At 43.6% G+C, this 72,089-nt stretch overlaps 1 protein-coding gene and 1 pseudogene across 2 annotated transcripts; one reads left to right on the forward strand and one right to left on the reverse strand.

Moving 5' to 3' along the window:
- The first annotated feature begins 17,645 nt into the window (after positions 1-17,645).
- LOC147465867 (uncharacterized) lies at positions 17,646-50,955 on the forward strand. 2 transcript variants are annotated; one of them, XM_086522511.1, is made up of 8 exons: positions 17,646-18,428; positions 18,515-18,697; positions 42,945-43,093; positions 44,338-44,589; positions 44,729-44,890; positions 44,970-45,034; positions 50,195-50,283; positions 50,474-50,955. In XM_086522511.1, exons 1-8 carry the CDS (start codon positions 18,110-18,112, stop codon positions 50,536-50,538), a joined length of 1,284 nt encoding a protein of 427 aa, XP_086378637.1. In that variant the 5' UTR covers positions 17,646-18,109; the 3' UTR covers positions 50,539-50,955. The 2 variants fall into 2 exon arrangements, with proteins under 2 accessions (XP_086378637.1, XP_086378642.1); XM_086522516.1 differs by lacking the exon at positions 44,970-45,034.
- A 10,915-nt stretch (positions 50,956-61,870) lies between these two features.
- On the reverse strand, positions 61,871-63,759 carry LOC147465868 (3-ketoacyl-CoA synthase 5 pseudogene; annotated as a pseudogene).
- Positions 63,760-72,089: the final 8,330 nt, after the last annotated feature.

Here is a 72,089-nt window from a genome sequence, read left to right on the forward strand (position 1 = left end):
AAGGAAAATCACTCGCCGGAAACCAAAATTTTCACGGGCAAAAATCAGGGCCAACTTTTTTTCCCTTGCCGGAATATTATGGCCGAACGGCGGTCGAAAAGTGGTCGGAAAACAATCGGTTGGTTGGCCGGTGGCCGGTAGTCAATGGCCGGTGGCTGGTGGTCGGTGGCCGAATTCAAAAGCGGACTTGTCTTCTCAAGGGCGGCCACACATGGGCGGATTGGAGGGTCCGATTTGGACTTATCTACACAAGGGTGGCTACACATGGCTCCCTTTCATGAGAGGGGGCATCCCTTTTGGCCCATAAAAGGAGGCCATTTCTACACACATTTCATATAGTGTGAAGTTGATGCAACAAGGTGAGTGTGAGGTGGTGAGAGTGAAGCAAGGCGGGAGCTCCATTAAGGGTATAATCCCTTTGTAAACTACTTCTTGTTTTGAAGTACTAAAGCCATTGAGTGGCTACTTTCTCGTGGACGTAGCCCACATTGGGTGAACCACGTATATCGCGTGTACTCTCTCTCTCTCTCTCTCTACTCTATAATTTCGTGTATGTAAATTTGTCTCTCTCCATTAAGTAATCTACTCAATTATCTATTTAGCTACGTCTCATTTCCTAACATGAGTCCTATTGGATAGGTTTTAAAGGGGTCCAATCAGAATTTAGATGCATAAAAATAAATAATTAAGTTCTTTCTCTCAAAGAGGAAAAAGAGGACACGTGTCCAAATGAAATAATTAAATAATACGAGAGAGAGAGACAGAGAGAGAGAGAGAGAGAGAGGTGGACGAAGCATGACAGGGGGTTATACTCTCCCACACATACACACATATTCTCTCATTGTGTGGAGTGCAAAGTGCAAGAGCTCCATCTCCTTCTCCAAACTTGTTGAGAAGTGGAGAGCATACACCAACACCCTTGGCTATGGAATAATGCAAATCCAACCAAGAGCCATGCTTCAATGCTTAAGCTTGACATCTTCTTCATCTTCATTACTATGCTATTATGTTATGCTAGGCAAGAAGAGTGATGATAAATGAGGAGCTATTTCTTTCTCCTATGGATGATTCTTCTTCCTCTTACCTACCCTCATTCCCCACTAGCTCTCTCCACCTTCGAAGGTGTTTTAAGGCCTTGGGACTGAAGATTGGGATAGTTAATGCTTTTTGCAAAGTTTATATTATGCTTGTGATGCATGAAGCTTTCCATCTTCATTGCGTCACCTAGGTCACAAGGAACACAAAGATTGTATTGTATAAAGTCTCTCTTGATGGGAGAATTTATGATACAAATGCCTTTTGGAGGGGGGATCGGCTCCAAGTAAATCCGGTCCTCAACTATTGTCATGTTCTCTAATACTCTTTCTCTTGCAAAAGTATTGTTCATGCCAAGTTAATTAAGTACTATGTTTATGTTGCTACCATCAATTAAGTCCACCCTCTATGTTCTCAAAGTAATCTCACAAAAATTCTCACTCGAATTCTCTTAATTTCACTAATCTCAAGTTCATAGGCCATTTTCATTACATGTACTATGAATGGGAATTATACCATCTTTTCATTAACATAGTTTCTAGTGTCTTTTGTAATTCGAAAGGATTCTTCGGTGTGTATGTTATATTGTTATTGGAACACACACACACACACACACACACACACACACACAATAGACTTGACAATGAAAGCATGTACAAAAAATAGATGTAGACATAATTTTACACACACATCTTAGCATAAGAGTTGAGAGAGGAGAATCTTGCACAAGAATGACCTAAAATTGTAGCCCTCAAACTTCATAGCACCTCTTGTGGAGTTGAGTATTTAATCTTATTATGGAACCTATTTTAGGTGCCAAGTATTTGAGGCTCCTCTTTACACTTTAGTCCTTGAGTGGTGGCTATCACTTTTTGCATGTCCCTTTATAGGATGAGTATAAGACCTAGGGTAACTGAACATAGGATCCTCCTCCCTACCACCCCTTATATAGGCCTAGCTCCTAGATCTTGCCCTAAGCGCGATCCCCAGTCCGCACTGGTCCAGTCAAGGCCCTTGGCCTAGGTCCCTGACCCCCTAGGTTGGGCCTTGCCCCATAGGACCCTTGTCCTGACATTACTCCCCCCTTAGGGAAGAGTTTTCGTCCTCGAAAACACAAGTAGTAATATCTTCTTAAGAATACTGATGTTTTCTTTATTGACGTCCCATACGTGAGCCAGTTGTCTGTATGACCGATAAGTGGTGCAATGAGGAGGTTCAATGAAACCAAGAGCAACATCTTGATTTTCAACATTGTTGTCCTTTTACATCCACTTGGGTCTAAATGGTAACTCCATTTATAACTCACTTGAGTACTGTAAAGGAGTAACCACAACTAAGAGTCGCTTGGGTTTAAATGGTAACTCCATTTATAACTCACTTGAGTACTGTAAAGGAGTAACCACAACTAAGAGTTGTCCAAAGGCATAACTAGTTTTCAGATCTTCTGAAGGTACTGGAATAATGCAAGGAAACCTTGGCGTAACTTTCCATGCAGTTGTGAGCCATATTTCCTACTCGCATGAGTATCTTGAAAAGTTCATAGATAGGGAGTGTCCTCTTGTTAGAATTCTGAATAGTTTGGAACACAAAGAACTACATGTTCATCCCTAATGAAGGTTACTTGCCAACATACTTTGTCAGCACACCTGGTAAGTCCTTGACGTATGAAACTATTGAAACAATCTCCAACCCCACCACAGCAGGTGTTCAAAGTCGAAAACCGTACTTAAGCAAATTCTAGAATAGGGAGAAAACCATCTATTCAAAAATGCGTTGTGCTAACGTATGCTCTGAGCATATCCTTTAGCAGAAGAAATATTTGTAAGTTGCCCATCCAACACGAGATGAATAGCAGCAGTAAGAGTGAGGTGTTGTTCCCCAACCACTTATAGACAATCTTCCCTGAGTGTCGATAAACTAGGACTCAACCATTGAGTATCCAGCCATATATTTTATATGGAGTGAAGACAAACAACTAGGTTGAAAGCGGGTGGACTGGAGTAAGGTCCTATAGATTAGACCATCCAACCATAGACACCCATCCTGAGCCAGTGCCTTGTATGGCAGGGTGTACACTCATAATAAATCTGCAGGAGAGTGCACATGCAGTGCAAAAAGGTGCAGAGAGAGTCAAAGTCCATGAATTGGCATGCCACTCCAAATAAATCAGTGTTAAACACTAGGGCCCATAACACCTAGTGTGCATGCATTTAACACAAATTTATCCAAACCGCAATTCCATGACGAGACTTTCCACGGTACGTAAGTGAAAGCCTTTCAACAAGAGTTGGACCATAACATAATGTGAAAGATCAGTCACACCTAGGTACCAACCATGAGACATTCTTAGTAACTTAGCATACTTGGCTATATGTAGAAACAACCCTCCGTTAAGGTGGTTTCACAGCACTTGTCATCGCAACAAATCTGTATTGAGTACCTGACAACTTCTGGCCACTGAAATTGTTCCTGATACGGTGTGCTCCAAATGGTCTAATAAACGGATGCGACCAGCACGTAGGGACTTCGTCGCGACACATCATTAAGGATTAGGCACCGTGTCACTCCCAGAGACTCATATTCACTACATGTGGAATATATCTCAAATAAAGATGGCCGAAAAAGCGACATCCATTAAGTACAAGATGTACTTGTGTGTGGAGGAACTGCAAAACACTCTGCGACAAGAGTGAGAGGGACCCTCATTATCTTGCTCCACACTGGCTAAACCGAACTCCTTGAGTTCCTAGACCATGTTGTATCCCATGTGACAACATGTGCCAAATTGAACCCTACAAGTAGGTTCGTAACAACATAAGACAGAAAGATAGATTGGACACTGGGCCCAAAATACTTTGTGCCGAGATGCCCTTGGCATGGTTTTGTAACACTCAAGCGTACTTAGACGTCTTGAAAAACCAAGCAAAGCATACTAAAAATGGAATAACACCAAATCAATAGATGCGTACCTGGAGATTTGAACGTAATGTTCACTTACCCATATTTAAATGGAGAGGAGCACGTCCCCTACCTGAAAAAACAAACACCAGTGCATTGGGAACCCTGGGTGTTGCCTTTGCAATCCAAGCCCTTGGATTAGAATCTAAGTAGTCAAACGCCTTGGTAAGACCCGTTGTAGAACTGCACAACTAGCAGGTAACAGTAACCAACCGTGTACAGAATGATGAGAATCAACTTAAAAAGTTGAATTTGTCTGCTACCCCATGGTAGAGTACTGAATTCTTTCCTTGAAAGTATAACTGGGAGAGATCAATTGTGATCCTCAATGCAGATCAAACTGTGATCCTTAATGCCTATGGGGTGATGTAGCAATCACCCGCCAGGTCTTACCCCAAAACAGTATGTCCATAGATACTCCGTAGTGCTATAGAGAGAGCAGGAGACCCACACAAGTGAACTGCCAAGCTCTTATGGACAGCCATGCTGTCTCAACGGATTACTGCATTGATAGTTCCTTGTAGAGATCAGCTACTGTGAGTTGAAGATTATCAAAAACTCAACTTGAGTGTCACACTGAAAACATGTAGTGCAAGAAGGACACCCTAGACATCCGTAATGACAAGACTCTTGCTTGTCCAGTAACGTCGATGTGTACTTCCCGGGCTAGATCTGTTCGATCTTGAAAACAATCACCCAAGGAATGACAACATTTGGGTCTTACCCAAGCTCTGAAAATGGCTTCTTAGTCAGCTTGTGTGTGGCTCATAGCCCTTGTGGCAATTAGTGTTCAATCGATGAACCGATGAAGACTAATGTGAATGGCATCTTGGCCAAGTTCTAGTTGAGAGTTAGAGCATTGTGGCTCATGCGGATTCCCAAACAAAACATGTATGAAAAGATTCTTAGAAAGTTTTCATTATTCTTGAGAGGAATAAGAAAAAGAGAGAGAAGAAGAGCATGCTGGGATGATGAACTTTCCTTAAATTTGTAGAGTGTGTGCCCAGAATGTGTGCTCTTAGACATCTTATGCGCGAATTGTAGCTTATCCTATAAGCATTCCACAATCTGTCTGTATGATGCTCTCATCGAGAAAGGCAATAGAAAACAAAAGTTAAATCTTGACCATCTACCATGTAGGGTCGTGACTGTATGAGGATGACTTGAAAGGGGCACCTTGCCGGTGAATCTAGTCGAAATTTTAGGTTCTTTTTAGTATTGTTGAGTGTTGATAGCAACCAACAATCCATCTGTACTCTGTCCTTGACAGAGTTGCGAGTGTGTCAGCGGAAGCATAATCTCTGAAGCGGTGGAATTCATGCCACCTGGTTAGTATGCCTTGCATACCGTTTTTTAAGCCGTTGGCGAGAGTGATAACCTCAAACATGAGAGCCAAAACCGTAAGTGCCGTGCAAAGTTTAAACTGGGAGAGATTAGGTGAGCTGTGATTCCCTATTTTGCTAGTTCCCTGAATCCTTGTTTCATATAAAATTGCCAGAGCACTTTGCGTTGCACAACGACAGTATTTGCCAAGTAAAGTGTAAACAGGAAAAAACTTAAATTTGTCTAACCTGGTCGTTGTTGTAACTAGTTGTCATTAAATGTGAAAGGAAAAACTCGTTCCAAAACGGCTTATAGCCATATCTGCACAGACGCCATCGTATATCGTAGACACCTGTCTGGTACATAATGAAATAACCTGTAATATGAATTAACCTGCAAACACATTGCCTATTTCTTCGCAATTTTGTATGATCAAACCATATGCCAAACGTGCGAAGTCTCAATACGAAATTGAGCAATTATAAAAGCCGTGCTTCACATAAATACTTCTATGCTCATAGCGTAAAGATATGCCTGCCAATTTACAGAGCAAAAGGAAGTCGACGTTGTTGAGAATTTACTGATAATCGACCTTGTTGAATTGGCTCCATGTATTGACAAGCAGAAAAACTCGCAAAATATGTAATGTGTACCTGCTTGGCTTGATTACGTTGTCTTTGGGATATACGTAAATATGGCCTGTGACATACATGTAGATATGGAGCCCTCCTTCCGGAATCCTTGCTTCCCCCAAGTCAGCGACCATGCCCGGTCTTGCCCTTACTCGCTAGGTAACTTGGCCTTGGTGGAGCCTTGTTTGTTGTGAAAACATGATGGAAGTACCATCGTGCAGCTTATGATGGTGGTATATCGAAAGTAATTTCCACCGCTCTTTGGCTTTGTCGAGCAAAATGCCGTACCCAAGGCATATAAATATTTACCTTAAGGGCACAAAGAAAGCGTAAACGAAGAAAATAAAAATAAAAAGAATTAGTCGTCCATGCCAACATCTGTACCATACCCATTGCAGGCATCGTGTGTACTTTCCTGAATGCAATTGAATAACAGTACTAATTGGTAGCAACCTGCGGTGCATCATCATTCACGGCTACCTTGATTGGACAAGAATAATTCTTGAAGCAAGAATTAACTTGTGCAAATATCTGGAATATCCCCTGCAATTGACATCATACATAAAACGAGAAAACCTTAAAAACATGAAACCTCAAACATGTGGATTAGTCTGAATCCTTGTGCTCTTGTTGAACCTTGGTCCAGTCAAACCATTAGCACATCCCGTGGAGCATCGTTAGAACATGCTATTGGTCGAGTTTTTTTTTTAATTTGAAAATTGGCTAACACTTTGTGTTGAAGCTAATATGGCTTGCAATGTGAAGGTCGTTCCATGATGCCGTGTACAGCTTTATGACACCGTGCAGAGCTTGGTCATACCACAAATTTCTAAGCTTTTGTCTGTGTACGGCTTGCATGATCCATGCATGCGACCACGACCATCGGCTGCGGACGTGGTGGCTGAGTCTGTGGGAGCGACCCCCATGTTGGGGTATAAAGCCCAATGTGGTCGCCCAGGTAAGTGGGCGGGCCGCCAGGTATGTACACATATTCTTTTGTTAAAACCTAATAAGAACTCACTATGCTCTACACATTACAGTAGAGCGAGTTCACCATATCGTCGTGCTCTTCTTCTTGCACTCTCTCTCGCGTTGCACTTTCGCTCGTACTCCTTCAACTGGTATCAGAGCTCAGATCGAGGCTCGGGGCAGCATTGCAGGAAGCCAGAGTCACCTGCTCAGATTGGACTGAGATTCGACAGGCGAAGACACGTCCCCAAATCTTGTGGGATAGCCCGTAGGGATTGGTGTTCTCAGATTTTCATTCTGAGGTCATCTCAGCCACCGTTCGGCTTCGACAAAGTTCTGCGCAGGCCATTTTTGACTACGTGCTCTCGGCGGGTGCAGATCCGACTCTGCAAATTTGGGGTTTCGGCCTACGACTGCAAGTGCTGAGGATATCTACACTTCCAGAGTGTTGATTTGTGGTTGTCTACACAACGAAGGACGGCTCATAGTTCTTGGAGGCGTGTCACATACGACACGGGCGCACCTACACACAGACTGTAGGCGACATCCACTAGTTTATCAGGTAGCTTGTGTTTGCTGCTTGATATTCCAGATTTCATCCTGACATTGCAGGTACTTCCACATGGGATGTATTGTCAGAGATGATGTATGTCTGTTGAGGGTTTGTTGGCTATGAGTCACGCAGCAAACAATTGCCGCAGCGGTTACAGCATACAGTGGGAAATTTGTGGATGTATGACTTTGTGGGAAGTCTATGTACTGTCAGATTTACTACAGCCTTTGTTGAGGGTCGAGTGAGGTTTTATTGAGCTGGGGGATTCTCGAATGTTGAGATCCTTTCTGTGATACAGGTCTTGGAGCGATCCCTCGAGCACCCTTAGATAGGCAGCTAGGATGTATTGACTGTAAGTTAGACAATTGGGATTGCATCTTTGCTTTACTCCCGTTGAGGCATTGTCGCAGTCTATGCTTACAGGACAGTGAGAGACAGTACAGGTGCAGGACAGGTTTACCCACAACTTACAATGTTAGAGAGACAGTGGTTTTTTGAATTATTTTTTTGTCTGTTTTTGAGTACACCAGAGCCATTTTACAAAGGAGACTCAGCCAAAATTTTTGCAGATTCTGAAGCTTTCTTGGTTCATTTGACAGGTTGATATTGGTTCAGAGGTCAGTTTACAAGGGAAACTCTGCCGAATTTTTCCCAGGAAAGTAAACTACTGTGAAGCGTAGCTATGGCTGGATCACAAGACACTGCTCTTTACAATATCAAAAAGCTGGATGGAACCAATTTCCCATTGTGGAAGAAGCAGATTTGGCACGTGTTGGTACAAAAGAAGCAGATAAAACCTATAAAGCTCAAGGGGATAAAACCAGAAGATATGGACGAAGATGAATGGAGCGAAATGGATGAATTGGCACTTTCTACCATTATGTTGACTTTGGCAGAAAGCATTTACTTCAATGTAGCAGACGAGATGTCGACTTATGAAGCATGGACAAAGCTGAGTGATCTTTATGAGAAGCAGAGTGCAGCTTCACAGGTATACTGGCTTAAGAAGCTTGTTGAATTGAAGATGAAAGAAGGGACCCCTATGTGCAATCATCTGAATAAATTCAACACCATCTACAGTCAGTTGTCAGCTCAAGGTGTCAAGTTTGATGAACCTGTTAGAGCTATGTTCCTGTTGATCACATTACCGGAAAGTTGGGACACTTTTCGCACAGCTTTGAGTAATTCTGCACCTCCAGATGGTTTGACCATAGCAGGTGTAGAAGGCAGTCTGCTTACTGAAGAAACCAATAGAAAGACAATGGACAAAGGCAAAGGAATAGCCTTAGTTGTCAAGGGAAGGACCAAAGAAAAGGACAAAGGTGGAAAGAGGAATCAGTCTCGTAGCAAGTCCAACAGTGCTAAAGGCAAGAGTGACATAGAATGCTACCATTGTGGCAAGAAGGGTCACATGAAAAGAGACTGCAGAGAATGGAAAGCAGAAAAAGGCAAAGAGAAAGCTGAAGACCATGGTGAGAAGAACAAGTCCTCAGTGAAGATTCAAGAAATAAATGTGACAAACACTGTTGCAGAGGATGACAGTCTAGTGTCAGGAGACATCTACTTCTTGAAGAATACAATGGACTCAGCTCTTCTTACAGCATATGATGGAAATGCACTGAGTGACTGGATTATAGACTCAGGGGCATCACTTCATGTGTCTGCAAACAAGGAGTGGTTTACCTCTTATGTGACCACTAAAGATCATGTTCGGCTAGGCAATGGGCAGACATGTGAGATGTTAGGTGTTGGAGATGTTCAATTGAAGTTTCAGAATGGCTCTTCTTTCATGCTGAAGAATGTGAGATATGTTCCCGCGATTACAAAGAGCTTGATCAGCACAGGTTTACTTGATGATGCTGGCTACGTCACCACTTTTGGACAGAGCATGTGGAAGATATCCAGCCGGTTAGGACATATGTCCAAGAAGGGAATGGAAATCTTGTCTTGTTCTGGTTATTTGCCTGGCTTGTCATTTAATGATTTTGAATTATGTGAACATTGTCTGTATGGTAAGCAAACACAGCAGCCACATAAGCATAGAAGCAGTAGAAGAGATACACAGTTGGCACTTGTTCATAGTGATTTGTGTGGACCTATGCCTAACCTATCTCTAGGGGGAGCTTCTTACTTTATGACATTTATAGATGATTACTCGAGGAAAGTATGGGTTTACTTTCTCAAGCACAAGGATGAAGCGTTTAGTGTTTTCAAAACGTTTGTGACACTTGTGGAGAATCAGAGTGGCAAGAAGCTTAAATGCTTACGCACTGACAATGGTGGAGAGTATGTTTCAAAGGCCTTTTAGGACTTTTGTGAGTCAAAAGGTATAAAACGTGAACGTACTGCTCCTTACAATCCTCCTCAAAATGGTGTTGCTGAGAGGATGAATAGGACCATACAAGAGAAGGTCAGAAGTATGTTGTCTAATGCACAACTGCCAAATGGGTTTTGGGCTGAAGCTGTATCAACAGTTGTTCATCTTATAAATAGATCTCTTAGCAAGGTTTTGCAGAAGGATTCAGTGGCAGAGATGGTATGGTCAGGCAAAATGCCCTCATACAAGCATCTCAGAGTCTTTGGCTGTGAGGCATATACTCATGTTCCAAAGGAATTTAGGAACAAACTTGAGCCAAAGAGTAGAAAGTGCATCTTTCTAGGCTATGGTAATTCTGGTTAGATGGGGTACAGACTTTGGGATCCCGAATCGAGAAAGGTTATCCGCAGCAATGATGTTCACTTTAATGAAGCCAAATATCATTCTAAACCAGAGAGGGTTGAGGAGATTAGAAGAGTTGTCTTCCAAGAAGATGGACCTGCACGTGCAAGACAAAATGTCAGGGCTCAAGAGGAGCAAGGACAGGATAGAGTGGAACCACAGGTTGTGGCTGAGCCTCAGCCACCTATTTTGTGTAAATCGGGACGGATCTCACGACCTCTTGATCTGTTTGTTCCATCTATGAACTATGTCATGTTGACTGATTGCAATGAGCCTTCATGTTACAAGGAAGCAGTGCAAATGAAGGACTCCGAGAATTGGCAATTGGCCATGCAGTCAGAGATGACAGCTCTGCATAAAAGCCAGACATGGAAGCTAGTTAAATTACCACAGGGCAAAAAGGCTCTACCTTGTAAATGGGTTTACAGGTATAAGATCACCGCTCATGATAGTCAGCCAAAGTACAAAGCAAGGCTTGTTGCTAAGGGCTTTAAGCAAGAACAAGGCATTGACTTTGATGAAGTCTTCTCTCCGGTGGTCAAGATGACTACATTGAGATGCTTTCTTGCATTGGTTGCCATATTAGATTTGGTGTTGCACCAAATGGATGTCAAGACAACGTTCTTGCATGGTGATTTAGATGTGGAAATTTACATGCAGCAGCCAGAAGGGTTTGTTGAGAAAGGCAAGGAAGATTTGGTATGCCAGTTGTTAAAGAGTCTTTATGGCTTAAAACAATCACCGAGGGCATGGTACCATAAGTTCCACAAGTTTATGCTTTCTCAAAGCTACAAACGTGGTGAGTTCGATCACTGTCTATATACAAAGAAGGCTAAGGATGGCAGTTGGCTGATCCTTATTTTGTATGTGCATGACATGTTGATTGCTGGCAAGCACTTGGAAGAAATTTCATCTTTGAAGTCAAAGATGGCAAAATCGTTTGACATGAAAGAGATGGGTGAGGCAAGTCATATACTTGGTATGCGCATTGAGAGAGACAGATCAAAGAAGTTGATTTGGTTATCTCAAACAGAGTATATTGACAAGGTTTTGCAGCGTTTCAATACGGAGAAGGGAAAGGCATTGAGTGTTCCATTGCCACCATATGTGAAACTTAGCAAACAAGATTGTCCTGTGTCTGAGGAAGAACGGGCTGAAATGGATAAGATTTCATATGCGTCTGCAGTGGGTAGTTTGATGTATGCAATGATTGCTACTCGCCCAGACATTGCATTTGCAGTGGGAGTAGTAAGTCGATACATGTCAAACCAAGGCAAGAAACATTGGGAGGCAGTGAAAGGAATATTGAGATACCTGAAAGCTACAAAGAGTATGCGTATATGCTATGGGAGTCAGGAGCTAAGTGTAAAGGGTTTTACAGACTCAGATTATGCAGGTGACTTAGACAACCGAAGTTCTACGTCAGGGTATGTCTTTACATTGGCTGGTGGAGCAGTATCATGGCGTTCTAGATTACAAGATTGTGTTACTCAGTATACTACAGAGGCTGAATATGTTGCAGCATCAGAGACATGCAAAGAATCAATTTGGCTTAATCGACTAGTAACAGATTTGGGAATCAAAGAAGAGATGCCTGTGTTATATTGTGATAGTCAAAGTGCTATACAATTGGCTCGCAATCCAGTTTATCACTCAAAGACAAAGCATGTGGATGTGAAGTATCATTTCATCAGGGAAATGCTCGAGGATAAGCAACTTCAGCTTGTCAAAGTTCACACCACAGAAAATCCTGCTGATCTACTTACAAAAGGACTTCCCTCGAAGAGCTTTGCGCATTTTCGCAAGCAGTTAGGTGTACGGTAGTACATCACTTCTCTACATCTCTTGTATATTAGCTTGTATAGTAGCTTCTCTCACACTTAAAGTACCACATTGGACTTTAAGTGGGAGGTTGTTGGGGTATAAAGCTCAATGTGGTTGCCCAGGTAAGTGGGCGGGCCGCCATGTATGTACACATATTCTTTTGTTAAAACCTAATAAGAACTCACTATGCTCTACACATTACAGTAGAGCGAGTTCACCATATCGTCGTGCTCTTCTTCTCGCACTCTCTCTCGCGTCGCACTTCCGCTCGTACTCCTTCACCCCAAGGGTGGCCTTAGGGAACCTTTTGGGCGCTCAATGTGAAAAAAAAAATATGAAAAAAAAAAAAGCCCACTAGCGATGGCGGCCGCCTGTAGCAGGTGCGCCGAGGAAGAAGGCGACCTAGCCGTCGCTACAAGCCCAGCCAGGGCGACCTCTTGTGTCGAAAAACGATTATCTCCCCAGGGCGCAGCCATTGAGCCCCTCAGCTCGCCGAATTAAGCAGGTAAAAAATCATGGGTTTGTGTGTGTAAGACCCCCTTCCCGCGAGCTTCCATGTCGACCTTGCTCGATTCTGCAGGGACCGTTTCCTGCGACCGGGAGAGACAAAGAGACAGAGAGAGGAAGAGACCTTTCCATGCATGGCCATGCAACCACGACCCTACCTTTCCCCTCCATAGCTCGCTCTCTCCTGAGCTCTAATACCAATATAAGACCTAGGGTAACTGAACATAGGATCCTCCTCCCTACCGCCCCTTATATAGGCCTAGCTCCTAGCTCTTGCTCTAAGCGGATCCCCCGTCCGCACTGGTCCAGTCCAGGCCCTTGGCCTAGGTCCCTGACCCCCTAGGTTGGGCCTTGCCCCGTAGGACCCTTGTCCTGACAATGAGTTCTCACTAGATATATACAATGAAACCATATTGTCTTATTAACGAAATATCTACAACACTATAAAAATATAAATGGTAGAGGGATATTATTTGACACCTTCTCCTTAGTTCCCAGAGTTTCAATTTACATAGCATCAATCTCACTATTAATAAAAATAAAAAGACAACATCATAATTAACCATTACATGCCAGCTATCCCGATTGTAATGCTAAGCAAAGACAATAGGGGGGTGCCAAATCTCGTAATAGGTCCCTCATATTTTTTGAGTCTGTTTAAGATTTGACATCTGCTCGAGTTTTGGTAGGGACATGGTTAAATGGATGGCCGGATCATTAAACTTAATCTCTTGTAGGAAATGTGACATGGGATAGCAATGTTGGTTTGTCTTGCCTTGGGTTGGCTAAGAACTCTTGGAATTTGCCCTTGCTCTTTGGATATTGTGATGATGACTAATTTAGCTTGACTAGTTTGTAGAAATTAGAAAATATTAAATATTATTCATAGTAAATTGTTGCATATAAGAAGCCAAACACCTATTTTAACGTTTTAGCATGGCACAATTTACATTCTCTAATTGCTTTTTTTTGCTCCTTATATGGCCGAGTTGCTACTTTTTTATCTCAAGATGATCTTAAAAATCACTTCATGTACTTTTGCCTGAAATACTTCTATACATATAGCACAATAGCTAGTCTTAAGTAAGACATGGATAACAATTGAGTGGTTCTTTGGCACATGTTACATGTAGCCAACGCTAACAAAATCTGTTGTCTTGTCTATATGGATACATGTGAGAATTCTATCTTTGCTAAAAAAGGTTCAACTTTACTATTGTCCGGCATCAAATGATGGCTTATTTCATCTAAAGATTGGTTTCTTGTTTTGATCATTGGAATGATTCCTCATTCGACAATATTGTAAAAAATGTTTTCAAGGCAAATTTTTTTTGTACAAATCATCTTTGTAATGTTTAAAGCCAATCATCTTGTGAACAAAGTGCTCTTTTGTGTGTAAGTATCATCTTTTGAACAACACACACACACACACACACACCTAGGAGGGAAGATGGCACCCCGGAAAGCTATGGCATCTATTAATTTTACCAAATGCCTTGCATGCTAAGCCAAAATCTTTGCTTTTGCTCCTTTTCCTCACTTTATGGGTCGACCCCCTTTTAAGAGTTGTATGTGAGTGATATACTGATTATAGGCCGTCTATACACTTATCACAAGGCCCCATTCACATCTTGGCTTTCTTGTGCAGTTCTAGTACTACTCGCAGAACATTGAAATCGAGGTGAGGAGGTCATTTTGAACACATTTTGATCCAGAAAATTATGTCAAGCTCCTTAAAAAAATAAATCCACATCATAATGGATACTGTTTGAGCTTTTGATATCTTTATGCCCATTCCCCTATTTAACAAGGGCTTGTCGGACAATAAAATAACCATATTAGAGTCATTTTTAGGTTATTTTGTTCTCAAATTTTTTTATAGAACCTTTTAATCAAATCTAAGCGGCTTGTAAATGCTCTAAGGCTCCTTTGATACTTCAGCCTTAGACTTACCATTCTCGCTTTCTCTCTAGCTCATTTTAGGTCAAATATAAACATTTTCTCTCTTTAGACTTAGAGATAGAAATTATTCGTTTAACATTAGATTTTCATTTTGATCCCTCTAAAATATTTTTAAAGTGGTGAAAATGACATCTTCTTAATTTTTGAGTAGTTTAGACTGATCGCAAAAGTTAAATTTGGCGATAGCCCTACACTTGCAACTTTGCCAAGGTTGCTAGAGTTGCATTTCCCATTCTCTACCCTTGCCTTATAAAGAGCTTGCAAGAATGAGACTCCCACATGTCTAACAATGCTATCCTTACAATGCGCAAAACAACTATCATACGATCCACACAAAATGAGTGCACATGTGGTTCACATTGAGTTCAAAATCCAACAGATGGGGGAGATCATACCCTGCTTGGGGGGACCATTGAGGCCATTGGTCCTCCATGGCATTATTAGTATTGGAGAGGATCAAGGACTAAAAGCACGGTGTTGTTCTATGCACTTTATAAAATTGGAATAGTGTATAAACTCATGCCAAAAAGTAAATTTAGCTTAGCCGATACATTTGGGCCCACCTCGATCACCAAGAGCCCTAAACCTACAACCTCAATCTTCCATATGTCCCACATCCCTTAAGCACCACACCTATATGCACTTCTTGATGCGTATAGATCTTGTAAATGTATTGTTGTAAATTCTTTTTAAATTTGGTATAATTTCAAAATTTTGTTAAAGTCTATGCATCTCTGGTGAATGCTCAATGCTCCTAGTTATTTATCTATCTTTTAGGTTTTTAATATACTTATTTGACATGATTATGGGTAGGTCAATTTATGTTGGGTAGTAAATAAGCACACTTAAGCCCCCATTGTAAGTCATCAATTCATTGTCGTGGCTGGTTGGCTCAACAACTCCCTCTCTTTCTTTCTCTCGTGCACTCTCCCTAGCTCCGCACTTTCGCATTGTTGACTTTGACAAATTTTGCCCAAAAGATCAATAGCCTTTGGATCTTTCCTACGGCCCCAAAGTCACACCCCTCCTTGATTTCCTCCCAACATTGGTATTATTAGCATCTCTCATTGGGAGAGTTTCTATGGTCCTAGATCATCAATGATTGTGAGCCGTTTGATTCTTTGGTGGGAAAATTATGGGTGAGGGAGGGCGGCCACATTCCAAGCCAAATGCCTTAATGATACACTACCCAAATGCGAGTGGAATTGTACTACCTTGGGCATTGTAATGCATAATTTCGGCGCCATGGTGAGCCGAGTTTTCACACCAAGTCCACTTTGCATTCATGCACGATTTACATCACCAAGGATGTAGTGCATCACATGTCAAGTTCACATTGGCTCATGAATAGTTCACAAATGCTAAGTCCACATCTTGTTCACACCAAGTTTACATTTTGATATGCGGTTGAGATTTGTGTCGACGCTTAACACCATTATCTATAGATACCCTCCAAATGAGAGATGTCATTTAGGTGAAAGCAGTGCTCAAAAAAACCTTTTTCCAAAAACTTGGCAAACGTGCACACGAGAAAGTTTAGAGGTGAATTGACTAAATTTAAAGATTTTTACATTAAATTTCACTAAATTTCGGAGGTTTCCTCACATCTATATCTATATACTTTATTAAAAAGACAGGGGTGGGGTTTACACGTGGCTGCAAATGCATGTGCCTGCAATTTTGAGGCCTTCGACCTTCTCTTGCAATCGCTCACTCCCTTGGAATATTTCAGTTGACGCTCCACTTGACAGGCGGGCAAGTGCGGGCTTCTCTCTCTCTCTCTCTCTCTGTGCCGTGGTGCTCCAGCCCCTCCCAGAAGGGATTCAGGCATAAATTATCCACAAGGGCAGCTGCAGAGTCGGGAGCAGTAATATGGGGAGTGCTTGCCCATATTGAGGAGCAGTGACATGGCGAGTGCTGCCTGGGGAGTGCTTGCCCGCAATAGAGAGAGAGAGAGAGAGAGAGAGAGAGAGAGAGAGAGAGAGAGAGAGAGAGAGAGAGAGAGAGAGAGAGAGAGAGAGAGAGAGAGAGAGGTTGCTGTCCTTGAAGTGAGTGATGGGGGCCTTGAAGTGAGGAAGTCGAGCACTATGTCGAGCGGCCTGGCCACTTGCATGAGTTGCAGTGCATGCTCCCTCTGCCTATTACTACCCTTTTCCCTTTGCTTCATGTAGCTGGCAAGGGCCTCTCCACTGCATCCGACTAGCTGCAACTCCCACACTTGGGCTGCACCACTTGTGCCCTCAAAAGACCTGCCCTCCTGCTCTTGCGCTCACAGCAATGCCTCCCTTTCTTGCAAGTTCTGCCACCATTACCGTTTCTGGCATTGCTTGCTCTTCGCACAACCATACTCTCAAGTTTCGAGTCTTGCCTTGCAGTTGCCACCCCCACAACCTTGCTGATATGTAGGAAATTTTCTTCAACAAAAAACTCCAACCGGCAGTCCCAAGCCTCACAACTAAAGAGTTTGATGGTGAAGTGCCCTTCAAATCATTCTCTATTTGTCCATGGTCTCTCTTTTCAAGCCGAGAGCAGCAGGCCCTAGCAGTACGTCTTCGACAAAAAGGACAACTCTTCTATGATTATGTTGTGAACCACATGCGGAGGCTTCTCACAAGTTTTATGAAAGAGCTTTTAAGGGATGCTTTCATTTAAGAAGGGTAAGTGCGATGGGCGGGCAATGGTAGATTTGGTAAGTTTGGCAAAGGCGAATCATGATTGGCCATTGGGAAATGTACAACTACTCTTAGAGTTGCTGAGAGACGTTCCCAAAAAGGAGGTAGAAGCAACTGAGAAGAAAAAGCATCCCACCGAAGAGCAGCTTCTGAGTGCACCTACCATTGTGTATGGGTTCTCCTTCAGCCTCAAGAAATGGGACTGCTTTGAGGTTGGGGGTCTCGGGGAGAGTTGGTCATGAAGAGCATCCGCAAGAGAGAGAGAGAGAGGAGATAAGCGGCCGAAGGCCGCCGGCCACACTAGTTCGTAATTAAATTTAGAGGTAAATCTCAAAATTTGTAGGTAGGACTACACTGAACCTGGCCTCCAAGGTCTTGTAAAAGTGCAGGAACGACGCCTATATGTACAAGTGGCGGCGGAGGCGAAAGGTTATGAATCGTGAAGACTTTAAAGCGGGAGCAGGTGCCCGGGTGCCCCTGCTTGCCGTAATTCTGTTGGCTACCGAGATTTCCATGTCACGCAAAAACCGGGTCATCTCGTCAGCGTCATGTGGGTTTATCTGCTGCGGACCCAATCCCCTTATCGCCCACCATTAACTGTTCTCTCAACAGCTCTCGAGAGTCGAGACTGGTCGAGATTCTAAGCTATTCCATGTTTTTCCCACCGACCAATTCCCACTTCAAGTAAAAATACTTCTTGAACCATGTAGCGCATTTGGAGCCTGCTGCTTCATGACCCTTCGCTGCATGCAGGCTCTATTGATCGCCTACTCACCTTCAGCTCACTCTACTTCTTGCATTTCAGTCCCGTTATTCCTTTCTTAAAGTCGCATCAGTCCGCAATCAGGCAATCGCATGTCTTGATAACGGCGAGGATGTTAGCTTCCCTGTTGCTTCCCCGTTGCTGAAGAAACAAGAAGCTTTTCTTCTTTCGTTAGAGGGTCGCAGAGGGGGCATGGGGCTGCCAAGGCCTCTTGGCCCTTATGCAGTCGGCTTTGCTGATTTTGAGCTGCGAAGGACTGAAGGTGTCCATGGGGGGATTGCCACAGCTACCCTGCTACAGCACAACAGTCCTGACTTTGTGATGCTTGCTGATGCCCAAGGTGCTCCTCTCATTCGCATCTTCTACCCAACGTCGCGTGCCAATCGCGGCTCTACACCTCTTAGTAGTGCCTCCAGATGGATGCCCAGCATAATGTACACATGGGGTTACATATCCAAGCTCATTCGCCCCTCTTCCTCCATGCACCGGCTTGCTATTTGGATTTTGACAGGTTTGTTAAGTAATTGCAAAAGCTGTTCCGATTGTCTGTTGAAGGCGATCATCAGTGGATGATGCTGGCATTTGTGGGTTTTCCAGGAATAGTTCATTCTTGCATGTGGCCTGGAGTGTTGATACAGGCAGCTGTAGCAACCCCAATTCTGACATCGGGTGACAGTGGCGATGAGGGGAGATTGCCTGTGGTTATCTTCTCACATGGCCTATGGGCATGCAGAACGACTTACAGTGCACTTTGTTGTGACCTTGCTTCACATGGATACAGTGAGTCGCTTTTTTCTAGTTAATAGCTACAGATATGTATAACAAAATCTGTGCGAACAGTCAGCTGATATGCTTTGTAAGAACAATGAACATTCTGTCAAGCTTGGAATGAGGTTTCTGCAAGCAGCTTGGTTCGTGCTGGTTGGGGGGGGGGGGGGGGGGGGGGGGGGGGGGGGGGGGGTAGTACGAGGAACCATATGCCAATTCACCTGCACTCTACTCACATTATTCGGCATCACCAATTCACACTTGACTCACCTGTTAAAATTTGGAAAGATCTACCCTTTTACCTTTTAGTGATGTTGTAGGTTCTTCAGAGTGTATCACCACTAAGTATCCCATAAATATTATCCCCCGACTACAATGCTAAAGTTGATCCATATTTCTTGGTAAACCTGTGTTTCGATCTACCAAATGTAAACTTGCACATGACCCTTAAGTGTGCAACACAACACCTCAATTGGATCCTCAACAAAACTAGGATCTCAGGACAAGGTCTCACCCTGACCAGGAGAATTTGTCTAAGAATTTACTGCTCTAAAAGTATCTTTGGCCCTCAATGTCAGAGAAGTAGACTTGATTACCACTATGGCCCTCAAGTCGCAACAACTACTCAAATTGTCGCAAGGTATTTGGTCTTGCACTAGATTGCTTACTGTGGACATTCAGAAAAGGAACCATGCGAAATGCAGTCTCAAGTGTTGAACTGGTCAGCCCATTTAGAAGGCATACCAGCTGGTCTATGCTCATTTGTTGATGACAAGGGCTATAAATGTTTAAACTCTTGTTATGGCCATTGTGTGTGATAGCTAGAGGCACCCAACTGGAGGTTTTTGGGCCCTGTCTGGAACCTGCATTTGACAGGGGCCTTAATGTTCAATGAAAGGTCTTTTCCTTTATCCCTTCAACCATGGATTTTGGCTTTTTTTCCCTTTTGCCTCCGTAGCTTTAAAGGTCTTTGGTTTATAGTCAGAAGTTTTAGTAAGGCAATCAACAGACTTATGCTCCAGTTCTCTGCACGTGAAGCATTTGCCTTCACTCCATTCTTTCTTCAGTAGTTTCAGGTCCTTTACTGAATATCCTTTTCTGGAACTTCTTCTTGTTGTCTTGCTATTGAGACTGATTCTTGTTCTGGGATTGATCTTGGGACTTCCATCTTTTTGCGGAAAGTCAACTTCCCCACAAGGAGATTGTACCTGTTGTGTCCTGTGCACGGGTCATCATCTGTTGAATGTTTGTGGCTTTTTTAGATATGTTTGAGCTCTTGTGGAAGCCTGCAACAATACTTCTCTTGTTGCTCTTCCAAGGTAGCTACTTGAGAAGCTACAGGAGGATTGTAATGGGAGGGCACCACATGCCAACTGAAGAGAGCAGACTGGAACAGACTTTTAAGTTTTAACATTTCAAAACAACGAGAGAGAGAGAGAGAGAGAGAGAGAGAGAGAGAGAGAGAGAGAGAGAGAGAGAGAGAGAGAGATTTGGGAAAGGCTCTCCATGCTGATAACAATCTGCTCATACAAGTGACCAAGGGTGGTCCGGCATAGAACTGACATGCCCAATGGATGGACCCGAGGTGCTCATAAGTACGACTACTACTGACATTGCCAACTGGTCCTGCACATGAGATCATTGACATGATGACAACATGGGCGACAACTGGGAAGCCATCGAGCAACCATGACGAAAGCAAAGTGTAGATCTCCTCCTAGCTGAAGTAGGAATGCCATGAGGATCACTGGGTCTAGCACTGCCGCTCCGAGTGCATGAGAGAAGGACTGCAACAGATGTGGAAGGGCAATTGAGTGCCTGGCTGGCTGCCCCTCCTGCTGCACACCTCTCCTCCTACTGTTCACGGTGGACTGCCCAAAAATGCTGGACTGAGGAGCAGCCCAAAAACGCTAGGCTGCTCCCTCTCCTGCCCAATGGCTGCCGGCCACGCATGGCTGCCCACTGGGGCACCCAAGGGAGGGCACCCCCCCTGTTGGGGATACTCTGCATGCACTCGAGGTGACCCCCCCCTGCTCCTCATATAGGCCAGAGAGCTGGCTGCCCAACACAGCCTCAAGACTCCACGACCTTGGTAAATGGGGAAAAATATGCACTGGATGCACAGGAGGTCCAAGGGGAAAATGTACCAAGGCTAGGGAATAATATTCCCAGCCTGCAGGACCATAAAGGACCATGGAACCAAGCCAAAACTCAAGGTTAAACATGGCTAGACACAACCTGATATGAGAGACCTACCTCACATTGGCCGGGCATAGCACCTATCCCTGGGAGAACTTGGGACCGACTGGACGAATCCGGAGAGATGCCTAAACTCTAACACCCAAACCCTAGGAGAAGAAGTAGCAGAAGAAGCAAAAAAAGTTTTACGAACTTACAAATCTTGCCATGTGGCCTAATTCCGAAACAGCCCTCACTCCCTAGCACCTGTCCTTGGGCGAACCTGGGACCGACTGGACAAATCTGGAGAGATGCCTAAACTCTAACACCTAAACCCTAAGAGAAGAAGTAGCAAAAGAAGTCAAAAAAAAGTTTTACGAATTTTCAAATCTTTCCGTGTAGCCTAATTTTAAAAGAAGTTTCCATCAGCTTATGGGACCCTATCTGATGGGGGCCCAAGGGCCTAGGGCCATAAATAAAGCAAGACCAACACACTGACAAATTCTCTGGCGTAAGAACTGATGATGTGGAAGCCGTACGGTGCCCCATGTTTTGCATTGACTGCCACGTGGCATTGTATGGATTTTCGCGAATTGTGTTGACTGTTGATGATGTGGCAGATTGTGTGAACATTCCCTTTGCGCATGCTTGTAGAGACCAGATGCTTTTAAACTTGATGCTTTTCATGTATTGCTTTTGGATAGGCCCAGGGCCTTTAAATATGTGCCATGGGCTTATTGTGTGGCACGTTTCCGCGTGGAAGTGCAGAGATCGGAGTACCGGCGTCGTAGTAAGTTCAAGCAATATAAAGAAGTACCGAAAGGGGCGCCAAGGTTTAGGGCCGGTGCTTTTTTGGGACGGAATTCCGCCACTCCCGTCTCGTGTGTTGTGCATCTCTTTAAGTTCTGTTGTTTAAAGTGCTTTGAAGTCTGTTAGTCTGTTCTTTTTTCGTTGGCACGCGGTGCCCTCTCGTTACAATGTCCCTTTCGATATTTCTTTATATTGCTTCAACAAGGTACATGTTCGGAGGCAACTTCTCTACTTCCTGCAATTGGGAATGCAAAAAGGGGACCCTCTTGCACATGCTTAAAGACCCCGGGCCTCTAAAAGCAATCACATGAAGAGCTCTTATCTCCAAAAGCATCCTATCCCAACATCTAGCGTCCGAAGGGTTGGCCCGTAAAACGTGGGTGTTCATATAGAGCCACAACAACACTTTCACAAAACATGCTCTACCGTACAGTGCTGCCATGTCATCTTTATAGAAATATTGAGTTGAGTCTTCTATAGGGTTTAGGGCTTAGGCTCCTCGGCCATGTTCTATAAGTTGGTCAAGGTCTTTGGTTCTTTTGTATTTAGGTCTCTCGATCGAGTGTTACAAGTTGATCAAGTTGATCAAAGGCAACTTCTCTACTTCCTACAAAGGGGACCCTCTTGCACATGCTTAAAAACCCCGGGCCTCTAAAAACAATTACATCTCCAAAAGCATCCTATCCCAACATCTAGCATCCAGAGGGCTGGCCCGTAAAACGTGGGTGTTCGTATAGAGCCACATCAACACTTTCACAAAACATGCTCTACCGTACAGTCATGCCATGTCATCTTTATGGAAATATTGAGTTGAGTCTTCTATAGGGTTTAGGGCTTAGGCTCCTCGGCCAGGTTCTATAAGTTGGTCAAGGTATTTGGTTCTTTTTATTTAGGTCTCTGGGTCGAGTTCTACAAGTTGATCAAAGGTTAGGGTTACAAACCCTAACCAATCTGGTATCTCTGTAGCCGCGTTAACATGTGACATACCGTGTAATAGACTTGGACATTCAAAGTCGAGAATCTAATGCAACACACTTGAGAGAAACTGAAATATCTGGACAAACTGAGCGAGACGACACAGCATGGCGGAGTTCTGCGCCCGGAGAGAGAGACTGGCACCAAAGACTGACACCCCTTTCGATATTTCTTTATTATTGTGCTTCACAAAGTACAATGTCTGAGGATCCTCTTCTCAGCAGTGCTGCCAAGCTAATCTGCCTGAGAGTGAGGCCCTGGCAATGATTCTCATCTCTGAACTTTTAAAAATAGGCCACTTGGAAAGACTTGAAAGTTGATAGAACTTCTTTTGCATCTTTCCCTAGGGATGTGTCCCCTCTGTCACAAAGTGATGACGTGGCTGCCCGAAACCCTAATTTTGCTAAAACACTAACCCTAAAATCAAAAACCCTAATTTTGTTGAAACCCTAACTTTAAAACTAGAAACCCTAATTCTGCTGAAACCCTAGCCCTAAATCAAAAACCCTAATTTTGTTGAAACCCTAACCCTAGAACCAAAAACCCTAATTTTGTTGAAACCCTAACCTTAACCCTAACCCTAACCCTGATTTGTTGACGTGGCGGGCTGATACGTGGCCTGCTCTACGGACACCAGTGTGATTTACGGAAAGCATAGAAGAATGAGAGAGAAAAAGCTTCTGCTTTATTTTAAACTCTTTTGATTGGACAGCTTTTTGGAACTTGCTTTATTTTATAAGCAAGAGAGAGAAAGAGCCTTTGCTTTATTTATGGGCTTTTGATTTCAGCTTTTGGGGCTTTGCTTTTGGCATCCCTTGTAACTTTAAATATGTGAGCAGGTCTCTCACAACTTAGAGCATCTGGACGCAGAGTACGAGTGTGAGCGCTTGCCCGCACTCTTGTACTTTGAACTCAGATTAATACAAAAAGAAATACCAAAAGGGGTGCCAATCTTTGGGGCCAATATCTCTAGGCACGGAACTCTGCCGAGCCAGTGTCGAATAAATTGTGAACTGTGAATTGTTTTGAAGTGGTTATTTGGTGCTGTCGCGGTAGATTCTTGACTTGGAGTGTCCAAGTCTGTTAACAGTGGTATCAGAGCACGGCCGATTTCTCTTCTACGGGAAATCCGATCCCATTTTTTTTTTCCGCGGCACCTATGGCTTCAGGCAAAGATCAGCCGACTCCCTTTGCATCCGGAGATGCGGGAAGGGATCACAACGAAGAATCCGGCAAGGAGTATGGCCTGCCTCGGCCTACTCAGGCGGAGCGTTGAGAGATGGAGCATCGTCAATTGATCGGCGATGCAACAAAGATGATGCTCAATTTTGCCAAGGACCCGAAAATGGCAAAATATATGAGCAAGACCTCTTTGAAGGAAGTGCACGCGTAGTGTGTGGCTGATGCACGAATTGCTCAGCTTTTTGACGCGCAAAACAAAGCTAAAAAGCAGGGCAAAAAGCAGAAGAAAGGAACTGACTTCCCGGGCTATTTGGGTCGTCAATCGACATTTGAAAAGGCAAAGAAACAGAATAAGCGAGTTCAATTTGAAGAAGTACCCAGTTCTTCTTCTTCTTCTTCTTCTTCTGATAGTTCTTCTAGCTCATTTGACTCGAGTGAAAAAGACCGAAAAGGCAAAAAAAAAAGCGAAGCAAAAAGCAATGCTTTGGAAAGGGCAAGAAAAAGGCAAAGAAGTCTAAATCTCGCCCCGTGAGTGACAGTTCTACAGAGGACTCGTCTACAGACAGTTTAGACTCTGACGACAACAACTTTTATGCAAAGAAGAATTTTTACAAAGCCAACCAGTATGACTTTCTGGAAGACGAAAGCAAGAAAGTCCGAGAGTTTAAGAAGGTGGACAGTCAATTAAATTTGATACATTTTCTTGATATAGAGATGCTTCGAAGGCTTTGTCTTTTGTACAGCAGTTTGACATCGCTTTCGTGGGAGGACGTTACTCAGAGCACTCTAAGATTCGGAGAGCTGCCTCTTACTTTAAGGGGAATGCTCGAACTTGGTGGTCCACGCTTCTATTAAGCAAGACTGCGCCAATTAAATGGCTGAAATTCAAGAGGCTTTTTATTTCTTCTTGGTTGACTCGAGAGTATGAACGTGATATACGAACTGCTTGGAACCATCTTCGGATGACCAAGAAAGATACAATGGACGCTTATTGCGAGAGATTTTGGAGCTCTTTTCTACCCGCCTCTTCATTTAAGAAGATCTCGTTAAGGAACAGATTGAGCGGTATACCTTGGGTCTACCTACAAAGATCCGAGATCACTGCTTTGAACAGAAGTCAACTTCTATTTAGGAGTTGATGAATCATGCGAAACGGGGTTTTGCCATCCACTTTGGCAGTCTGACTTACCCCACCGATGAGATCATGACATAAAGAGCTGAACAGACTTTGACAAATGAAAGTAGAAAGAGAAAGAGCAATCCAGAAAAGAAGGATGCACGACCCAAGCTTACTCCTCAGGAGCGGGCTCGCTACATAAAGGAGGGGAACTGCTTTGAATCCGGGGAAAATGGGCATCTCTGTGCGAAATGCCCTAGCAAGGCACCGAATGGACAGGATGAAGAAAGGCCAGAAAGTTCTAAAGCAGCTGAGAGACGTGGAAGAAAAGGCAGATAAAAAGCAGAATTGGTACCACATCGCGTGGAGCCTGAACCGAATCAAATGAATGAAAGTACAAACTTTGCTGCTTCTGAGGCAAAGTGAAAGATCCTGAAGCTCTTTTGTAGGAGCTAAGGCCAACTTCTTGAATTGGCGGCTCGATTTGGAATTACGCCCGATAGGCTTAGGCCATAGGCGGATGTAGTTCGAGTGGTACCCGGGCGGGATGTTGCCATTACACTGAGCTTTGGCAAACTTCGTTTGCAATGACAGGGGTGTTTAGGGCACGAGGAGTTTTACGTACTTGCCTTTGGAGGTTGTGACGTTCTACCCGAAATCCCTTGGTACCACAACAACAACGCCATGGGTGACTACCGGGGCGAGAAAGCGACTTTGACAAATGAAGAGCTTAGAGATTGTACTTGATGAACTTCAGTTTTTTTACTCATTTTTTTTTAAAATTTTGGGAGAGAACTGAACGATGGATAAAGGTCGAATATGTTTTGGACCTGAACAAAAGAACGCCAAGATTTTCTCCACAATCATGCCGATTGCTTTTCAGTGGGCCTGTTAGGCGTGTTACCACCCGCTCGTCCTGTGGATTATACTGATGCCAGGAAGCACACCACCGAACCGGTCACCTTACCATGTGAGCCGAGCCCAGAATGAAGAGATTATGAACCAAGTGAAAGACCTCTTGGAAAAGGGTCTTGTCCAGTCTAGTACTTCACCGTTTTGCTCTCTAGTGTTGTTGGTTTTGAAGAATGACGGATCTCGGAGAATGTGCATCGATTACAGAGCTCTCAACAAAATCACCATCAAGAACAGATTTTCGATTTCTAGGATCGATGATATACTCGACAGAGTATAGGGATCCTCGTGTTTTAGCAGGATTGATTTGAAGAGTGGATATTATCAGATCCGAATCGCGCCGGAAGACGCCTACAAGACAGCCTTTCGGATGACTTTTGGGTTATTTGAGTTTTTGGTGATGCCTTTTGGCTTAACCAATGCTCCTGTGACATTTAACCAGATGATGGACATGATTTTTCGAGAGTACAGGCTATTTGTTGGCACTTTCTTTGATGATATCATTGTTTTTTCCAGGAATGAGGAAGAACATAGAGATCATCTGCTTCAGGTCTTTCAGGCATTACGAGATCACAAGTTAGTGATTAATGGAAAAGTGAATTTTTCCTACCAGTGATACACTTTTTGGGACACATTGTCTCAGCAGCAGGAGTGCAAATGGATCCGGCCAATATAGAGACTATCCGTGATTGGCCTGATTTGAAGAATGTTCATGAAGTTAGAAGCTTCTGGGGAGTGTGTTCGTACTACAGGTGGTTCATTCGAAAGTTTGCTGAGGTTGCTTCCCCTTTCCATATCTTGACACAGAAAGGAGTCCCTTTCTCATGGGGACCCACAGAGGTGACTGCCTTTCAGACTTTGGAAGAGAAATTGACTACGGGACTAGTTTTGACTTTGCCGGACTTGCAAAAGTCATTTAAAGTATATTGTGATGCTTGTGGTCGTAGTGGGTGCGGTCCTAATGCAAGAAGGCAATGTCATTGCTTATGGAGCCGATTGTTCTCAAGGCCGGAAATGACAACACAGATTGGTGAGAAAGAGCTTTTGGCGGCTATCCATGCTCTTATTCAGTGGCGACATTACCTACTCGGAGCCCATTTTACGCTTTTCACAGATGATGGGAGTTTACACTACTTGTCACGGAAGCAGCTATCGGAAAAAGCAGATGCGGTGGGCAAAACTTCTTGCCACGGTTTACTTTCGGATTGTCCATGTGCAGGGACAGAAGAAATTGGTGGCAAATACTTTGTTCAGCAAGCCGTTGGTTCTGGCTATTTCCGCGATACATCATAGGAACTTCGAGGATATGGTCGGTCAGTACGCCAAAGAACAGATTTTGCAGATGTATTCATTTGAATACAGAAAGGGGAGATAGCGGCGGACTATTCCATTGGGAATGGCTACTTGATGAAGAAAACCATGTTGTGCGTTACACAGTCTTTGAGGGAAAAGGTTCTAACCGAATGCCACTGTCCGCCTTATACGGGTCACCGCGGCATTGCTACCTCCTTGAAAGGGGTAGAGAAATACTTCTTTTGGCCGAGACTCTAGAAGGATGTGGACGAGTTTGTGCGCAGTTGCTTGGTATGCTAGAAGGTCAAGTTTGACAGGCATAAAGAACAGGGATTGTTACAGCCTTTACCCATACCTACCCACCCCTGGGAAAATATTGCAATGGATTTCATCTCTCGAGAACATAGCTTGGGCACGATTGTTAATTGCCCAGGTCTTCAGATTACATGGCATGCTTGAGACGATTGTCTTCGACAGGACCCTAGGTTCACGAGTTTGTTTTGGATGGCTATATGGGAGAACATAGGCACGTGGTTGCAGTTCTCGTTCCACTGGTAGACTGACGGGCAATCAGAGATTGCTAATTGAGTGGTACTAGATTTGTTGAAGTCTTCTTTGTTGGATCAAAAGACTACTTGGGAAAGGTTTTTACCTTTGGTGGAATATGCATACAGAAACACGATTAACTCTTTGATGGGGAAGGTGCCACTTGAGATTTTTGAATTTGCTACGAAGATTCTACCCTTAGCGCAAAAGATGAGACTTTTCTTTGAAGCCGACCAGTTCACGATGGACTTGGTCCGGAAGGCTTTACAAAAATTTCAGGAAAGATAGAAAAAGGCAGTAGATCACCATTTTCGCGATTTGAAATTGAAGGAGAAGAATTGGGTGCTCTTACATTATGGGAAGGCACGACCGAAAAAAAAAACAAAAGGGAAAGGAGCGGCTTCTTTGTAAGCTTAGCATGACATAGTGTGGACCTTTCTAGGTTAGATAAATGATATCTCCTTTGGACTGAAGCTGCCAGAATACTTGGAGGATTCACAATGTTTTTTAATGTGAGTCTCTTAAAGCCTTTTGAAGGCGATGTGCCCGATGATGGGAAGCCAGAGGTGCGACCCGAATTGGACGAAAACGAGCAGATACTCGTTCCAGAACAGAAATTGGCACAGAAAGAAAGAAAGAAGGTAAAGCGAATTGACAGTTCTTGGTTAAATTCAAGACCTACTTCGCATTGGATGCGAAATGAATGGAGGAGGAAGACCTAGCAGATATTCCTCAGAATGTGAATCTTTACCTTGAAGCTTTTGGTTTAGCATAGTCTATTCCAAATGGAACCCAGAATTTAGCTTGGCACGAGATCTGGTGCAGTGGGTTTGCACAAGAGGGGAGTTACTCCGCTCCTTTGTCAACAGATGCTTCGATTTTTGAATACTAGAGTCACTAATGTCTCTTTGAGCTTCAGGGATACTGAGAGCTGATCGTATTTCGTTGGATGACTTTATGAAATGGAATTCCGGAATATGAAACTGATTTGTTCTTGACTTGTTTTTAAGGGCAAGAACTGATAGACGAAATGATTGTGGCATTTTGGTCTAATTGATCTCGAATAGACATGGTTGCAATAGGCATCGATGAGGTCCCGACTGGAGTTAGATGCGATTGCTAGCTACATTGCCGATAAATCACGGTCTAAGATCCGAATGAATGTTGAATGTCATGTGACGTGACTCTCGATTGGTACATGTGCTAGATGTGTGTTCCTAATACGTAGGTACTAACAGTTAGTGTCTGCTAATACGGTTTATGGCCTCTGTCTGTTTTGCAGGCGTAATCAAGGGCGATTACAATGCTTTCAAGAGGGGGGTATGTCACAAAGTGATGATGTGGCTGCCCGAAACCCTAACCCTAAAATCAAAAACCATAATTCTGTTGAAACCTAACCCTAAAACCAAAAACCCTAATTCTGTTGAAACCCTAACCCTAAAATCAAAAACCCTAATTTTGTTAAAACTCTAACCCTAAAACCAAAAACCCTAATTTTGTTGAAACCCTAACCCTAACCCTAACCCTAATCCTAACCCTGATTTGTTGACGTGGCGGGCTGACACGTGGCCTGCTGTACAGACACCAGCGTGATTTACGGAAAGCTGGGCAGATTTTGGCTTTTGCTTTAACTCAAAGCAAGAGATGAGAGAGAGAGAGAAGCTTTTGCTTTTATTTTATAAAAGCATAGAAGAATGAGGCTTCTACTTTGTTTTAACAGCTTTTGATTGGACAACTTTTTGGAACTTGCTTTATTTTATAAGCAAGAGAGAAAGAGCCTTTGCTTTATTTATGGGCTTTTGATTTTCAGATTTTGGGGCTTTGCTTTTGGCATCCCTTGTAACTTTAAATATGTGAGCAGGCCGCAGAGTCTGAGTGTGAGCGCCTATCTGCACTCTTGTACTTTGAACTCAGATTAATACAAAAAGAAATACCGAAAGGGGCGCTTGTCTTTGGGGCCAATATCTCTAGGCACGGAACTCCACCGGGCCAGTGTCGAATAAATTGTGAACTGTGAACTGCTTTGAAGTGGTTATTTGGTGCTGTCGCGGTAGATTCTTGACTTGCAGTATCCAAGTCTGTTACACCCTCCCTATCCGGAGTCCATCCTTTAGGTCATGCCACGTCATCAATTTGGGACATACCACCCTCTTGAAAGAATTGTAATCGTAATCGCTCTCGATTACGCTTGTAGAAACAGACATTGGAGAAAAACTAGTTCAATAGACATTGACTCTAAGTACCCATGCATTAAACGATACATCCAATGCTTGCGCGAAGACGACAGTCATTGAGCATTCACATCACATTGACATCACAAAGACGACAGTCATTGAGCATTCACATCACATTGACATCACTATCCCCGTTGAGATCTTAGATGAGAATCATGCTCACTGTAACGTATTTAGGAGTCACATCTAGACCGCACCGATCTCTAGCTGATGTCTTGATTAACCAACTCTTGTTACTATGATATCCACATCACCCCTCAGGTGAACAAGACCTAAATGCTGCAGTCGTTTTGTCTTTGAAACATGTAGTCAAGCACTACACACATGAGAGAGCACATATAACAAATTCATATTAGGAATTTCCATTTCAAAGTACTTCTTTTCATAAAGTCATACAACAGAATACTGTCAGCCTGTCAGTATCCCTGAAATCACAAAAGAAATCAGTAACTTTATTCCATCTGGGTAATCTGTGACAAAGGAACACCCTCCCTAAGATCGTTCTACTACCTCCGGTAAGTGGTGGTTGGCTCCGCGAGGATGTGGAGTACTTGGGCCTCCCAAACCAGTGCTTTATTTGTCGATATATGGGCCATCTAGCAAAGGCCTGTCCACGGAGGAGGCCTAGACCTTCGGCACAGACCCAGACCCAGCCTCCTAAGGCTGGCCAGACACAACAGACAGAGACACAGGGAGGTAGGCAGGTTCCTCCTCTGAGCTTGGTGCCCAGGCAGAGAAGGGATGACAGCAGGGCCGTGGTCACCGCCGCGAGGGACCAGCACGCTAGTTCGCCCCCCCTTGATGGTTGTCCTACACCAGGGCAGCAGAGCAGTCGTGTCACGTGCACATCTAACCCTATGTGTACGTGGACAAGCTACTTCATGACATCGGTTTGGTTCAGTTCAGTCAGCCGAGATTAGGAAGTGTTATGGCAGTTTTGTGAGTCTGTTCGCAGACCGTGCATGTCTAGGCACTTAGAATAGATGCATATCCTCTGGTTGCACACATCATGACCATCAGATTTCAATCAGATTCCATCAAGAGCATTTTTACAATGCATAGACCTATTTTTCGTATTTTTGACATTTTTCGCTTATTATTTTTAAGTGACTTTTGTTGGGAATTGGGTAGGGCAATTTAGAACCTCAAGAATATAAGAAACCCTAGCGCTAGCATTTCTGGCAGAAGAGGCAGCAGGAACCGCATGTTCAACAGACACCGTCTCAGCAGGTACCCCAGAGGACACCTAGCGTTTTTGGAGCAGATGACCCCTACAGCTAGCTTTTTCAGCAGAACAAGCCCAGTGTTTTGCATTGCAGCAGCCTGGCGACAAAAACCACAGATCAGCCCTAGCATTAGTAGGTTTGCATCAACAAGACGGAATTCAGCCAAGCGTTTTTGGACCAGCAAAGCAACTCAGTGTTTTGCAAATTCATTGCGACAGAACCTCAGTTAGCACCAGCGTTTTCAGTTTTCAGCATCAAGACTCCGTAGTAGAAGCCCCGAACCTCGCAGATCTCACCTTCCAGTAGGAGATCCTCGCCGCACGGTCAGATCCAGCGTAGTTTGCAGATTCAGCCCAGAAAACGCAAATTTCAGCATCTGCGTTTTCAGCACGTCGTCGTCGTCGCATCGTCGCCATCAACATCGTCACCGACATAGAGTCGGAATTCAGCAGATAAGATTTGCAGATTTCAGCCATTAGCATGTTCAGATTTCAGCCCGTCTCGTCGTGGTCCTCATCGTCGTCGACATCGTCGGCCAGTCCAAAGCACTGTAGAGATTTGTGCAATCAATAGTAGACCGCTCTCGCCATAGAGAGTGGGGCCTTCAGAGGAGGGTTTGACAACATTCTGGTGTCGTATTCTTCTCTTTCTATCTCTCAGTCTCATGTACCTTCCTTCATTCACAGTGTTCATCACTTTGTTTGTGTCCATTGCACTCTCTCACTAAAGGCACGGAAGGCTCTCCCTTCCGTAAGTAAAAGGAACCCTTGAGCACAGTGCGGAGCACTCATCTTGAGCAAAGTTCAACATTCACTTCCGCTGCACTTTACAAGTCGGTTCTCACAGGGAACCGTTTTGAACCTTTACAATAGAACAAGGTCACAGTTCCACTCTCCACCTCAACTTCACCACTGACAGCCCCTCCCCCCCCCCCCCCCGTGCCACCTACTGCCCCCCCCTCCGCCTCCATCTCTTCCACCTCCCCTCCCATTCCCCCCGTTGCTGTCGCCTCCCCTCTCATTCCACCCACTAGCCCCCTTGCTACCTCATTCCCTCTTGCTCTTGCCCCACGGCCCGCTCAGGGGCAGGATCTTCATCGTCTGCTAGGAGGTCTCTCGGCACCGCTTTTGCCACGAGTCGCCTGTCGTGAGAGGAGCAGACTTTCTTGCAGACCCCCCTTCTGGTGCAGACGTCACCGTTTCCTGTAGTCCCTCGAGGATTGACGAGTTTCGACATCTGTCGCCGATGGGACTTCTTCGCTTACAACTTCACACGCTTCCTTGGAGACTCTTCATCAAACTTTGAGACGGCTTGCTTCAGACTCCGCGTACTATTTCTTGCAGCTAGAGGGATAGAGGCCATGGACATAGTGGTTGGTTTCTCTTTTTCTCTGTGTGGCAAGGACCAGTCTGAGTGGACTTTGGACTCTGTGACGGATCGGCTTTTGGCTCAGGCTCTTGAGTTCTCTCATCATACAGGAGACTTAGGGGTTACGGATTTGGTATTGACTCTATTGCCGTTAGTCAAGTTCTCGGTGACGGCTCTTGACACAAAAGGATATAGACACATTGTGGTACACTTTTTTGCTGACACGCAGAGCCCACCATGTTATATGCATATATACATGAGGACTCTTGGACAGAGGAGTCAGCCCGACAGACGACACATCTCTCTTGGTCCTGGGCTGGACAATATTTACAGTCACGCCTATCTCGGGGTTGCTCGGATGCGGATTACTTCCCATCCATCGAAGATAGGGAGGTTTGGCTGTTGTCGCAGCATCGGTCTTCTCTCACCGACTCCATGAGGATTGTCTCATGGAATGTGCAGGGATTAGGAGGGCCCCCATTTTGAGGGCCATCGTGGTCGGTTGCGTTAGGAGCTTCAACTATGCCTTGTGGGTGGTGAGATTGATATTCTTATGCTTTAGGAGCATCATCTTTGTGAGAGCTGCATTAGATGATGTGGTCAGATTTTGTGTGGTTGTTATGAGACATTTTGGTCAGCTGCATTTAGATCTGATGGTATCTAGGGAGGGTATGTATGACTATTACGGACTCATGGCACGAAGCCATTGTGGACAGAGGTATTATTGTGTCGGGCAGGGCTCAGTGGATTACTATGCAGGTTCAGGGTTGCCTCATGGGCATCTTGAACATATATGCACCCGATGTGGCAAGTGCACGGGTAGAGTTTTGGTCTCATATTGTAGAGTCTCTGCCGCATGCAGAGCAGTGGTGTGTTGGGGGAGACTTCAACATGTTGAAGGACCGCTCTGACAAGATTGGAGGTAGCCATGCTACTGTGCACAGGGCTGAGTTGGCAGCTTGGGAGCGTTTATGTATGCCCTTGAGGGTTTCTGATGTTTTGGTAGCTTTCAGACACAATGCTACTATTTAACGAGCCTTGAAAAGTAAGCGAAGGATTTAAAGCAAGTGAGCCTCCCAATTAGGTCTCCCCAATCTCAGAAAAATAAAAAGCCTTTCAAAACATCTTAAGTGTGTAATTGAAGGGTGAGTTTAGGAGACAGCTTGTCTTTCTCTCGCTCTGACTGCAGAGTAGGAGTGACTCTATCTTGGATAGATGGCTTCTACGCCAGTGACCGCATCTGTGACTTGTGGATCTATTTGCATTGTGACAGGGACTACTTTTTTCGGACCTTGCACCAGTGATTCTCACTATGACAGACAGATATAGGAGGGGGAGTACAATGTTGCGCATCCCTGAGAGGATCTTGTTGGATCCAGAGCTTAGAGAGCGAGTGGTGGTACTTTGGACAGAGAGCTTGGACATGTAGGACACCCTTGCTGGTAGAGTGGCCTCTGGACTTGATGAGCTTAGTCGCTTCTTCCTCCAGGAATCTGCAACTCCCTTGGTTGCGGCCAGGGAGGAGGAGAAGCATCTTCTTCTCCCACGGGGCATTGTTTCCTTGCAGAGGATGCAGGAGCATCACCCAAAGAGTCTTTGGTTGGAGGAGCAGATGCAACAGGCTTGACAGCAGCTGGCTAGCATTGAGCAGTTGCGTCATGAGTTTGCCTTCCATTGGTAGGCATCTCAGTGGACCTAGGTGGGTGATAGAGTTACTGGGGAGTTCTTTAAGACAGTGGGGCCCTGCCATGCGCACACCAGTGTCAGCCAGTTGAGGAGATCCGACGTTCCTCTTCGAGATCAGCCATGCACCTTCACAAACGCACGCCCGAGGCGCTCTTTGTTCGCAATCGACGACTGTCAGCAGGTTTTGCGCTCAAGGCCTGAATAGCCTCATTCGCTCAACAGATCCTTAATGACGCTTCCGCACTTAACTTTCCAGTGCGCGGTGCCATGAAGGCTTCCGTGCGCATTAAGCTTAAAGTGACAAGGGCCGTTTTCTGGACAGACCCTCCATAAGCCGCACCAAAGGAGACTCAAGTCAGCTAGATGCTAGCCCCCAGCTTGCGTGCTCAAAGCTGCGGGGACTTGGCCTCTCGGTGAAGGCTCCACCTTGAGTGTCTCGGGCACACCGTCAGTTGCTTCGGAGCCTGAGGATATGCGTGCAATTGCTACTAACTTTTACGATGATTTGCTGTCAGTTGAGCCTCAATCAGAGTGTCAAGATGCATGCAGAGAGTAGATACCTTGCCTTGCTACTGAGGAGATGCGTCAGAGACGAGAGCTTTTCCTCCAGCTAGAAGAGCTCTATGAGGCCCTCAGAGCACTCCCCCGCAATAACTGTCCAGGGGAGGACGGTTTGACTCCCAGCTTCTTCTTGGAGTATTGGGACTCGCTTGGTTCAGATCTTTGCAGCACATTTCAGTATATCTTGCACATTGGAGAGATGCATGACAGCATGAGTGAGGGCTTGATTTACCTTATTCCCAAGGAGGGAGGCTCCTTGGATGAGATTCGGTAGTGGCGACCCATCACCATCCTCAACTCAGCCTTCAAAATTCTATCAAAGGCTCTGCGCTTGAGGATTCAAGCCACTTCTAGAGTGCTTTATACATGGGACTCAAATAAGTTTTGTCAAGGAGCGTAGTATCCTTGACAATATCTTCACTTTTTGGGAGGCGTCTGCCCTCGCGTGTCTCCGAGGGGAGGATCTGGTGATACTTCTTCTCGATTTTGAGAAGGCTTACGACAGAGTTGACTGGGATTTCTTGGAGGGCACTCTATGCAGGATGGGTTTCTTAAATGCTTGGATCAGAGGTGTGTGAGCTCTCTACAGGTGTGCGCACAGTCAGGTGCTCTTGGCAGGGGGAGGAGGGGAACGCTTCATGCTCACACGTTCGGTCAGATAGGGTTGCCCTCTAGCCCCCTTCCTCTTTCTGTTCTATGTTAAGGCGATGAGCAGATTTTTGACTTCACAGCAAGTTGGCTTGCGTGGTTTAGAGCTCCCTGTTAGGGGAGACGAGTTACTTGACGCTAAGTTTGCCGATGATTCAGCCTTGTACTTGGATGGTCAGGATGCCAATCTGCACAAGTGAGCAAGCTCTTGAGGTGTTTTGTTGTGCATTAGGAGCATTGATCAACTGGAGGAAGATAGTAGCTTTCGGGGTTGGCAACTTGGCAGTGCTCCTACGCCTAATTGGTCACGTGGTGAGGGTTTCAGGTAGATTCCCCTAGGGACTCTTGTTTGTTATCTGGGTTGTCAGGCTGGCATGGACTTGTCCCCTAACTCCGACTGATCAGAAGACTGCTCCCCTCCTCCTGTCTAGTAAGAGGAAGTTGTTGCATTCGAGTTCGGCACGGCTCTCTTTGACAGGCAGAGTTGTAGTGGCCAACCAGGTGCTATTGGCTCCTATGTGGTACATAACGTCTTGCTGGATCTTCTCGAGCTCCTGTATCAACCGTCTAGAGAGGTTGATCGGGAATTTTCTTTGGTCAGGGCGCGACACCTGTATCAACCGTCTAGAGAGGTTGATCGGGAATTTTCTTTGGTCAGGGCGCGACACCCTGCTAGCCCGGGCCAAAGTACCCCGGCAGGTCATCGCCTTATAGAGCAGAGCCCTTATTGGGAAGTTTATGGTCAGAGGATTGCTTCCAGGGGAGGAGCCATGGAAGGAGTTGTTGCTTCACCGGCTTCGACCTGGAGTCCCTCATGCAGGAGGCCCTTGGAGCCCCTCCATCAGGTATAGAGATCCCGTCACAAGACGGGGACCACGCGCCAATAGAAAAGAACATAGTGAAATAGACTTTTAGCACTTTAATAACAATTGAAACTGAAAGAGAGAGAGAGAGAGCACAGGCGACAGGGAGTGGCGGAATTCCACCCCAGAGAGTATTTGCCCCAAACCTTGGTGCCCCTTTCGGTATTTCTTTATATTGCATCAACACAGTACAAGCCGGTACTCCACGCTCTGCACCTTCTCTCAGAATAGTGCCAGAGAATGAGCCCTAGCCTCATATTCAAAGGCCCTTGGCCATTAAAAGCAGTTTACATAAAAAGCTTGAAACTCCAAAGCAACTGGTCCAAAAAGCTACTAAAATTGCCAGCGTGATTTACGAAAATCTGTACAACTGCCACGTCAATAGTCATCACAAAAAGAGAAAATCCGTACAGCTTTGCTACGCTAGTAGGCCATCGTAAAATCCGGAGTTTCGAACAGGATGCCACGTCATCAATCAGAGTAAAATCCGGAATTCCGCACAACACGTGCCACGTCATTAGTTTTCCACTTCTTCTGCTTCTACTGCTTCTGCTTCTTAGGGTTTAGGCCCCTCGGCCGAGATCTGAAGGTTGGATCCATTCTTTAGTGACTTGACACGTCTGCAGTTTGTGACATCCCTCCTTCTTGAAAGAAAGTAATCATCCCCGATTAGAGCATACAGACTGGATTTCATTAATTTGGAAATGGTTGAAGCCAATACAAGTGGGATGGACTTGCCTTTCACTTTTACATCAAGAATTATATCTCTCCCCTTCTCATTCTTCAAAGTTGCTTTCCTTGCCCTGTAGTCGACCACCACATTGTTCTTATAGAACCAGGGGATTCCCAAAAGGACGTCACACCCTTCCAAAGGTAGTCCTCGTGCCCTAGATACCCCTGACAATGCAACCAAAGTTTGCCTATGATAGGTGTAATAGCAACATCTTGCCCTGGTGCTGCCAGAACTTTTTCAACCAGTGGTTCCATATCCTCTGGCGTTATTCCAAGTCAAGACGCCAATTTATATAAATTTTACACACGCTGAATTTTACTGCAAAAACCCTAATTTGTTGTTGAAACACTAATTTTCCAAAGTTGTCCGAATAAAAATCCAATCGCGTCAATGTTTAGGTCTCGACGAGAGGATCAACTTTGACTTCTGTTGCATATCTAAATTCTTAACCGTTGAAGAGATTTTTAGAGACCTTTGCTAAACAAAAAAACAACGTTGTTTTTTGGTGCTTTTTAGGACAGAAACGAACTCCTGTTTCATCTTCTCCGTCTTCTCTTGTTGTTTCTTCTTCATCCAAGTCCATAGCTTCCACTGTAGATTGACTTAGAAACGGTTTCTCTCTCAAAAAAGGAAAATCATTTTGTAAAATCGGAAGCGCTAGCTTGCTTTGTCTCCTCTTAATGGACCTGTATGCTTTTGGAAGCATTTGGGAGGGCCTAGGGCCCTTATATATCTGTTGTGGGCGCTTTCTCTAGCAAGCTACCGGCAGGAGATGCAGAGCAGAGCCACAGTTGTACCTTGTTGAAGCAATATAAAGAAATATCGAAAGGGGCGCCATCATTTGGGGCCATTGAAATCTGAGAGTGGAGCTCTGTCACTTTGTGTCTCGTGTGGATTTTCTTTGTCTTTTTGTTCAGTTGTTTGAGGAGCTAAATGCTTGTCTCAGTCTGTTCTTTCAATTGGCACATGGTGCCCATCCCGTTACAGTGGCATTAGCGCCCACAACAGATATAGAAAGGCCCTAGGCCCTCCCAAATGCTTCCAAATGCGTGTTCCTCGCTCCTATCACATGTTATCCGCACACAAATAACAAGAGCTTCCAAAAAAATAATAATTTACGCACGCTGAAATTGGTTGCAGAAACGCTAATTTGTTTCTGAAACCCCTAATTTTCCAAAGTTGTCTAAATAAAAATCTGATCGTGTCAATGCCTAGGGCTCGGCGAGAGAATCAACTTTGACTTTTGTTGCATATCCAAATTCTCAACTGTTGAATAGATTTTTAGAGACCTCTGCTTAACAGAAAAGCATTAAAAAATCATGTTTTTGGTTCTTTTTACGGTAATAACGAACTCCTGTTTCATCATCATCTCTGCCTTCTCTTGTCATTTTTTTCTTTATTCAACTCCATAGCTTCCATTTGTAGGTTGACGTAGAACCGGTTTCTCTCTTGAAAAAGATTTTTTTGTTTGGTAGAATCTGGAAGCGCCAGCTTGCTCTGTCTGCTCTTGATAGATTGGTATGCTTTTAGAAAAGTACATGTGTGAATCTTTGATACCACTGTAACGGAACGAGCACCATGTGCCAACTGAAAGAACAGATTGAGACAGACATTTAGCACCTCAAACAACTGATCAGAAAGACAGAAAATCCACACGAGACACACGGTGGCGGAGCCCCACTCCCAGGCTGCTATGGCCCCAAACAATGGCGCTCCTATCAGTGTTTCTTTATATTGCTTCAAAAGGGTACAACTCTGTAGCTCTGCTTCGCTTCTCCCGCGGGTAGCATGCCAAAGAGAGCGCCCACAACAAATATCTAAAGGCCCTAGGCCGATGCAAAAGCAACTACATGAAAAGCAACATGTTCTAAAAGCATATGGTCCACCCAGAGGGCTATCCGTACAATGTTGCACGTTACTTAGAGCTAGCACAATTTGCGGATTTTTGTATAGATTGCCACATCATCAGTTTTTATTCAAGGAGTGTGAGACTTGAGTGTGTGTCCTACTTTATTTTAAGTTGGGTCCTTCGGCCAAGAGTCTGTAAGTTGGTCGGGGGCTAGGGTTCTTAATCTTAACCCATTATAATAATAGGGCACTCGGCAGGAACCTGGAAGTTGGTGATGACTTATTCTTCTTTTGCTAGGGTTTAGACCCTTGGCCTAAATCTGCAGGTTGGCGCAGGGAGTCCTAATCCCCTTGGTCTTTAGAGGTTGACACTTCAGCAATTTGTGACAGTGTGAGTTAATCATAGGGAGTAGGTCGTAGCAAAGTGTCACCAGTTCCTCCAAATGTTGAACCAAAAGTAGGTGCAATACCTCCTTCATAGCCTTCGGATTGTCCTCCACAAAATGAGTTATGATACATTCCTCCATTGAAACCATTATGGGTTGTCCTAGCATATTGAATCCAAAGATCCCATTGTGCATCCAAAGGTTCCCTTGACTTGCCATTCCCGAGAAAGTAGAGTTCCCCCCAATGAAACCTGAAAATTGGTATTTCCTCCCATGTGTTCGTGGAGAAGTTGGGTTCTTTAGAAACTTCAACCTTTGGAATAGCTGTTTTGATTTCGAGGTTTAGAGGGCCCGCCAAATCCTTTCATTGCTTGAAAAGGTTCTCATTGCTCTCTCCCTCATGTGCTTGACATAACGCGGATCCTGGCTATATGCAAGAAAATGGTCCAACAAGTTATCAACTTTGGTCTGTCTCTTCGCATCACTATTTGAGGACTTATCATTACCATTGGTAGCTTCATCATCTTTGACTTCAACTTTGACCTCCACTTCCTTTTATTGCACCTCTCCTCGTTATTATAGTCTCTCTAGGATTCTCCTCCTGCAAATTTGTCATTGACCTCTCTGAGATTGTCCACTATTGCTAAAAGAAGCTGTCCGATCTGGATGGGCGGATTGCTCGTAGAAGAGCAATCAATTGTGCTTTGATACCACTGCAACTAGCTAGCCTCTTGCCCCAGCGGTGATGGACAACAAAAACAGCAAATTCAGCTTATAACAGCGTGTAAGAAACTGAAAACTCAGCTCACAGATCATAGAAAGAGTGAGACACGAAAACTTGAAGAGAGATTGAGAGATAGAGATGAGATAGGGAGACATGGACAAGCTGCTGAGATCCTCTCCTACACGACATTGGCTCCTCAAAAAGCCGCCCTTTCGCTATTTTGTTTATTTAGATAAAGTATAACAATACAAAATTCATCAAAGAGATGGCGCCCTGCTTATGTGAGAGTAGATTGGGAGAGTGTGCCCTTACAATTCTCTGTTCAGTCCTTTAAATAGAGAGATGTGTGTGTGTGTGTGTGTGTGTGTGTATCCTCGCAGGCAAATCATGGATAATCTTGCTAATGCTTTCATCGGCATTGAGTATGCAAACTATACTGGCCAAGATGTACTTATCATGCAAGTTGATATAGAGAAAGCATTTGATATTGTTCAGTGGGACTTTATTGCATGATCATGACGGGCTTAGGTTTTGGATTGAAAATGCGTCGTGTGGTTTACTTTCTATACAAACATAGTCAATCTTTTGGAATAATTGATGGTGAGCTTACACAGTCTGGAATCTTGGTTGTTCAGTCAAGCAAGGATGTCGTTGAGTGCCATGCTACATGCTATTGCCACTCATCCTCTACTATTTTATTTGGACTCCTTGATGGCATCTGGTCGATTGCATGGATTTGGATTACCTATCATAATCATTTTGTGGTGCAAGCATATACGCATGATTCCATGTTTTGGCCTAGGAATCATCTAGATGATGTTCGTTGTATCATGGATGCCTTACACATTTATGGGTTGGTTGCCAGGCTTCATGCAAACTTCCGAAAATCTAAGCTTTTGCCATTACACCAAAAGGAATGGCATTCTATATTATGGCCAGGTGAAATAGTAAAGCCTGATCAGATAGTGAGGCATCCTAGGCTTGGTTTTGTATTGTAGCCGAAGAAGTAGAAGTCTCTCCAACTCGCTTTGGGCACTTCTGCTGATAGTCGCCTTTTTCTCCACAGTGGTTGCAATGCCAATCAGCTTTCAAAGCATCCTTTTCTGCATTAGCATTCTTGGTATTGTTGTAGTTGGAAGAACCAGCCAAGGCTTCGGAGCTTGGCTTCCTCGCATTGAAATGCTCTTCCTGGTCCTATACCATTGGATTTCCTGAGCAATGGTGTTCAATCGGCCTCCTCCATACGTAGTTTGACACCGCTTTTTCTGGAGGCAACTTCTTGGAAGTCTCTGAAGTACTAAGGTGGTTTCTTTTCTGAAGGGGAACGCTCTCACGAGGTGGTCTACTGTTCTTCTTTATAGCAAAGCACCAACAAAGTGGGTTAATTTCAAATCGTTTTCTTCAGCATGATTGACACAAGAGTACGGGCCTGATGTGATTACAATTTGGAATCATTTGAAGATGTGGGAAGACGATACTTTGGCCACCTATTGTCTACGTTTTTGGGATATCTTTTTGCCAATGGGTGTCTTTTCTGGAGCAAATGGAGCGGTATTGTTGCTAATTACCCAAAGAGATGTGGCGATACTACTTGAAACATACATCCACGAGCTTATGGAGCATGCAGTGAACAATTTTTCTATGTATTTAGGCTCTTGGACTTATGTTATGGACGAGCCAGTGTCCAAGACATCTGAGAAAGGCTTTTCTAAAAAAGAGAAGAAAGGCAAGAAACAAAAGAAGAAATCCATAGGGCCTAAATTGACAATTGAGAAGTGTGCATTATACTACAATGAGGGCAAGTGCTATGGCTGTGGAGTAGTTAGGCATATTTTAGTTAAGTGTCCAAAGAAGGAAGCGAACAAGAAGCTACAGGATAAACCAGAAAGTTCTAAAGCGACAGAAGAGGGAGCAAAGAAGACAAAGGCATGACTTGTTCCGGATTTCGCGGGGGTGACCTTAGACCTAGGGGATGAGAGCACGGAGCTTTGTAGAGCGTGGGGCAAAGTACGAGATTAGGAGGCCTTGATATTTTTCGATGGAGGATCCCGATGTCAACTTCATTTCACCGGAATTGGCAGCTCGACTTGGAATTACGCCTAAAGAAATGGGACCATAGTTGGATGGAGTTCTAGCAGCACCAGGGCATGACTGCCATTACTCCTGTCATTGGCAAACTTTGGCTGCATTGTCAAGGGTATTAGGGCATGAGGACTTCATTATCATGCCTCTTGAGGGGTGTGATAAACTGTTGGGGATATGTTGGTATTACAAGAATAGTGTCGTGGTCGATTACTGGGCAAGAAAAGCTAAGAGGAATCATTCTTGATGTAATGTTAAAGGGCGAGTCCGTCCCACTTGTATCGCCTATCTTGCTGAGAGATTTGGAAGAACATAAATGTTCAAGCTTGTCAAATTTAGAATCAGAACGCCAAGATCTCCTGCAAGCTCAAGTTGCTTGTCTCTTTGAGGGCTATGCCCAAGTGTATTGAAGTGGTCTTGTTGATTTTGGAGTTGTGGATGCAACTTGCTCGTAGATGTACTTCATGTTGAATATCTGACTATCTGGAAAATTATGGCTGTTGCAATTCTTGTGGAAGTTCGTGTTGTGCTTGAAGAGACTTGCATTGTCTCTGGGCTTTCTGCAACATTGTGTCTTTGCCTCAGCTTTATATTAAAGCAGGCGAGGAACATGTTGAGATTTACTTAACAAAGGCCTTTGGTTTGCCATTGTCACAGTTGCTCAGGAACTATTGGCTGCATCTTGTGTTAGTTTTGGCATGATATTTGTTCTAATTGATGCTAACTTCATTACACTGTTAGGATTTGTGTTTGAAACCTGGGCATGCTTTTAAGCTTTTGCTGATGCTTTGGTGATACAATTTTCATTTCTAGATGTATTTGTATTGAATTTTTGTTGTCACATTTTTTCTTTTGTTGGTCCCTCACCACATTTTTTTGTTTTCTAGTTGTTGTTGTCCCTGAACACCTTGATGGATCTGCAAACATGGCGAGCTATGCGGACCACAATGGAAAACGAAAGTGGTTGCAGAATACATTTGCAGATGTTCCAGTCAACCAAATTACAATGCATGACCGTGCTAAGCAGCTCAGGCAGGTCAGCATCTCAAGTAAAAGCATCTCTAAGTTTTGAAGCATTTTGAAGCTTGAGGAGTTTCGGTATTTGCTGGATTAATTGGCAGTTTTCCAGGTAATTGTACAGATGAGGGGAACCAAAAAAGGTAAATAGGGGCAGTTTCCTAAGGCATCTGTGTGATTCTGACCTGGATCAAAATAGTATGCAGTTCATGGCTATTGGCACATGTTGATGAAAAATTAAAGAAAAGCCTTTCAGGCGGTTTCCCTACAAAATCTTCATGGCATATTTAGCTCCAGCTTGAAAGCAATTGACTGGAATTCCTTGAGTGGTGATAGCTACCGTTTAGTCGTGATAGCTACCATTTACTCTTAGCAGCTCCCCTGCAGGCTCTAAGGTATCAAATGTGTTCTTATCAAATGCTCCTGTCAAGTATCAAACATTAACTTGCTTCAGTGGAGATTACAGTCATGCAACAGTACAGAGAGACAGTCGCTTGTGGTGGTCCTAGGAGATCTATTTAGTTATGTTGAAGTTCAGTCAATAGTAGGAATTAAAGCTGTTTTAAATTCAGCAGTGTTACTGAAAGGAGGGGTGCAGCGTATACACAAATGCCAGAGATTTTGACTAATTTGAGACAACAACGAAAGCTTTTCCTTGTCTCAATTTTCTGTTTTTGAAGGTGTGGTTTGTTTTCATTTTGAGAACAAGTATCTCCATCCTTGGGTATCGAATAATCATGAACATACAATATTCTTGATTTAAAGCAATGGAAGTCAGCAATTTTTTCACAGACTTTGTGTTCGGTATACTGGTCAACATATGTTTATGTCGTCAATAGTGTCCTGCAATATCATTTTAAGCAAGCTTTTAATTCTCTTTTGAAAGTGATAATTTCAAATTGTTGCACAGTGCGTTACACAGGTAAACACTCGTTTATAGCTGTCTGTCTATTTACTTTATTAAAACACACTTTTGGGTCGACTCAGTTGTGGATCATGAGCACAAGGAGGCGAGAGCTTCAATGCAATGCGGTCTGAAATTGGAAGTTGATGCAAATTAGTTTGTCAATGGCATTGATACAAAGATCCTTGTCATGCATTGCATCAGCTCAGCTTTTCTTTATTTGCCATGTACTTCTGTAATTTCTTCGTTGGCAGGGGGGATTTTATTGTGTATTGACCCTTTGCTGAACTGATGCATGTCTAATATATATTGTGTTTTTGCAAATTGGCTGGCTTATAATATTGCCAATTTCTCTGCAGAGAGTTTTGGAAATTCGAAAGGTCGTAGATGTTCTCGAGAGCCTAGATAGAGGGTTGCTCACCCAGAATGCCAACACAGTAACTGGCACGGCAGCTTTAGATGTAAACATGCTTCAAACTCGGTTGGATCTTCACTTTATTGCCATTTCTGGGCATTCATTTGGAGGTGCAACATCTATTGTGGCATCTGGAATAGACAAAAGGATCAAGTGCTGTCTTGCAATGGATGTTTGGTGGGAACCGATTGACAAGGTATCTGAGCTCACTATGCACATTCTTGTCTTATGTTTCTCATTTCCTAAGCAACAATCAGCCCTCATTATGGTTCTTTTAGAGCAATTTAAGGGAAAGATAGCAAGCAATTTACTTGAAGGTGCTTCAATTTTTCTAGATGGAGTTCGAAAAACTTGCAGGCAAAGTTCCTGTCTTGCTCTTGAACACCGAAAACTTTGATTGGACAGCTTTGCGTGATGCACGTGGCATTTTTATGAAGGCAAGAAGGGATGCAACTCAGGATGGAAGGCCCTTGGTCACTGTACTCAAAACAATCAAGGTTATATGTTTTGAGAGCTTGTTTTTAACTTTAGTGCTTGTTTCTAAATGCTCTTGCTCATGCCATATTTAAATTCCAGGGGACATCACATCAAGATCAGTCAGATTTTACAATGCTTTTCCCTAAAATCATGAAGAAGTTGGGGTATGTATAAAGTGTGTAATTTGATTGCAAAACTGTATTGATGTTTGATCTTTCTAATGATGAGCATTGGCCCCCTTCTACAAACGCCCAGAGATAGTAAGTGTACACGTATCTCTGTAAGTAAAAAGCACAAAATTATCAGAGCGCTTGCAATACCTACTCTCCATGTGATAGTGTGCTGTTTGTGAAGCTATTTTTTTTTTTCGTTGCTTCTACAAAGCTATCTCAATTTGTTCATGCGTAGTTATTGCTGGTTTATATCCAATGCTATCCTTTATCTCCAAAGTCCAACGGGAGGGTTGTTGGGTATGTGACCTTTTGTCTCTGTAAGTAAAAAGTACATAATTATCAGAGCGCTTGCAATACCTACTCTCCATGTGATAGTGTGCTGTTTGTGAAGCTTTTTTTAATTCGTTGTTTCTACAAAGCTATCACAATTTTTTAATGCGTAGTTATTGCTGGTTTATATCCAATGCTAACCTTTAGCTCCGAAGTCCAACGGGAGGGTTGTTGGGTATGTGACCTTTGGTCTATGCCACAACACATTGGTGTGTACCATCCCCGGTTTAGTTAGTGGTCGAGTGAGCATCCTATCAGCAGGTGACCATGTGTCAGCATGTGCGCTTTGCACAAGGAGCCAAAGAAGTCCCCTTTGGAGGCCACAGTGGGAGATTTCCCTTTGCTTTGGGGAGATACCTTTGGCCCTTGAGAGGTGCACCTAACCATTTTACTACCACTTGTACTTGCCATGCTACTACTATACAAGTAGCCACGTCTTGTACACATTCTAGTGTTAGTTCATTTCATAATCAAGTTATTTCTATTGGTTTTACACTTTGTGCATCGTGTAATCGCTCTCTCTCTCCATTCATCATGAATGCTCCTCTAAATATGCCGCCATAACACTTAACACTCATGCCTTCACCTCCTCGACCGGCTCCTTTGTCTCTTACTCCCCTCAACAAGTTTGAGAGGCCTCTCCTGCCCTTTGCTCTCAGCCACATACAGAGTAGCTGTTACCATCCCTTCAGACTCCTCTTATCAGGCACCGTCTCTTCCTCCTGCACTTCAGGTTCTAGCTCTACACGATTACACTTTGTGCATCGTGTAATCGCTCTCTCTCTCCATTCATCATGAATGCTCCTCTAAATATGCCGCCATAACACTTAACACTCATGCCTTCACCTCCTCGACCGGCTCCTTTGTCTCTTAGCTCCCCTCAACAAGTTTGAGAGGCCTCTCCTGCCCTTTGCTCTCAGCCACATACAGAGTAGCTGTTACCATCCCTTCAGACTCCTCTTATCAGGCACCGTCTCTTCCTCCTGCACTTCAGGTTCTAGCTCTACCCCCCCCCCCCCCCCCCCCCCCCCCCCCCCCCCCCCCCCCGGCCCCCAGATGGGCTGAATATGCAAACAGAGGCAAAGCTTGTACTTTCACCACCTCCTCTAGCAGGTCTTCCTTCCAAGTTTTTGGGACATTTCCCCGTCTTGGCATCTCTAAATAGAGCAGGAAGTAGTGGGGAAGGGACCAGGGCCTTAATGGGTCGAGTAAATCATTTACACAGTTCAAGGAGCCACAACTCAGTTGGTAGACATATAGACTCTCCCCATGCTATCCTTCTTCCTCTCCTTCACACGAGAGGAGAAGCGGTCAAAGGAGTCTGTGCTTGAGTCTGCACACTGTCACACATACGGTCCCTGCAATCTTCATTGAGCAGGTTTGTACCTGTGTTGGAGCCGTGGACTGAGTTGATGTAGATAGTTGCTATTGCTTTTGGATGGTTCTATACCTACCCACAGGTTTTGTTATCCTTGCTTCTATGAGATCTCGGGGGGTCAAGGAGGCTCAAAGATGCTCCCCTGCCCTCCGATAGGGCTTAGAGCTCGGTATGGGGAGGGGTCATATTTTGCATAGGGCAGACGTGTCGCCCCTCTTCTCCTGATAATTCCATATAGAGAAATGGGCCTCTTCGCAGAGGTAATGCCATGAGAGGCGATGGATATTATAGATGCATGTCATGGTGGGTTAGATATGTACAGCTCTAGAGATATGCCACCATTGAGGATGCATCACATTATAGTCTCATCTTCCGTTGCACTAACTGAGTTACCTATGGAGAGTTCATGAGATGAATGCCTCTGTGGATTGTGTGTGAGGAATATGGAGTGGATGCATCATGACATGGACATTTTATCATCAGATTATATGCCTGCTTTTCTGGGGTGGTATAATACTAAGGCCTTGTCAGACGATGCATTGATTGTGCTGTTTTGGATGATAGCGTTGCCTTTTTCAAATCTTTTGCATATGCTTTGGATGGAGTCAGTGGTTCATTCTTTCTTGAGTATCATGGAGATCTGACTTGGAACACTAAAGAATTTTAGTAAACCAAAGTGAAGGGCTCCAAGAAGCTTTTGCTCAGGAAGGATTTATGTCACATAGTGACGACGTGGCATGGCCTAAAGGTCAAGAGCCTGGACAAAAGGGGCCTAAACCTTAAGGAAATGAAGCAAAAAAAGTTGTTCCAAATTACAGGTTCCTATCAAGGGGCTCAAGAGGGGTTAGGAATTAAAAACCTAACCCTCACAACTGTGGCCAAGGGCCTAAACCCTTATCCAAATAAAGCAAAGGCCCAAATTGCGCAGCAGATGCTGACGTGGCAGGTTGTATGGATGTCGGCGATTTGCGACGCATATTGCGGACGGTTGATGACATGGCAGCAGCATACAGACAGCCCATGGGGGCACTAGCTTTTGGAGCCAGGAGCTTTTAGAAGTGAGCTTTTCATGCATCTGCTTTTGAGTTTGTCCAAGGGCCACACTTCTGCTGAGCTTTGCTTGGGGAACACTGAGAGAAGGACTCTCAGACATTGTACTTTGTGAAGCACTTCTATAAAGAAATACCGATAAGGGGCGCGAGTCTTTGAGGGTAGTGCGTCTGGGTGGGGAACTATGCTGTGCTGTGTCGACTCTCCTTTTTCTCTATTCAAGTTATTTGCAGTTTCTCTCGTGTGTTGTAGTTGATCTTCAACTTGGGGTGCCCAAGTCTATTAAAGTGGTATTAGAGCCCAGACAATTCTTCGTCTGCAAAGGATCCGATTCCTTTTCTCGCAACACACATGGATTCCGGCAGTGAATCTGGCAGGGAGGAGACGGTTGCACCTACTCGCTTGAGTGAGGAAACCAACGGAGGATCTAGCGGGAGTCTGACTTCTTCCCTAGATTCAGGAGCCGAGTACAGCCCTCTCCCGCCGATCGACCTCGAAAGGATGGAAGCCCAATGACAACTTTTGGTTGACATCTGTCCCAACGAGATGCTCAAATACGCCAAGGATCCGCAGTATGCGAATTTTCTAAAGAATCACCCACTTCACGAGATCCATTCGGGATGGCAGGTGGCCATTCATTCACCTTTTAAGAGGGCAATGAAACAGTTATCGAAGCCGAGGCAGGTAAGCGAAGTGTGTACTCGCAGGATGAGTTTGACCAGCGTGGTGGAGCAGCAGGTCAACGAAGTCATATGGAACTCTCATCTTCTGGATACTAAGCAATGACAGTTGGGGGAGAGGAAATTCATTGATTGGGCCATCTATGATTCTGGACCAGCACATTCTATGCTTTCTTGGTGTGAGGCAAGATGTCGCCAGACTCTTGCCAGCACATTGGACGGCAGATCAGTACACAATATTGGTAGAGGAGTGGGTCAAAGGATAGTTGAGGTTGAGGCGACTATACCTGTGCAGTGGGACAAGGTACTTCGAGGTGCTGCTACTATGCTAGAGCATGTGGTTTGATCGGCTTACTTTGATGAGGAGGAGACTCCTATCCTAGTTAAGCAGTCAAATTACTTTATAGTATGGCTCCGCAGCAGGATGGATCTGGCCATCACTGTATATTTGCAGTGAGAGGAGATTGAGGGTCTCATATTTGCAGTAAGAGGAGATCGAGGGTCCCATATTAGCAGGTTCCATCTGGCAGCCGGGCCAGAGTAATTGGTGCCAAGGGGAAGAGAGACATTGTAGTCCCCTATTTTCTTACAGAGGCGTCAACTTGGCAGCTATGGATATGTGAGGGGAGACCAATCCCTCAGCTTTATTGGGATCCAGGAGAGTAGCAGTGGCCTTCTGCAGAGCATGGTTGAGCTCCAGTGTCATTCTTTTGTGTATACAATCAGGATTGGACGCATTCGCGCTAGTGAGACATTAGAGAGAGCAGCCTACTTGGCTGAGGAGATGGTCACATGCGGGTCTCTCAACTGCATATTTGAGACAGTCCTAGTTGTCATCTGTTTTATGAGGGGGAAGCTGAGGACCGTAGTTCTCACGCTTATAGAGTTTGTGATCTATGAGTCTCGTTTGATATGTTGCCAACTACAGTGTATGCTTTTGTGATGTGGCGAGAGCAAGTGTTTAGTAGAGTTTACAATATCACGCTTAAGGTCGTGTGGAAGGCACGGTGCTCACATGTTTGTAATGAGGAGCCATCTGCTACCACTAGGACTTCCCAATATCTGGTCACTCATTCACATGCTATGAAGTCAATGGAATTCATCTTTGGGCTCTTTGATTTCTCAGGACTTTTGATTGCAAAACAGTATAAACTTTTTAAACTGCCTCTAAGGCTTCTAGCATATTGGGAGCCAAGAGTTTCCATGGTTTTGAGCTTTATGACTTAGCCATTGTCATTTTGTGCTTTTTATCTCTAGTTTAGAGGTATCGACCTATATTATAAGCCTCTAACTTACATTTTAATCATAACACACCATATAAATGTGCGGTCAAGTTAAAAATTAAAATGACTCATCAAAATGATTGGAAAAGGGGGTACCTAGTGGATCATTCATCAAAAGTTCCTATATCATATGCATTCAAGAGATTCTTAAAAATACCCCTTTATACATGCTATATTTTCCTATGAGTGTCTTTTAAAAAGCGCCCACCATCCTTTAATGTTTACACAAAATAAACTTGCTCCAACTCGCATTGTATGGTACATTTTTGAAAAGTGAACGCCTCAGGGGTTGCCAGTCTGCTTAAAGTTGTTCCATGACGTATGAATTGTTTTGATCGTAAAATGGACAGACAGCCTGACTTTTTGTATCTTCTGCCAAGTATACAATTGAATTTTAGTAGCTGAGATTCAAGTGTTTTTTTGCATTCAGAGTAGCTGGAAAGCTGGACCCTTTTCTAACAAAAAGCATCAATAGTCGGGCATGCCTGGACTTTCTTCACAAGCACTTACTTCCACCAGGTTGTACAACATGACGAGTCCTATTTATTCTGTTTTTTTATGGTTATGGTTAAAATGCGCTCACAAGAAAATGCTCGCATAAGCCCTCGTTTTCGACACATCCGGAAAGTATTTAGAAAAACGCTCGCCCAAAGATAACCCTTGTTTTCAATACATCTGGAAAGTATATAATTGTTAGCTTTCTTTACAGGCACAGGGTCTCCATATGCTGTTGATGTATTGGAAGATGCCGAACATCTTACTGTAGAATATTGAGTATCGCCAAAGCTCCGCAACCTTGTATGTAGTCTAAGCAGATAATGCTAAATATATACTGAGCATTTGACCTAACCTCATTCTTACGGCTCTATAAGGTCCCCAGCTTAAAACCAAAGGTCATGAGCTGGGAACCTTTGATGACACTAACAGAGTCTGATATTCTAAATTAATGTAAGGTTAGCACAGCACATTACTGTGGTTTTGTGAGAAATGCCAGCTCTCAAGTGTACAGTTTATTTGCGAGTGTGAGATGTTAGTAGACGGCTTCGGTGGATTCTAAATGGAGAGTTGTGAAAGAATTGAAGATCCCACCCAGGTCTCTTCAATTCAGTGACCTGGGTGTGGTATTGAAGTGACCTGGGTGGACTCTTTTCATAATTTCATATCAACTAAGCTAGCAATTAAGTTGATAAACGTGTATTTGCTTGCTATCCAAGGGAAATTTTATGCGCAAGGCTCTAGACGACCTTCATTTTCTCTCAAGCTTGATATGTCTTTGTGCATATGGTAGGGAATCAAAATTTCCTAGCTAAGAGTAATAGATAATTTTTTGAGATTCTGTATTATATTACTCTTATAAACCAAGCCACATTTTGAATTTTTGTCAAAAGATGAACTTGTTGCCAAAACTAGCACGTTGATGAGATTATAAATGCTCCAATTGTGTTCTTGGTGAGGAATGGGCTATGAAAATATTTAGTGTAAAATCTTTTGGAGGTTATGCACATATTCATTCATTGTGAAACATGGATGGTTATGTTAAGAGTTAGTGGGCGTCTGGCCGTGTGGGCACCTAGTCACTTTAACCCAACACTATGGCTACTGGTCAGGATTAGTATCCTTGCTAAGGGGGTAATGTCAGGACTATGTTTGAGCCAGCTTCCTTGCACCCTCTGCTTGCTTCACAATCAGTTTGCCAATACGGTTGTTCATCTGAATATATACATGTGTGATCATTTTTTCCAAGAATCCTTGCTTGCACGGCAACTCTGTCATCGTTCACCTTGCAAATGACCATAAGCAGTCCGTTGAATCCTTGGCAAGGTCTTTCAAGTTAACATTGAGAAGTTCGACAAGGATTTTGTGACATCATGCTAACAAACTTTAGTGGACTTGTATCCTTCTAGTCGAGTCTCACTGCTAATTGTGCTACTTTTGATCTTTGTCAACTTTTTATCCATTCTGAGGCCTGGTGGGTAGATGAGGCAAGCCCACTTTGTCATAAGTATAATATAATGCCAGAGTCTGCTATCAATTATGCGCCCAACTGCCTCACTTAGCTCCAAGTTGTCTGGGACAGCCTATGTTTTGATGATTCTTCTAGGAGGAGGGTGACCATGTAAGCAGGGAGGAAGAGCAGCTGCCATATGGAGGCATACCAAAAATGAGCAACATTAGGACTGCAGAGTGTCTCCGATTATTTAAGAGAGCGCAAGCATAGAGTTGCAGATACATTATTCATTTCCTATATTGTGTATCGTCTCTCTCTCTCTCTCTCTCTCTCTATATATATATGAAGGATTACGTGAATCTTGGAAATTATCTACTATAGAACCTATTTTCAAGTCGGGGGATCCTATGATACCCGGGAACTATCGTACCATTATGGTAGGTCACACTTTGACCCGACTGTACGCATCCATTCTTGAACAAAAACTGAGTAGATGGGCAGAGAATGAGGGCATAAGGGCAACAGGGCAAGCTGGATTCAGAAGGGGTTATTCCACTTTAGATCATATTCTTACGCTCAGAGCCATTATTGAGGAAGGAAGAGCAAATGGGAGAAGGATGTATTGTTGCTTTGTGGATTTTCGAAAAGCTTTTGATACAGTACCAAGGGCCAGATTGATGCGCAGGATGCAAGAGTCAGGGGTCCCTAAAGAGATTATTTGGGGGATCATGGCCTTATACGGGTTAGTAATTGGTTAGGTACGTACTCCAGAAGGGAATTCCGACATTGTTCATTCCACTGTTGGAGTAAAGCAGGGATGCCCACTGTCCCCTACTTTATTTGGTATGTACATAGATGAGGTATCAGATTACATTGATAGAGAAGGTGACAGAGGTGCTCAACTTGCAGGGTCATGGATCCCTTTGTTGTTGTATGCAAATGATATTGTATTGATAGCAGAATCACCAGATGGAATGCAGTGGCAGCTAGATGCATTACATAACTTCACGGAGGACAGTGGACTATCGGTAAACTTGGGTAAAACCAAAGTTATGGTGTTTAACACCACACCGCAGTGGGTTAGGAGGTCGGCACCTACATTTGCATATGGCCAGGATACAGTAGAGTACACAGATGCATACACATACCTTGGGGTGATATTTGCAGGACCGAAGTTTACTCTTAAGAAAGCAGCGGATGCTAGATTATCCAGAGCCTCTGCGGTCCTGGGAGGGTTGGAGAGGTTGTGTTCACAAGTGCAGTTTCAGGAACCACGAACAAAACTTTGGCTCTTTGATACTGTGGTGGCTTCGGCTATGCTTTATGGGGTCCAGATTTGGGGACCATCTGTGGATCAGGATAATTGGAAGTCAATGGAGAGACCTTTGGTATCTATGATTTCCCGAATGATTAGAGCCAAGGCCTCCGTACCACACGCGATTACCTGAGCAGAACTAGCGGCCCCTCCGATAGAAATTGAAGCTCTTACCAGATCAGTGTCCTTTATACATGGTTTGTGGGATACAAATAATGGCCGATATACTAGACTGGCCCTCGAATCCTCTCGAAAATTGGCAATGAAAGGGGATACATCATGCTGGTATGCGCAACTGTCCTCGTGGTTTCAGAGACACGGGTTCAGTATGGAAAGATTACCCCCCTTCCAATACTCTCTTGAGACTCCATCACTGGCAATTACACGAACGGAGATTAATAAAATCATCCGACAGGATCTTATACAGTTGGATACTAAGAGGACATGGGTAGACCCTACACAAGAATTGGGCATGAAGATGGCCGACTACAAAGAAAACTTCCTACAACTATCTGAAGATGGATTTGTGCTTCGCCCGAGTTACATGGATACCCACCTGTCTCATGGTTTGAGATGTGCTATTGGTCAGATTCGTACATCCTCACACCTGTTGGAATTTGAATTTGGCAGATTTAGGGGAATCCCATCTGAGAGCAGAATTTGCAAGTTATGCGGAATGGAGCCGAAGACAGAATTACACTTTATATGCCACTGCACAGTATACTATGAGATACGCGGGCGTTTTCATTGCCTCTTTAAAGAAGGCTTTGGACCTCTAGATAGAATCATGCAATACCAAGATCAAAGATGCTTAGGCTTGTACCTACTGGAACTACATCGGCACAGTGATAATCTAATGAGAAGACAAAGAGCACTACAGCCTCAGAGGCAGATCACAATCTCTTTGGATCGAGAGAAGCAGGAGTGGAAGGGGAAGCAAGAGGCCAGCACCCAACACAAAGGTGTACCCATATTCATACCAAAGGCAGCGATTGAGCTCAGGAAATCGAGAGGACCACTACCAAGATGCAAACGCACACTTCACCGGAGGAGACGACAACAAAGGAGTAGAAGCATTCTAGCCAGACACCCAGAATGCTCCTAAGAAGTTTATTAAATACTTTGTATTTAGTTTTTTCACATTTACTTTCACACTTTTCACACTAAGTACTTTAGTACTAAGGTACCCAGACATTGTAACAGATTCACCACTTTTGTATCAGTTTGGTCTCATAGATCATTCTGGCCTTTTGAAGACGTTAATATAACATTTCATTTCATTTCATTTTCTCTCTCTTTCAATTGAGTTAAGACTTTTGTTAGGATAATCAGCATGAAGACTTGAATTTTTTTTAGATTTATTCCATTGCATTGAAGTATTAGCAAGTGGGAAAACATAACTCTATTCATGCTCTGTTTGTCGTTTATTAGATCATTTATAGTATGTGTATTGGACTTCCTCTCATTGTGCCGCATTGCATAGAACCCATTCACTCACTTAGCAAGAGTGCTAACTCTTAACACTAGTTTTATACCAAATCATGACATTAAAGTATCCTTTGGCCTACAAAGTGTCATTTTGCACCAATGTGACAAAATAACCGACTGTATCCAACCAAACTTCATCGATAGGTTTGTTGGACCATAGTGGATGTGGGTAACATGTCAAATCACCATTGAGGGTTACAAGGACAAAATAACATTACATAGTGAGAGAGTGCATATAGGGGCAAAGTGTGTGCAAAAGACTCGAATTTCGGACTCAATAGATGTACCAAGGCATGATAAAACCATAAAGTTTTTCATGCCCTCAATTTGAGTCAATGTGCAAGCTTACGGGATCGAAGTGTGCATTTCAGTATCCTCTCGGCAAAGTGGAGCCTATGTAAGGATTTTGGAAGTCAAAAACACTAAAGGACAACCAGGACACCACAAACTTCAGGGAATAATTTTTTTACAGATCTGAATAAAAAGCCATGTACATCTGAGTAGAATTTCTAAAATTCCTTTTTGGCGACCTTTTATTCACTCACATTAGTACTTGTAAGACTTCTCCTCATACTTTTTCAACTTACTATGATAAAGGCATGACCCATGAAGAGTTCTCATGGAAGTGCATGCGATCTATTGGAAGAAAAGATGCCCTAAGCTTAGAAAAGAATACTGAGACAGACACATAAAACATAGGCTACTTCCTTGTACAAAGACTTGTTATATGGGCATGTATGCTATCTAAGTAAAGATAATGAGAAGCAGCCAATTTTGTTTGTTAATCTTGTCTTCAATAAAATTACAAGGAGTCCTCTTCCGTCCAAAAGAAATCACCAATGTTGCTCCGCCACATCCTTGTGTGCTCTCTCCTTCTATGCCACGTGCACATGACTCTATGTGCCACATGGACATGCTACTACTACATCTTTCGAGCCAAGATTTGTCTTCAGAGCTTCGAGATTTTGCACCGGTGATTGTGAGCTTGTTTGCAGGCCTGCAGGTTACAATGACTCCATTAGATTAGGTTTCGTTAATCATAGCTTCTTTTTTGCGTAAATGGCGTGTACACCTTGTTTCGCAGGTGGTGTTACACTTCAGTGGACATCCCACATGACATTCCCCAAACGTTGCACCAAACAGGTTGAAATGCGCTAAACTATGTTTGCACATTACACATTTTGAATGATCGCTGGGGAATTTGAATGATCGGGTTGGGGAATACGAAACTCAAGGCAGAACAAGGGTCTATTGGAAATAAGTCGTCACCAAATGGTGGCATTCTCTGGTGTATGTTAGGGTTGTATGGTCACAATGACCCTACATTTGCACTTTCAATCTATTTTGCCCTTTCAATAGCTCTCTAGCTAATGTGGGTCATTTATTAGCTCTTTTAGCCATGTGCCACATTTTTTATGCAGTCACCCAAAACCAGGGCGCCACCGAACTCGCCCTCATTCTCATTCATCCACATGTATAAACACACTCTTAAACTATGAGTAATTGCTCTCTCTCTCTCTCTCTCTCTCTCTCTCTCTCTCTCAATGTTTTGTCTATTTGCTCTCGTGTCTTCATTCAAGTAGGCTGAGGACCAGTTGCAGACCCTAGGACACGCTATGGGAGGCAGGCTTCTACGAGAAATTTCATCCCAGAAACTAGTTTCAATTTGCATCAGCTCTCGGTTTCTAGTGATTTTGTTGCAAAATTAATTGTCTTTTGAACCGTCTTCGTGGGTTACCTGCACCCCTCTTCATCTGCCGGACCTGCATCTTGTAGAGTTTTGTCGCAAGAAATCATGTCAAATCTGCAGTTTTTTTCGCAGCCACCTTACCTCAGAAGCGCCGCCTTTTGGTGGAGATTCTGGTCATTATGGAGCTATCACACTTGTTTTCCTGATTTGCCCTTGCTTTTTTAAAATTCAGTGTAACAGGACGGCACCATGGGCAAACTGAGAGAACAAATTGGAATAGGTGTTTCGCACTTCAAAAGAACTAAATAGAAAGAGAGAGAATCCACATGAGACACGCAAAGCAGAGTTCCGTTCCCACACGGCACTGGCACCAAACCTCGGCACCCCTTTCAGTGTTTCTTTATATTGCTCAACAAGGTAAAAGCTCTAGGAACTCTACTCTGCTTCTGCACGTGGTAGAATGCGAGAGAGAGAGAGAAGTAATTGTCCACGATCAAACCTGCAAAACTTAATCAAGTAAGCTAAAAAATATGAGAGTCAATCTGAGGGCATCCTGAGGGTCAATCAGGTTTCTCTTTCCATATCAGAGTTCTTTATATTCTGGCAGAGCAATGTTAGCCATCCCACCCAGACCACGTTGATCTTTAAACGGGTGTCTTGATACACTAAAATTAAAGTAATCTCACATGATATGAGGCAGATATGCTTGGCACATCCCAATGCAACACAAAATGATTATAGATGTTTAAAGGGGTGTCTTGATACACTAAAATTGCATACCCAAGTAATCTCACCTGATATGAAGCAGATACGCTTGGCACATCACAATGCAACACAAAAAAAATGATTATAGATCTTTAAAGGGGTGTCTTGATACACTAAAATTGCATACCCAAGTAATCTCACTTGATATGAAGCAGATATGCTTGGCACATCACAATGCAACACAAAATGAATATAGATTCAGCCACTTGACATAAAGACATAAACTCACCAATGAATACTCCCCATGAGTACTGAAGTTCCATGCTATAAGAAATTCAAAGCCCACACACCCCATGAATACCCCCCGAGAAACCGAGGTTCTGGACCATGAGATTCAGAGACTAGATACAACCAAACGCTCCCCAGACCGCAACCTGCATCGCTTGGAAGTCCCATTTACGACTAAATGCTCCACAAATCGCAACCTACGTCGTTTAAAGGTTTTTATTACAACACTCACAAGGATACTCCTAGGATCAATACCTGAGCCATGAGTTATTCGATTCATTCAATCACAAATTTCTCTTGAATACTCCTCCCATACCAATGTCCGAGCCAAAAGTTATTCACAGAGCAAAATACAATTGAAACGAACATCAAAACCAAAATCAAGCAATCCCAATCGGCACCAAGACAAATTCAAAACAAATGAATTCCATTTTAAACAAATTCCAAACAATATTCATAAACAAAGTTCAACATTATCTAAAGATAAAGCAAACTTAAAATCATTCCAGGGTGGGTCGAACGCGAAGGAGGACTAGCTTTCCTTTCTGCACGAAGTTATAGTTCGGTTCCTTACAGAAGGTTGTAGCTAATCGCAACATATTTCATAAGCTCTTCCATAGCAGAAACTTGCTTGGACAAACAATATTTCCATGGCGGAGATGGTAGTCCAATGATAAAGCATTCACACTAGTCCTCCAAGGTTATGAAGCTAAAGAAAGACACCTAAAAGGAGATGTCTAGGAACCTCCGATTGTAGTCTTGCACAATTTTCGTGGTAAGCATTTTCAGGTTACCACACTTTGCTAGAAGCTGCACTTTAGAGAAGGATGTCATGTAACTTCGGGCAAAAATTTTCTTGAAAGCTTGCCAAGTCCTTGGAATGTGTGGCTTGATAGCTATAGAAGTCCACCACTGCATAGCATTGTCTTTGAGAAAAGAGGTGGGTCAAGAGATCTTTGATTCTTCATTGTAGTTCCCCTTGGCATACATGTTATCAAACTGCTGCACAAACTGTAAAGCCTTCTTTTCATCTTTCTCTCCTCAAAAAGGGGAAAAATTTAAGTAGAATCTAGAAGCACCATCTTGCTCTCTCTTCTCTTGAATGGACCGGTATGCTTTCAAAAAAGCACACGCCTGAACTCTGATCCACTGTAACGAGGCGGCACCATGCGCCAAGTTTGGAACACACGTTAGCACTTCAAAACAACTGAACAGAAAAAGAGAATCCACACAAGACACGGAGTGCTGGAGTTCCCCTCTTAGACGGCATTGGGCTCAAACCCTGGCGCCCCTTTCAATACTTCTTTATATTGCTCAACAAGGTACAAGCTCAGGGAACTCTGCTCTGCTTGTCCATGCGGTAGAATGCCAAAGAGAGAGCCCACACAACATATTTAAAGGCCCTTGGCCTGTCCAAAAGCATCTCACATGAAAAGCAGCAGAATTAAAAGCTACAAAAGCAAGCGCCCATTGGGCTCTCTGTACAACGATGCCACGCCAGCAGTTGGTTCCGCAAAACGCGGGCAGATTTGTACACTGCAGCCACGTCATCAATCTCCACGCAATTTGTTGTGTGTGAGTGTTCTGCTTTAATAGGGTTTAGGCCCCTCAGCCAAGGTTCTGCAAGCTGGTAGGGTTAGGATCGAAATCCTAACCCCTTGTATCTTCAATTAGGGTCATAGGCCCCTCGGACGGCTTCAGTAAGTTGGTTAGGTCTTTTGTTGCTGCTATGTTGACCTCCACTTAGGGCCACATCATCAGACGGTGACATTCAGCCCTCTACACAGCTTCTTCACCCTTGAGGAATCCCAAGCTGTCCTTGCATTTTGCTAAGAGCAACCACACTTTTTAGTGGCTGCTCCAAATTTGCTGCTGCTGCCGAAGTAACAACATTGAGGCCAACTTGCTTGTGTTTTGGTTGCCATTTGACTACTGCATAAATCAGCCCTTGAATCAACCTTATCGCTTGGCAAAGCAACCTCCACATTTGTGGCGTTTTGCTGGTCCATGCTGAAGATCTCCTGAGTGCTTGAATATCAGATTGCTGATCTCATTTTCAGCCTCTATTCTGAAAGGGAGACATCTCCTCTCAGCCAATTGCAGTTATCTATTTATCCTTGGTGCACCAACATGTCTTGAAAATATCAGAAACTTGAATTCGATTGATGCTCCCACTCAAGAAGCTGGCACTAGTCCCCTCCTTCCAGTACCGAATCAAATACTCCACTTGCACCAGATACACCAGTATTGGGTATGTAGGACTCTCTTGTCAAAGACTCTATGATAGGCACCTACTCAAGGTGTTCCTTCTTTCTTAATAGGAGACTCTACTCCTCCGAGAATTGATCCTGCTTTGTTTGGTACTTTTGCTAGTACTAACCATAGTCACAAGGGACGCAACCCGAGGAGTGGGGACGGGAGACGGGGCTCAAAAGGATTTTTAGTGTGAAAAAGAGGGTGGGACGGCAAGTGGGGACGGGAAGCCCAAAAATGGGCATCCCCTATGACTATGGTACTAACCGATTGGCAGATACTATGGCAATGGCTACAGTGCCTTTCAAGTTTATACATGGCTCATACGACAAATTCGCCGATTACTAGCCGTCATGAAACAAGGGCATAGTGTTCTTTCATTTATACTTCTCTAGGTGGTGTTAACCCCACTACTACTACTTTTGCTCCTATGCCATCTTCATTTACTCCATTCTCTCCTCCCAACTCTCTCTGATGCTTAGAGATTGCCACCACATAATCATCGATATTTGTCTATTTTCATGCGATTTTTTATTGTCAACTCCGTATTGCTGTGTGCAAAAATCCCCAGAGATGCCACACGAAGCCAGTCTTGTGGGTGTACAAACTAGTATACATGGGTAGAGAAAATAGGAGATGGCCTAGGCCTCAATCACGCGATACATCAAGGTGGCTCATTCGATGAATGTAGTAAGAACCAATGAGGTGTAGCATACTGCCATGGTCTGTCTGTTGGAAAAAGTGACATAGCTGATATGCACTGGCATCGAAGAAAATCTCTGATCCCCCGTTACCCAACAGGGACCAACTGATGTATACCCCTCAATCTAAAGAGAGTGGGTAATGTCAAGCCAAGCTCGTGAGCACACCTTGTAAAGCCGACGGTGCTGCACTGAGACTGTGGAGGCAACGAGCCTTCCAAACGTTCCACAAGGTGAAGCTGACTGTCGTGCAAAATATCTCATCTCTGGACGATGGATCACCCTGTCTAGCTATTGCCAAAGTCATCTGCTATCGGCATGGACAATGTATCAGTGTTGAAACCCTCATAAAGTAGATGCTCATTGGGAGGTGCATGAGCCAAGATATTGAACAAAGCCGAACTGGACACTGGCTCTACTCAAAAGAAGGGCAAACGCTCTCCAATTGACATGTGAGGCAGGGCAAATCCACAGGGAGAGACTGGGGGACTCAACACTTTGACGTAAACATCTAATGCATGTAGGATCATGTCCTATGGAAGCAACCCAATTCCCCAAAATTAATCCACAGTGACCTAGCAGCCATAGGAAATATGAGATCCATCTAGTTATACACGAATCCCAAGTGTCGACCCGTACCTGCCCAATATGCATGTGAGACACACATGAAATAAACAAATGAATACAAACAATCAAATCGACAGATCAGCATAAGATTTGAGTAGATGTTGGGGTATGCACACCCTCCAATATATCTCCATAAAGCTCATCAGCTGGTTACCTCCCCTACGAAAATCAAAAGATTTGCATGTCCGCTAGATGACTTTAAAATACTTCATAAGGTCAGAAAAGTTTCTACTTACGAATTAGAAGAGAGGCTAAAACACTTACACAAAACATTAAAGCAAGGCATACACAGAAACAGATAACGAACTAAACATCAATTAATATCTTTATTTTTTCAGATAAAAATAAAACAAATTTTCACTTGAAAATGCTTAGATCAATTAAATGACAGAAACTTACTTGCATGAAACAAGAACTCAACTTTAAAGACAGACATTAGGATAAGTCAGCACAAAATTTAAATCCTGCTACATTATTGCTATTGCTACCGGGTGCTCATGGAATGAGAGCCCTGGGTTGTTAAGGAAGGGAGGAATCCAAGTTAGTGTGCTAACAAAAATCTTCCTAAGTGAAGGAGCACGTGCTGAAGACAGTCACGAGATGGAGAGAGGGAGAACACATGAGGATGCGGTTATCGGGCAAGTTGAGTTTGAGGGGTAAGGTAATAAAAAAAAACTGCCACCCAATGTACTAGGCTCATCTGATCAAGAAGAAAAGAATTGTGCTCACGTAATGGGAGAATGGGAACATCCACACAACCAAGCTGCTCTTATTCAAAAATATATTAAATATTAAGTAGGGCAACCATGGACATGTTTCATTACGGAAAACAAAATAAGTCTTGGCAATGAGTGGAGGGGCAAACACTAGCTTGACAAGCTAACTGTGAAGCAAGCAGGGCACAACCCTGCCATAAGGAGGCTTCTCCTCGAGCATGCCTCACATGAGACTCCTCTCTTTGCAGTTGATACAATTCTGACCAGCTACTCTTAGGCAGAGAAATCACGAGAACTTTGAAATGATGACATTATTTCAAACCTATGCTTCCTTTCGAGATCAATTTATAACAACGTGGAAAATATACCCGATAATGCAATCAAACCCAAAACAGAGCTCTTTGAACACTTAGAAAAATTTCATGTACAAGCAAAGTGGAAAACTTCATATTCCTGTGAAATACAAGGCACTAAAAATGCAGTGGCAGACCTGGGTGATGTTAGCTGCCCCCAACGGCATACCACAGAGGAAGGACCAAAGCAATGTTGGACCAGCAATGGTTCTATGGGGCAGGCTGTAAAAACTAACAGTAAATGCAGCCGTGAGCACTATCAGCACAGGAAGAAAAAATTTGAAGCAATGGCAACCCAATCCTGAGTCAAGACAGAGGTCAGCCGTATTGTATTCCATCCACATAAAGACCTTCACCTTTAAATCTCCACACAATCTGGTATCGACACTGGATATTGCAGCATGCAATCTCTCCATGGATTATCCTGTGTACCATTGGTGTCCCACAACGATTTCCACACTGCACTGAAGCACTTAAACCCACTACCAAGCCCCACCTGCCAGACTCGCTCCCCTTTCTTGACCCTCTGATTTACTTCCAAGTAGGCCAGCTCATACCACACCGATGTTGATGATGTATTGCCAAACCTGTGAAGCGTCATTCTTGAAGCCTCAGTCAACTCCCCTGTCAGCTTCAGATTTTTCTCTAGCTCCTGTATAACAGCCTTCCCGCCTGCATGTATGCAAAAATGTTGAAATGCCTGTTTGAAGTCTGGCATGTATGGCAACCACTGCACCTTGAAATATTTCCGTGCAATGAAATTGATAGCATATTTGAGCTGCTCCGAAATCGGTAGCACATATTGCCCGAGCGAGGTTATGTTCTTTGTGAGTGCATCTCCAGCCACAATCATGAGCTCCTTAGAGAGAGACACACCAATCTCACCAGAGTCATCCTCTCCATGAGTGATGCACGAGAATGACTTGTCATCAGATGCTGTGTGGGTGCGGACAGTATTTAGAAGTTTGTATTTAGCACACCTCTTGTCGGCACATCTGTTGGAGAGCAATGCTGCAGCACCACCCATCCGAAAGAGGCAGTTCGCTATTAGCATGGAGCGCCTGCCACCTGTATAATCTCGTCCAGACATATTTTCGGAACTGAGGATGAGTGCATATGACTCTGAATGCACTTCTAGGAGATGCCTCACCATGTCGACGGCAAGAAGAGATGCTGCACAGCCCATTCCAGAGAGGTTGAAAGTTTTGATGTCGCTTCTCAGTTTGTACCTATTCACAATCATGGCAGAGAGCGATGGAGAAGGATAAAACAGGCAGCAGTTAAGGACGAGGATGCCAATCTCGGATGGTTCAACATAGGTTTTGGCCAAAAGCTCATCCACAAGAGAGAAAAACACTGTCTGAGACTCCGAACGCGAGTACAACATACCCTTTCGGGGGGGCAGAAAATGAAAAGATGGTGGCAATGCAGTTTGCTCACTGAGACCAGAATGCTGCAAGATTTTGCGCTGAAATTCAGTGTTATCCTTAGACATGCCGTTGAGAGTGTTGTGCTCCAAGAAGGTGCTGTAGGGGACACGGAGAAAGTCAGGAGGACGGTAGCATGCGTAATCAACCAAATAAACATCCTTTTTCCGCCATTTTGAGAGCAGGATGTGAGCCATGGCGCCATACAGCACAATAATGAAGGCAGCTCTGAGAGCTGCGGTGTAGTCGAGCAGGAAAGGAGGCGCATACTGCGTCACAACGTTGGTGCTACTTCTCCTGCTAACGGAGACGCTGAGGAGCAATAAGCTTGCTGCGAGAAAGGCATCCCGGCCTGCCAATGCCATGGATGCGGGGGTTCACAATGAGAAAGTGTGGGTGCCTACTTCCTGGCTATGGCTGCTCCATAAGAAGCTCGTTGTGCAGGGCATGGTAAGTTGTTCTCATTGAATAGCCTACCAAAATGGATCGGCAAAGTAGGTCACTCATTACTTGTGCATTTCAATTCTTACAACCCTTTTGCACCGCCTTTTCAGTGGGTCTTCATGAGTTATAGAAATTTTAGAGGGCTCCGTCCCTCAAGATTAAGTGGCACGGGCATGGGAGGATCGGATCTATGGCAGGGTCGGATCTATGGCGGAGGCATTGTGGGTCGTAGATCTTAGTGGTGGCGTCGAAAGTAAATCAGGATACCTTAGAATACTTTTTTGGCGCCCGCCTCTATTTTACATGTTGTAAGTAAATTAAGGTCCCCACGTTTCACAACGCACGCATGGCGTCGTGGTTAGGGTAGGCGCCTCTCATGCGTGAGATCCCGGGTTTAAATCCGAGCCGCAAAATGGGGGTACTCTAGATTACTTCCGAAATGCGGGTACCCTAGATTACTTTTTACCCTAGAGTAATCTGGGGTACCCGCATTTGGGATCTACGGCCCACAATGCCCCCTCCGTAGATCCCACCCTCTCATGCCCGTGCCACTTAGTCCTGAGGGGCTCCCCCATAAGTCCGGCTAACGGCACCTTTCGAGGGCCCTTGAAACGCAAAACAACCACCCCCTATCGCCTTGAGAGCTGGTGCTGAAATTGAATCTATCCGCTTTTCCATGCAGCAGCTTTGCTATGAGATGCTTTCGTGACAAGGTAAGCAAATAGTGTGTGTGACACACACACACAATCGAATTTCAAGTTTCAACATTGGTTTGAGAGAGAGAGAAAGAGAGAGAGAGAGAGGATCAAACTCTCTCCTCCATCAGCTTCTTTGATTTCAACATTGACCTCGAGCAGCCGACTTCTCGAATTTCGACGTTTTTGACATAGCGAGAGGGAGAGAGACCGGCTTGGCTATCCTCTAGCATAGCCTAGTTTTTCGACACTATGTTGCCCTTGACCTCCCTCAGTACCTTCGACATCATTGGCCTTTTTGCGTTTTCACTCCCCATACAAAGGAGACTCTACTATATTTTTTCCGCAAGTCCATCTGTGTGTTTTATGATGCTTTGGGCACCATTTTGACTGGAGATTTTGCTCTTGCTACAAAGGAGGTACTCTCAAAATTTATCGCCATAACTTTTGGCATTCTTGCTACAATGTCCTTGGTTATAGTGCAAATAGAGAGATGTCACATCGTCTCTGGCACCTGGGATCTCGCAAAGTAATTTGTAGTTCACATGTTATCTTCAACAAATCAAAGATGGGCAAGAAACCCATCAAAGCGGTTGAGTATAATAAAGTCACATTCAAGAACATTGCCTCAGAATCTATGAAAACTCAAAAGCCTACTGATGTACTTTGCACTAGCAATGCTCCAATTGAAAGGGTAGAGAGCAACATTTAGGCTTTGAGATGATCTACTAGATCCTCACATCCTCTGGAGTGATTTCAATTAGGTTTGGACTATGTCATGCTGATAGACTGTGATGAGCCATCTTGTTACAAAAAATCCATGGAAATGGATGAAAAGGTCAAGTGGGAGCAGGCCATGACATGGGACATGGTTGAATTGCCAAAAGGCAAGTAGGCCTTACCTTGCAAATGGGTTTACAAGAAGAATTTTACATCAAATGATCCCAAGCCTAAGTACAAGGTTAGATTGGTTGCTAAGGGATTCAAGTAGCAAAAGGGAGTTGATTTTGACGAAAGCTTCTCACTCATGGTCAAGATAACTATATTGCACATAGAACTTGGCCTAGTAGCCATTGAGGACATGAAGCTTGTCCAAATAGATGTGAAGACAACATCTCTTCACGGGGATTTTGAAGAGGATATACATAAGACTGCCTACAACTGAAGAATATGGCACACTAATCACTTCTCTTCTCTCAACATTTGATTTGGGGAAAATCTTCCTTGCAAATTTGACGATAGTGGGCTACTCAATGTGTTTCCTGCCTGCGTATTGAAACGCTGCAAGGCCTTGTGGATATAAGATTCCTGAGATAGCTCAAGAATATCCTTTTTTCTATCTGTCTTGATACTCATACCAAGAAAATGATTTGCTCCATCCAAATCCTTCATAGCAAAGTTTTGCTCACCGTTTGCTTCAATATGGAAATCTCCTCGGTGTACTTTCCTACAATGAGCATGCCATCTACATATTGTTAGGTTTAATGGCCATGTGGTCGACTGCCCATCACTAATTGCTACCCTAAGTGTACAACTATACATTTGTGTGAGCCACTAACACAAAGTAGAGTGTGTATTGTGCCTAAGTGCATAAGATAGAAAAGAAAGAAAGAAGGCACACAGTGTGTGTCGGCTCTCCCCCTCCAACGTGTGTGTGTGGCTATGGTGGTGTGTGTGGATGTGTGTACGTATTCATCTTCCTCTTTTGATGTGCTCCCGGTTGCTCTCCTTCATCTGGTATCAGAGCTGGTTCATTCCCGAAATCGCTTCCGCGCGCGCGCACTTTCAAGAGTGCAAATAGGGTTCCAACTTCGGCATTAGCTAATTCAGCATTCCGAGAGCGTTTCCAGTAGGCATCCTTGGGTTTTACCCCCTTTTAGAGCCATCTGTGCCATCAGAAACCTCATTCGAGCTACGATTTAAGAGCTGCATTTTTCAGCTCTCTTTTGGTAGTTTGTGCTGCAAAGCTTCCATAGCCATCACAGGTACCATTTTTGCAGTCTCTTCCATCTATGAGATCCATGGCTCATTCGAGAGTGTGTAGCCTCTTTCGAAGTGGCCTCATACACACACATAGAGTGGGAGTTTGACGGCATTGTCTTCTTCGACTACAGGTACATAGAGCGGCTTGGTTAGCTTCCTTTGTGCTTCTTGGCCTCGATTTTGGCTTCGGCTACGGCATCGTCATTGAACCATAGGCTGCAGGTTTCAGTGTTTGCAATATTCTGGTTCCAGTGGGAGCAATTTTTTATGCATACATGCATATGTTGGCACTTTGATAGTGTTTGAGCTCTTTTGAGAGCAGTTTGACTCCCCGCAAGAATATTTCTTTGCATGCACATGCTTTTGGCGCATGTTTGAGCATCATGACAGACTTGTACGTCTTTGTGGATACTGCCATTGTACACTTTTGTGGAGCCATCTTTTGGCTAGTACCGCAGTCTTGGCCATTTCTGAGACTTGGTCCAGCTGATAGCCATTTGTGAGACTTGGCTATACGTTTTGCTGCATAACCTACGTTGTTGAGGGTCGATAACATGAGTTTTTCATTGAGCTAAGGTATTCTCAAATGTGGAGATACCTTCGGTGATACAGGTAGTTGGAGCATCCCTTACAAGGCCTCGCCATAGGACATGTATGGAGTGGTATAGGTGCTTTCGATGTCGAGTTGGCGGTCTATGGTCAGTTTGATAGTTTATGCACCTCAATTGGTCTCTATATAGTGTGCTTTTGAGAGGCATTGCTCTCTTTTATGCTTTGTGAGTAACATACTTGGTCATTTTGTCTCGTATTTGGGTTGACATATTCCCAAATACAAAGGAGACTCTGCCGAAATTTATCCAGAATCTTTTGGTAGTTTTGTCACCATGTCTACTAGCAAAGACCGTGACATTTATGACATAAAGAAGTTTGATGGCACTAATTTTCAGCTTTGGAAGAACCAAATGCATGATTTGCTTGTCTAAAAGAAGCAAAAGTTGCCTATAGCCTATGCGGCTAGAACTGAAGATATGCACATGACTCAGTTTCAATGGGAGGAGCTTGATGAGCTATGCAGGTCTATGATTAGATTGCACCTTGGTGAGTTGGTGTACTTTTTAGTGTTAGAATGCGAGATTGCTCATGCTTTATGGCAGAAATTATGCAACACTTACGAAAAGGATACGGCTAGCAATATGGTTTTCATGATGCGAAAACTTTTCAATCTTTGTATGAAGGAGTCAGCTAGTGTTGCCAGCCATATCAATGATTTTGATTCTCTTTTTGCCTAGATTCGTGCACAGCGCATGACCATTGATGATGAGATGAAAGAAATCTTTTTGCTTTGTTCGTTGCCACCCTCTTGGGATATCTTTTGCACAACTATTAGTAACTTTGCTCCTATTGGTACGCTAAAATATGATGATGTTACTAGTGCACTTTTGTCATAGAAGATGCATCGAAAGACCATGACTAGCTCACATTATGGCAAAGCTCATTATGTGCAAAGGGATGATAAGCAACGTAAGGGCCGTTCTTCGCAACGCGAGTCCAAGAAAGAGGGCAATAGAGATGCATCAAAGGGTAGATCAAACTCTTGTGGTCACCGCAATGTTCAATTTCATTATTGTGATAAGTTTGGTCACATAAAGAAGGATTGTTACGCTTGGAAGCATGACAAAGAGAAAGGAAAAAAAAAAGGCAAAGATCATGATGATAAAGAGGAGAAACCAAAAAGTTCGGTTAAGATTGAAGAATTGAACATAGTTCATGATGACAGTGATGTGCAAGATATTAATTTGTTGATTGAAAATAATGATGTCTTTTATGATATACAGGAAACTCTATCTTTGCAGAGTTCTATGCTAGTTGAACTCCTTGTTAGTGGTGAAGTATTCCATACATGGATTCTTGGTTCGGGTGCTTTGTTGCATGTCACACCTCATAGGCATTGGTTTACTACATATGAGGAAACCATTGGCTCTGTTACACTTGGTGACAGTTACTCTTGTGACATTGTTGGCGTAAGTGATATTGCCATGGTTATAGCAAATTGGGTGAAGTTTATCATCCATAATGTGTGTCATGTTCCAACCTTGACATGCAATCTGATTTCGGTTGGACGTCTTGATGACTTGGGTTACAAAGTCGCTTTTCATCAGTAGTCTAGGCGTGTTGCGAAGGGTCATCTTATTATAGCCCATGGTTCTAAAGTTGGTTCAGTTTATCTTCTTTATGTATCTAATAAAAACAGTGTTCTTTCTGTAACTGAGCTGCCAACCGTTGCTTTGTGGCATAGCCGGTTAGGACATATGTCAAAGAAGGGAATGGAGACACTCTCTCATTTGGGATACTTACCATCTTTGTCATTTTTTTATTTTCCCTTTTGTGAGCACTGTCAATATGGAAAGCAAACACGGACAGATCGTACACATTCTTTTGACAAAGAAAGAAAACCCCTAGAGCTTGTGCACAGTGATTTATGTGGACCTATGCCTTCTAAATCCCATGGTGGTGCATCCTATTATGTTACATTCATTGACAATGCAACACAGCATGTTTGAGTCTACGCCATGAAGTCTAAAGATGAGACCTTTTCTTGCTTCATGAAGTTCTTATCTATTGTTCTAAACATAAGCTGATACCTTTGCGCCTAGACAATGGTAGAGAATATGTCTGCAAAGAGTTTACAGACTTTTGTTCAAGTAGGGGAATTAAGCGTGAGTTTATAGCTCCTTATACCCTTGCACAAAATGGTGTTGCGAAATGAATGAATAGGACCATCCAAGAGCGGATCATGTCTATGCTATAACAAGCTAATTTACTGCAAGCGTTTTGGGCTGAAGCATTATACACAACCGTGTACTTGATCAATAGATCACCACATGCTTCATTACAATTTCGTGTACCTTTGGAGTTATGGTCAAGACATAAATTGTCTTATGAAGAACTTTGCACATTTGGCTGTGAAGCTTATGCACATGTACCCAAGGAGTTGCGTGCTAAGCTAGATCCTAAGTCCAGGAAATGCATCTTCATTGGCTATGGTGTAGATGGTCAATTTTGCTATCGTTTATGGGATCCGAAAAGTTGATGAGTGATCCGTAGCAGTGATGTTGTCTTTAATGAGACTAAGATGCATAGACAACCAGTGAAAGAGGTTGAATCCTGGAAAGTGACGTTTTTAGATGTAGCACCTCCTGTCCAGACAGCTCCTGAGCCACTTACTACACATGCTAGTATGAGTTTTGATCAGCCGTGGAGATCTCAAAGAGTCTCATATTCATCAGAATGTTTTGTTTCAAGCGTGGATTTTGTTTTTCTGACAGATAGTGGTGAGCCTTCTTGTTACAAAGAGGCTATGCTAGCCAATGATAAGGTTCAGTGGGAACATGCTATGAAGAGGGAGCTGTCCAGTATTGCAAAGAACAAAACATGGGAACTTGTTCCGTTGCCAAAGGTAGGAAAGCATTGCCTTGTAAATGGGTTTACAAGAAGAAGATTGACAATTACAAAGCTTGTTTAGTGGCCAAAGGTTTCAAGCAAGAATATGGTGTCGATTTTTAGGAAATATTTTCTCCAATAGTCAAGATGACCACACTGAGAATGTTGCTTGCTTTGGTTGCCACTGAAGATATGGAGCTTGATCAAATGGATGCCATTACAACTTTCTTACATGGTGATCTCGAGGAAGAGATTTATATGCAGCAACTTGAAGGGTTTGTGCTAAAGGGCAAGGAACATTTGGCCTGTAAGCTTCTGAAAAGTCTCTATGGCTTGAAGCAATCATCGAGACAATGGTATCAAAATTTTGATGCATTTATGCGTTCCCTAGGCTAAGCGCAGTAATGAGGATCCATGTCTTTACGTGGAAAGACAACCCAATGGACATCTTATTATGCTTATCCTTTATGTAGATGACATGCTTATTGCTGGTCATTCCAAGAAGGACATTGTTGACTTGAAAACCAAGCTGAAGAGTCAATTTGACATGAAAGATTTGGGTGAAGCCAATCACATTTTGGGTATGCACATTACTCATGACCGTAAGAAGAGGTTGTTGTACCTTTCTCAAAAAGAGTATGTGCACAAGGTTGCTTTGAGTACTTCGTTGCCTACATATCTGAAACTTAGCAAGAACGACTATCCCAAATTTGTTGAGGAAAAAGCTGTGATGGCTAGGTTCCTTATGCTTCAGCTTGTGGTAGTCTCATGTATGCCATGGTGGCTACAAGACCTGACATTGCACATGCACTGGGAGTTGTCAGTAGATTTATATCTAACCCAGATTTCTGGCTCCTCTCCTTCACATATAAAATGAGAATGACTAAAGAACTATCACTAAGTTTCTTTGTATACAAGCAGTGATCCTCTTGAATCCAAAATCCTATGACTACATAAAAGCATCAAATTTTTGACACAACTACCATCTAATGTTGCTTACATGGGTGCAGATTATGCGGGTTGCAATAACAATAGATCTACATCTAGATACATTTTCATATTTGCAAAAGGAGCCATTTCTTGGAGACCATCTCTCCAAAATTATACGTCTTCTTCCACTATAGAGGTTGTGTACGTTGCAATATCAGATGCTAGCAAGGAAGCTATATGGTTGTCATGTTTAGTGGGAGATTTAGACATTCAACATGTTTTGGTTTTGCATTGTAATAGTTAAGAGTGCCATTGCTTTGGCAAGAAATCCCATGTTTCACTCCAAGTAAAAACACATTGAGGTGAGGTATCATCTCATTTGGGATGCATTGATGGTTAAGTGTTTGAAGCTTGTCAAGGTCTACACTGATTTACAACCAAGTGGATACTCTTACAGAGATCTTAAATACAAAGCAGTTTGCATATTGCATGGAGTTAATGGGTGTAGGGTGAACATATTTGTACAAGTGTGACATTGTCATGCCTCATGGTTGTACATACTAGCTTTAGTCATAGCCAATACAATCACATTGGTCTTTAAGTGGAGATTGTTGGGGTAAAGGACAATTGGTGGCCACCTATCCATGAGTATCCCTCACTAACTTTAGCTTCAAGTGTATATACACAATAAAGATAATACACTCTCCCCTTCTTGTGTGTTGTTCCCTCCAATTACTCTTGTGTGTTGTTCCCTCAAATTACTCTATTTTTCTACTTCCTCTTTTTGCATGCATGCATACCGGCACACCCTCACAACCATAAAATGATAATATGCACGTGTTCATCTATGTTCTTACACCTAATTTACCTAAAGGAAAACCTAATATCTTTATTGGCGGCAAGCCACTATTGCCTAGTTTTGAGCAGGAGCAAGCTAAATTTATGCCAGTACACATGCACACTCTATCATGTTGAACCACTATGATTAGTACAAGGAAGCATCAAAATGTAACACGCTTCCTAGTAGAAAGAAACATAGCCATGTCGTGACTAAGTTTTATAGAGTGTCACACACTCAATTTATTGTAAGTAGAAAACATATATTAAGTGGCAATGGTAATGTTTATGGGACACTCAGCCACCAAGGTATTTAATAGAGCTTTTGATTTGATTTCACTAGAAGCACAACCTAATAGATAGCATCAATGGGGCACATGTAGGCACTTACAAAAGAGATAAGCAAGGACTCTTCATGTAATTCTTACTGGAAATCATGAACATGATTAAGGCAATTCATATCAAGATTAGAAAGAGAAAGATT

Source organism: Adiantum capillus-veneris, chromosome 1 (genome assembly GCF_014529385.1).
Source record: "Adiantum capillus-veneris isolate H3 chromosome 1, ASM1452938v2, whole genome shotgun sequence".
NCBI lineage: Eukaryota > Viridiplantae > Streptophyta > Polypodiopsida > Polypodiales > Pteridaceae > Adiantum > Adiantum capillus-veneris.

Bases quoted from the DNA above. Each gene is read 5' to 3' on its own strand.
- LOC147465867 (XM_086522511.1), top strand. From the start codon at position 18,110: ATGGGGCTGCCAAGGCCTCTTGGCCCTTATGCAGTCGGCTTTGCTGAT. The intron at 18,698-42,944 runs GTGAGTCGCTTT...TTTGTTTTCTAG, and splicing joins CCTTGCTTCACATGGATACA to TTGTTGTTGTCCCTGAACAC. The intron at 45,035-50,194 runs GTATGTATAAAG...TTTTGCATTCAG, and splicing joins AAAATCATGAAGAAGTTGGG to AGTAGCTGGAAAGCTGGACC.